Source organism: Lepisma saccharinum, chromosome 19 (assembly GCF_977018435.1).
Source record: "Lepisma saccharinum chromosome 19, izLepSacc3.1, whole genome shotgun sequence".
NCBI lineage: Eukaryota > Metazoa > Arthropoda > Insecta > Zygentoma > Lepismatidae > Lepisma > Lepisma saccharinum.
This window is the reverse complement of record NC_139247.1, coordinates 7,269,847-7,341,935: the sequence shown is the minus strand read 5'-3', so window position 1 is coordinate 7,341,935 and position 72,089 is coordinate 7,269,847. Positions and strand designations below refer to the sequence as shown.

General features: G+C 36.4%; 1 protein-coding gene across 1 annotated transcript; it reads left to right on the top strand.

Moving 5' to 3' along the window:
• Positions 1–27,161: 27,161 nt before the first annotated feature.
• On the top strand, positions 27,162–52,361 carry LOC146002799 (uncharacterized). Its single transcript, XM_083140749.1, has 4 exons — positions 27,162–27,330; positions 38,828–38,989; positions 40,386–40,513; positions 50,352–52,361. The coding sequence occupies exons 1-4, from the start codon at positions 27,202–27,204 to the stop codon at positions 51,961–51,963; spliced, it is 2,031 nt and encodes a 676-aa protein (XP_082996875.1). The 5' UTR covers positions 27,162–27,201; the 3' UTR covers positions 51,964–52,361.
• The last annotated feature ends 19,728 nt before the right edge of the window (positions 52,362–72,089 follow it).

Below are 72,089 nucleotides of genomic sequence, written 5' to 3'. Positions count from 1 at the left end.
AGAATCGTTTGGTGTTGTGCAAGGTATCTTTCCTAAAAATTTCGTATAAAATTATCAGAAATTTGCCTCCTTGCATTCAAATGTGATGGAAATTCTTTCCAAGTGGATGAGAACCTGTTCAGTGTTTCAAAATGCACATAAATTTACCTCTTTTTCAAATTCAGAGCGAGGAATCGTGAAATATTTTCAACATTCGTATTTCTACTTAAGATTTATTGTCTACTCATGTATTGTATTACTGATTAAGGGTATCTTAACTTCATGGAATGTGATAGAATGAACAAAAATATCACAAGAGCGTTTCCATTTAGGAACAAGAAATGTTGCAAAGTTGGCTACTTTTAGTTTGCTCTGAAGCGCTATGCTGCAAAATTTACGAATTCCGGTCTTTGAAATTTTTTAGGGCGGTCAAATAAGATGTTGCAAAGTGTACAAATATTTATTTTTTATTAAATATTTCTATATATAGTTTCGCATGTAAAATAATGATTCTTGAAAAATTTGTTTGTGTTTTTTAGTTTATAAATGTTTATTTTTTTATTTCTATGAACTCATACAATAATAAGAAGTTGTTCTTACATGATATATTCGTATATTTAAGTTTAAGTATTTTTATTATACTTCTTATTTTCTGTTGCACAATAATAAGGTTCTTACGTACTATGTTTGTGTCTGAGTTTACAAGTATTTATAAATGTGTATTTTTATTTCGTTTCACGCATACAATAAGAAGTTGTTGTTTATTCAATAAATGGCATGATGAATCAATAGAAATATTAAATAAAAGTCAAACTTCATTGCCATAACAAAACTAACAATAGATACAAAATTAACCAAAAATAATAATAATGAAAAGTAAAATTTTAGTTACACGAGAAGGCGCACGGGGGGACTCAGTCACCCTATGAATGCAAGCAAATTGAAACTCCCTTCTGGTAGGGTAAAAGAAGGGATGTTCGCCATGCTGGGAATCTCGCCGTACTTGTGGTTTTCGTAATCGTAGATAGAAACTATAGGTTGGAAACACTCACTGATGCCTGTAAAAAATCAAGTAACATGTGCCTTGTTTCCACTAAAAACTACAGTGTGGTGAGCGAACTAGCAAGCAAGCAGTACAGTTTGGAATGCGCAGTTGCGTCTACACAGAAGACAAAGAAAGGTGCCGAATTTCAATACTACGTTGGAAATTGTCATTTCGTGGCAGATAAGAATTATTTTTCTTCCTTTTAATTATTGATATCGTAACCTCATACCTTGAGAATGTCGTGAAAGGATTTGCTTTGGAAAGCGTGCATGTACAAGTAAACATAAGTTGTTTTCTTTCGGCTATGCATTTGCTGGTAAATTCTCCAGAGTAACAGAAAATGTGTCGAACTTCCCTTCTTACAGGCGATCTTTCACACACAACTTGTTCACAATGCATATGAACATTTAGGCCTATGTTTCTTAAACAGATTTGTATTGTATTTTTTTAAGCAGTTTTGTATTGTCATTTGTAGGTCTTTACACTTTGTTGTCTGACTTATTGGCAACAACTTGGCATTTCATACACTTAAACTGACGATAAAATGATAAATAAGTTATATGGCGATTCTGGGTTCGATTTCCAGCTTCGACATAGGTGTTCTGTGTGTTCCTTGAACCTTCACATCAATTTCATATCATCGCTCATCCTCGTCGTCGCGATTAGACAAACGTTGAAGAAAAGCAAATAAAAATAAATAGCCCAATTCAATTAACCTCACAAGAGTTCTGATTTTCTTTTGGTAAACATTTTCGGATCTATCTCCTCCTTCTTTAAAAAATCCTGCGCACAGGCCTCATAGCAACATAAACAAAATTAAGATAAAATACGAATGTAAGACTAATACAAGTGTGAAATCTTATTGATCATTATTAATAGAAAGCAAGAATTAATTAAAATCTAACACTTAATAAAAACGGTAACAGTTTCATAGATCGGAGATTTTGTGTTGTGCATGGTTCGTACTTACCAATTGTGTATTGCGGAACATAGTTCAAAGTGCCATTATGCTTTTTACACGAAAACAAACGCAATTTTTCACATTCTGAGAGTTTTTTTTTATTCCTTTCTTCGCTTCCGGAACACACAATATGGCGGGCACATCTTGACTTATGTTGTGGGTATGCAGTGTTTCAACCTTCTGCACCGAAAAATACCTACTATCGTGTTTGTCACCGGTGGAAATTATACATAATGCACGGGTAGCTGACTGATAGCTCCACGAACCATACACGGAAAGCCCCACAAACCATTCACGGATAGCCCCACGAACCATTTCCAATAAAGTTAGGCTAGGTTTGGTTACGTTAGGCAAGCATAGTAAAAAAAAGGGGGGTTGAAACACTGACAGGGGCTTACGTCATCAAACGTACCCAGCATCCGGTTGTTGTAGGTAAGACCACTTTGTTATGTAAAGTGGGTCTTTCAAGATGATGTGTACACTAACGAACTCTAGGGTTAAATATAAGAAGTAGAGATGACGTCAGGCGTGATCTGATTGGTGCTGCACAAGACGAGCTCGAGTGTTCAAGAGCTACCAGGAAGGCTGAAGCACTCGAGTTCTGGGTAGCATGCCGATCTGATACACTGCACGTACACTAGCGTTATTCCTGTAAGGTAGAGTTCGTTAAGTCTAATTGGTATTTGGTATGTGTCTTTAATGTAACTTAGATGAATTAATGGAACGATAGAATGGTTCCAAAAGATTTTGTTAACCTTATTATATTTTTCAATTTGGTTTCAATACTGGCAATAAAACTCATGTTAATATATATAACTTCATCTGGTTTATTAGAAACATGCTGTTTTTGATTGTAACATCTGTATTTTTCAATGAACATTCTTGAGAAGCATAGGACTATCTATAGCATGCTCCACTGCGCGGTCACATCAGCCTCGTTTCCTCACGTGAGTTTGGAAGGCACCGAGGATGGTTGATCGTGTGTTTTCAGAGGCATGTTCATTTGACCTTGCATACCAGCTGTCGGTTTGCTCTGCTCGTTACATTGAAAAATGCCAGTATTCAATCTGTTCATCGTAAAAGAAAAGGAAAATTTAATTGGTTAGGGAACAGAAGGGGAGAGATATGAAAATTAGAATTTAGTATTAACGTATGTTTCTAATTACAGATACACTATTTGCAATATAAAGAAAATGGATAGTGTGAATTCTTTATTAACCTTAGATCAGGTGGGAGACTCGGATCTCACGCAATATCGTGAGCCTTTATCTTCAACTCGTAACAGAGACCAGCGATCTGAAGGTAATGAGAATAATCCTATTAATGTACTCGAACAGAGAAATGTAGAGGTTCAACCTAGTTATAGGGTTCCTATCAGGACATCCTGGGTAAATAGACGCCCTCGTCACAATTTAATACAGTTCTCCGATTCAGACGAAGAAGCTAGGCTTACTATTAATGAAAGAAGTAACAATAGTGTTATTTTTCCTGATGGTGTGTTAAACAAGTTAACTAGTCATATTGCACAGAATACGTTAGTTCAAGCTATTGCTGATGTTCCGCCCGTGGTATCCGAATCTTCAGATAATATATTTCAATTTTTGCTAGCAATTGAGAAAATTGTAGAAAAGGGTTTGTTTCCCTTGAGAGAAATCATGTTGTCAGTGTTAAATAAAGTGAGACAAAGATTGTATAGTTTATGGTTGACTTGTATATCGAAGAACAGCATATGGCGAGAAGCTGTAAGGAAAGTACTAGATACTCATGTGACGTCTTTGGGACGTGAGAAGCTCATTACGAACTATGTATTACGCAGGCAGGATAATTGGGAAGACCCAGTAGAATTTTTAGAAACTAGATTAAGGAGAGCCCGAGTTTTGCAAGTTGAGTGGACAGATGCGGAATTTTGTGCCTTGTTGGTCGAAAGACTATTGCCTAGATATTCCGAGAAATTTCTTATAATGAGTGAAGTTCCTGACTTTCTTGAAACATTCAAATCGAGTCTAAAAAAAATGCAAAGACATCATGTTATTGCAAGGGAATTTTATGCGGAAAAAAGACAGGAAAAACTTGTTTCCTTCCCCTTGCCTAAAGACAAAGTTCCTATACAATGCCGATTTTGTACAAACTTTAATCATAAAGAATCAAATTGTCCCCTTAAAAGACAGGCTTATATAATGAAGAGAGATCTTTCGAAAACTATAAATAAACAGGAGATGCAAGCTGTTTTCATTGACTGTTCTGTGGAAAAGGTACCAGTGTTGGCTTGTATTGATACAGGTTGCTCTGAGAACATTATTAAAGACAGTATTTGGCAATTAATTAAAGATAAAAGAAATTTTCACGAGCATGACGTAGATATCAAAGTTACCGTGGGTAATTCTTCCAGTTTATATCTTAATAACAGAGTGACAGTTGGAGTTCAAATTAATGAAATGTCGTGGCCAGTTGATATGTACATTGCTAAAAACTTACCTGTAGACTTAGTTCTTGGCCTAAAATTTCAAATTCGAACTGGAATGAATATAAAGTTAAGTGATGGTGTAGTGCAGTTAAAAAGCAGCAATAAGATTGTGCCAATTAAGTGGAATGGTGATAGTTTACTTAAAGGATGTACAATATTTCAGGAAAGTGTTTCTACTCCTCAATATTCAAATGGGCAGACGATTCGTCAAGCAAGTGGATACGACGACCGCCGGGAACAAGTTGGAGTCCGGAAAAGAAGCAGACCAGGAACCCGAGAACACTTTGGCAGGCCTAGAAGACATCAAGGGACACATCTGGGAATGCAGACTGCAAATATCGGTTATTATGAGCAAGAACTAGGTAAGCTGAAAAAGGAATTTTCTGACGTACTTACTGATAATGATATAGGATGTATAAGGGATTATGAATATCATATAAAGTTAAAAGATACAACTCCCGTTAGAATAAATCCATATCCAGTAACTCGTGAGAAAAGATTAGAAATTGAATCAATTGTTCAAGATTTATTAGAAAAGGGAATTATAGAAGAGTGCCAAAGTAACTATTGTTCACCTTGCTTCATAGTGAAAGGTAAAAACAATAAAAGTAGGCTTGTTTGTAACTACTCTGAAGTCAATAAACATATACTATTTGATGCCTTTCCTAACACGGTGTTAGAGGAAAGTTTGATGTCAATTAACCAAGGAAATGTTTATAGTGTTTTAGACATAAAAAAGGCTTTTCATCACATTAAATTAACTGAGGATTCGAAAGCACTGACGGCCTTCGGGACCTCCTCGGGATTTTACCAGTACACTAGGATCCCATTTGGTCTTAAAATTGGACCTAGTAGCTTAGCCCGAATTATGTATAAAATTTTGGGTGACTTGAAAGGTAAAATTTTGGAATTCTATGCAGATGATGTAATTGTGTTTAGCCCTGATAAAGACACACATTTGAGACACCTTCGAATTGTATTCGACAGATTTAAGCAAGGGGGGGTCACCATCTCCCCTACTAAAAGTCAGTTCATGAAATTAGAAATTCAATATTTGGGATTCATTGTTAAATCAGGAAAATTATGCATGGACCCAGATAGAATAACCGCTATACATAAACTTCCACCTCCTAAAAATATGAGAGGTTTAAATAGACTTTGTGGGTTTCTCTCTTACTTCAGCCGATTTATTCCAAATTTTCATGAAATAATGGCACCTTTGTATCATTTAAAGGTTAAAGGAGTTAAATTTCAGTGGGGACAGTCTCAACAGTCTGCCTTCGACAAACTAAAGCAATGTTTTGAAGATTTTGTAGTTCTGAAACTACCTGACCTAACTAAACCCTTCACAGTAGAAGTGGATGGAAGCTTAAAGGGGTTCGGATGCACGTTGTTGCAGGAAAATGAACAGGGTCAACTAAAACCTGTTTATTTTCATTCCAAACGGTTGAAAGAGAAACATAAATCAAAAACTATATATGAAATAGAATTAATGGGTTTAATGTTAGCTATCGAGAAATTTGGTTTCTATTTAAAATTAAGACCATTTACGGTTCAGATGGATTCTCTCAGTGTTACATGGATGATAAGAAGAGCTAAGAAATATCCATTGTACGCTAGATATTTAGAAAAGCTTTCCGAATATCAGTTTGAAATCTCTCACATTTCCACCACAGCTAATGTTATTGCCGATTTTCTCTCACGCATTTACAACAGTCAAGAATTTGATACTGAAAATTTGGAACTTGAAGAATTGCAACATGTTAATTTGGGAATGTATTTTCATCCATTATTCTCTTTATCATTTGATTTGGAACAGAAGAAAGAAAGTATTGTCCCGAATCATAGATAAAATAAATAATAAAGAATTGGTTCCAGATTATAAGTTAGTTAATAATATTTTGTACAAGAAAACTCGTGCAATAAATCAAACGTTTAAAATATGTGTACCAGAACATTTACAAAATTCAATAATCGATTATTTTCACTCCAATGTAATTGGTGGATCCCATTGTTATTGGGTAAACACACTCAAGAAAATACAGTCTAGATTTATGTGGGAAGGTATGAAAAATCACATTCAACGATTCGTAAGTAGTTGTGATATTTGCCAAAAGGCAAAGGAAAGAAATGTACCTGCGTCTAATGCTTTGATGTCAGAAATCATAAAATTACCCTTGCAACGTATATTTATGGACGTAATAGGTCCGTTACCAATGTCTGGTGAAATTAAGTTTATATTAATAATGGTAGACGCCGCTACTAGGTTTTGTGTATGTCACGCAATGGCTAAGATTAGTTCTAAAATGTGTGTCAAATTACTACATAAAACATTTATGTTACTAGGAGTACCTTATGAATGTGTAACTGATAATGCAGCTTATTTTAAGTCAATATTTCACCTCATATTTATACTCCATGGGAATTCGTCATATTACAATTTCGCCATACCATGCGCCGGCAAACTTGAGTGAAAGATACATATCTACTATTAAAAGTTCCATGCGAACTTATATACACAACAGACAAGACAAATGGTCAAGTGTTTTACAAGAAATTGTCTTTAGTATCAATTCAGTATATCATGAAACCTTAAAGATGTCTCCGGCAGAATTATTTTTGGGTAGGAAGTTGTACTCTCCTCTAGAAGTTAAGTGGCAATTTATCTTGTCGGATGAACATCTTGAAAAACAAGATTTAATAAATAAATGGGAACTCGCCATTGAAAATATGGTTAAAATGTGGCATAAGCGAGACAAAATGTATAAAAAAAAATTTGCAGACATAAGATTTTCTGTAGGTGACTTAGTTTTAGTAGAGACGCATAAAATCTCTAGTCTAGCACAAAATATAACGAAATCATTGAGTATGAAATATGCTGGACCTTATCAGATAATAAAATTTCTAGGGGATAATAGTGTTTTATTAGAAAATGTAAATGACTCCAGGAAAATTCGTCGATCTCATGTTAGTCAATTGAAAAGGTATCTGTCTCGACTTCACGATTAGAACTCCCCAGAGTTTTTTTCTTTATCGACGTGCTACCCAAAACACGTGTCAGAACTCCTTGTGTTGCGTCTTATCTGTGTAACCATCTGTTACTTGTAGAAGTCTGCTGTATAGGCATGTCTTTATTTCAAGTTGTACCTGTCTAACTGACTCAAGGTCAGACTTTGAAATCCTTTCCGGAAATGTGTGACTGAACGAAGGTTAAAGATTACGTAATCTAAAAATCCAAAAACAATGTTGCAAATCCATTAATCATGTGTCGACACATACGTACATTTGTAAATAATTTGTATACTAATTATTTTTATATGTGAAAAGTAATCAACATAATATACATATGTTTGATTTATAAATATTATACAGGGTGTTCATGCAAGTTACGAAGATACTGTTCTCGCTTTTGTATATTTCAGATGGGGTCTGTACGCCTAGCTTTAGCCAAGCAAAATGAAAGCAATAGCAATTGTGCGTTCGGTGAGATATTTCTCTTGAAAAATACATGGTTTCCCGGTCAAATATATTTCACGATGAAAGAAAATGCCTCGACGAACGTTGTAAACCTTGGAGAAACTCCTTTCCGTAAGTAGTTTCTTGTGTAAAATTGAAGAAATGTGTCTCCGATGTATGAAACTGTTACCATAAAAACTAAGGCTGAGTCGATACCAATACCGATGTATCGTTATCGGAAAGTATCGGTTGATATTTTTACACCGATCCCATAGCTCTCTTCAGTTCTTACGGCGGGCGCTCTAGAAGCTGGCAGGGGTAGTGGGGAGCGGGGAAGCGACCAATCCAGCACGATAAGAAACGTAGCGGCCAGTATAACGAGTTTCACGTAGTACTTTTTCCGGCCGCGTCGTGTCTCTCGGCGCCACTGCTGTTGTCTGGTTGGTCCCCGCTCCCCACTTCCCCTGCCAGCTTCTAGAGCGCCCGCCGTAAGAACTGAAAAGATTGGATTGGATTGATTTGTTGTTTTAAGTCCACTTTATGCACAGTAAGGCTAATCGGGACTGGACCTACTGTTTAAAGTGGAATCCGAACCACTTGTGCCTCCACCGGGTATCGAACCCGGGGAACTGAAAAGAGCTATAGCCGATACCATTGTCTTTGAGTCGCTAGAAGCGCGGCTAAAACCAAAAGTTGTTCCCTTTCGAAGGTTCGTTCACCTTTTCCAACTTACCTTTGGCTTTGAAAAACCTGAAAAATACGTATTTGTGCATTTGTTAGTTGAACGTAGACTCAAGGTCTGTGAACGGCAAGTACGGTACGTGACAAAGAATCCATACGCAGATAACACTCGCGGTCAAGTGTCTTACAAATCAAGAGTAACTTGAAATTATCCCCATAAGAGTTCCTTCGAAGTCTTCCAGGCTTTGTTTCCGCAGATGCTGTCTCAGTGTAACAATAATCCCAATGAGGTCCCGGTGCCAACAAGGCACCTGGTGTATTGTTGACATCTCTCTCTTATCGCCCGCGTGGTAGACGTGTCTCAGACATAGTACAAAGCATATTCCTGGAAATTCAAATACGTGGGTTAATCCTCCTTTTCCTTTCCAACTTTAGACCAGGGACTGCGAACCGAATTTGAACTCGAACTGAAACATGCTGCAGTTCGACTTATAGTTCGCACCCGAACCTGAACTGAAATGTTTCGCTACATTCCGGTGCACCATAACTCTCCGCGTACTTTCAGTTTCAGTTCAGTTCCGGAATGAAACCTCATTGTGAACACTTTTGGTTCACACCCGAACCTGAACTGAAATGCTTCGCTACATTCTGGTCCACCATAACCCGACCTGGATAGCTGGGTTTCAGCTGGCGTGTTTCGACACAGGGGGCGCGGCAGGGGAATAATGTTCTTTGAACGAAAATGATGGCAGGTACTTTCTGGAACGTACAGTGATGGGTTTGGAATTTCCTCCACGCCAATGGATAGAACTATGCATTTTTTTTTAAATATTTTGCCATTGCCAAAAGTATATATGTCGAAAGCAAAGTCACGTCGGAATATCACTGTAGTGAAGTCAATCGCCTGATATAGAAGCAAGAGACTGGCTAGTTATCATTCTCTCCTTACATTTCGTTTACAAATTTTTATTCTCTCTGATAAGGGACAAAAAAGAGACGAGATTGGTTTTACATTACAGCTTTACTGTTAGTTTTAGACGATGTGTCCGGCCGGGTCTGGTAAATCGCCAATTATTCTTATGTTCACGGATGATTTATGGCCGCGTGCACCAACGCCGATTATTTCGAAGTTCAGATGAACGAGATCAATTTTAATCCACTCTAATTGAACTTGGTTTTAAAGATTTGCATTGCACCAACGAAAATCCACGATCACGAGATTCCGTTCAACTGATCCGAGATTAATTTGTAAAGCTATACCTGATTGGTTGGCTAAAACAAATGACAATCAATAACCCCATAGAGTAGTGTGATGTGTTAAAGTATCAACATGTAGGAGAAGAAAGTAATTCGGGCCGCAAACTTATCTGAATTTGAGAAATGTATTGATCAACCTTGTCGACGAGTACAAGGATGTAGTAGAGTGTAAAGAAATGAAGACTAAAAGTGGTAAACGCTATAAGTGCCAAAATAATTCAAACACCGTTTTCCACGTTAAACTGTGAAATGTGCCATGCTTTATAATGTGGTAAACGTGAAATGTGGCTGGTAGCCCTCTAAGTAGTTCAAAGGGCGTGTAAAGAAGTCACTAGTTGTGCACGTTCTTACGGGATGATGTGCCGAACGATACGATTTCCCAACACTTTCGCTTTTGGCACTTACAACGTTTACCACTTTAGTCCTCAAATAATAATATTAAAAAAGAACTGACCGCACAACACAAAAGGAGAAGGAGAAAGCATGGAACCTTCTTCTACGGGACTTTAACGCCTTACGAAATGCATTCGATTTTGAGAGAACAGCGTACACTGAACCTCGCCCGCTCAATAAATATATATTTATTATTATTATTATTATTATTATTATTATTACTGTACTGTGGTAAGTATTTGAATTTTTCATTTCTTAATTCTTATATATTTATATTGCCGTGTCGTGTAAATAGCCAGTAATATGTATTTTCGTAAATGTATACAATCATATTTCCAACACCATGTAGCAATATCGTAAATTTGATCTGTTCTAATTTACCTTGCACTTGCACGTAATATATGACATTTATATATGTGTTCTGGGATAGAAAGTACAGTATTTAGAAACATTACGACTTTGCACCACAGAACCACAAACTATTATTATTATTTTGGCAGTTTTTAGTTTACACAGTTCTCGAATTATCAGCATTGTACATCCAACATCTCTAGCGTTTGCACGTCTTCGAAATCACTTTCCGCTATTTTTATATTAAAAAACAACTGCCTGCAGTCGAAGCGTCAGTGGCGAATGGCTGATCAGAAGATAAACTCGTTTTGATGTTCCTAGATCGCGATCAAGTGTTGAACCGTCTTCGTGCAATGGAATTTTCCAGTTATCCTTTCCCGATCCGAGTTTATAGTGATCCCTTAGTTTTAGAGGAGGTTGAACAGGCATGATCTCATTTTTCAACATTCGGGGCGGGGGGGGACACAATTATTTCGCTCTTAGCTTCTTATAATATTTCTCACATATTTGAAACATCTGATCGATTGTCACTGATCTAATAAAGAGTGTAAACTCGAGATACATCGTTGCCCCAGAGCACACACACACACACAGCAATAATAGCCTTTGTTATTTTAAATTGGAATTATACAAGTATCTGTATTGGTAATGGTGAGAGTATCATCATTGGCATCGGTTCTAAGTGGTATCGGCTCAGCCCTAATAAAAACATTTAAACTACAACCCCCCCCTCTCTCTCTCTCTCTCTCTCTCTATATATATATATATATATATATATATATATATATATATATAGATTGAAAACAAAAACCGAGCTAAGTGCCAAAATCTAAGTTCCGAGAAAAACAGAAAAAACATTGTCTGTATCACATTTTGTGATTTTTGCTTCCAAAAAAAGCGTAAGAAAGTCAGAAGCACTTGCATAGAAACACTCATGAAAGCTTAATGTTACCTATGGAATATTATTCCTGTAATTACCTCTCTTGTCTGAACATTTTATAAAATGAGGTATGTGCCAACTCCTGTGCCATTAAAACTGGGCTAAGTGCCCTAAAGTATCACATAATGAAAGGCAAGATGTACAAGTGCAGAGTTAGCAAACAACAGGTTATGGATAAGAAAATATTTTTTTTAATAAATTTTATTCATAAAACATAAAAAACAAGTACTTCAGTCTGAAATAGTAGACCCTAAGGAAAAAGTAGAGTGTTCTTGAAAACTTTGTTATTGAAATAATTAATGTGAAAGAAAATGTAGGGTACAGTACTTTTCTGTAGGCTATATAAAATTTTAATACGTAAAAAGTGTTCTGCAAACCATGGCTACTGTGTTAGTTTAGTGTAAAAACGTTTGGTTTCTTCCTTTAGGTATGGAATCATTTTTTTCTGATCTTCCTTCTTTTCAGGCGTCAATCTTGATGTCATTCCCAGCCGTGGCAGTTCAAAGTTTTTGATAGTTTCATTCGTTATCCCCTTTTTAAACACTTTTGTTTGCACCCACTGTTCAACGTCACTGAAAGTTTTTTTGTGTATACAGTTCCTGGCTTTTCCTTGGTGACTTTGACCCAAACAACCTTAGCAATTCCTAAAGTTGTCGTAGTAAGGCAACTTGTAGCTGCTGCGCTGAAGTCATAAAAATCGTCATCATCCATCAATGTTGTTAGAAATGGTTTTCTTGTGGAAGCAGTAGAAAGAAGTCTGACAATATCCATGGGAACCTCACATTTCTCAACTCTTTTTCGTTTCTCTATGAGACCAAAGTCGCGGTCACAGCTTAAGTAGGAGTGGCCTGGGACAACATACTTATGTTGAACCTCATCAACAAAGTTCTTAGAAACCAAATATATCCACAGAAACAATAAGAAAAACTAAATATGCTGACCAAGGCAGTAATTTATTTTATTAAAAAACATAAACTAACGTAACGTTTCAACCTTCTAGCAAGGTCTTCTTCAGACTCTGTATCAAGTACAAAAGTAACCAGATACAACAAGAAGGGTAATATATATACACAAACATTACTCCCTCCAAACTATTTAGAAAGTTGTTTGGAACTTTCTAGCAGATGACTTTCACTTTCCAACTTTACTTTCACCTAAAAGGCTAAACACTTCCATATAGAATGTGGTTGGACTCTTCAATCTCTCGCTCTTTTCCCTTCATTTTTCTTCCTTCTCCTCTCCTCTTTTTCTCTTGTCCTTTCCACTCTTTCCAACATCTTCCTCCATTCTTTGTTTAACTTCAGTCCCCCATTCCAGTTCATTGTGTCTTCTTCGCCTTTCTTCTCTATTTCCTTGGCTTCCTTCCATTTTCTCACTAGCATTCTCTTCTCCCTTCCTATCTGCTTAGCCTCATCCCACTCTATGTCATGTCCTGTTTCTCTCGTGTGTTTAAATATTGCATTTCTCTCTCTCTTAAGTCGTACATCATCCCTATGTTGTTTCAACCTGTCTTTCAGCCTTTTTTCGTTTCTCCTATGTACACACTCTGACATTCTTTACATTTTACTTCGTAGATAATCCCTTCTTCTTCCTCTTCTCTGTTTTGTACTTGATGCAGAGTCTGAAGAAGACCTTGCTAGAAGGTTGAAACGTTACGTTAGTTTATGTTTTTTAATAAAATAAATTACTGCCTTGGTCAGCATATTTAGTTTTTCATAATCATGGAAACAAGGCTTAATGGAGTTATAACAGAAACAATAGCATCTTATTCTTATTTTGACCACCACAGTTGTCGCTCCATATGATCATTTTTTTCTTGTTTGTTATTTTACTTTTAATGCCTCTGAATATGCAACTGACGATTTCATTGCCTCCCCGGCTACTCAAACCCTCATGCCAAACAAACATAAATCCCTGATTGTTGTCAGCCATGTGCAAACCCAGATTAAAACAAGACAACTGTCGTAAGTAATACATTTGGCAGTGGGTTAATGTTGGTAAAGACAACACTTGCTGCAAGTCGACTGAAAATGTACAGGTATCACTTATGGGAGCTGCTGATTCTTCGTGATCTTGTTTCATCATTTCTCTGGCTCGCTCTGCTTTCCTGTGGTGAATTTCGAGTGAGTTGCGGTGTAGTTCTTTGTTCCTCTGGTCATTTTGTATTTTGTTGTGTAACAAATCGCACGTATTACACGTGTCTTTTCTCGGTTTCCGAAATCTGAGATTTGGAAAGTGTTTTCTCACTGTGTCTATGAAAAACCGGTACTGAACAGTAGGATTATGATGAAGTTGTCTAAAAGCTGTATGCAACTTGTTATAGTTCAAATTTCACTTAAAAACAAATTTGCACTCTTGGCCCTGGTATAGTGGCTTTCCTCTTTCGGTAAACTTTCAATATGATCAGTTATTAGCTTTACATCTTCAGCGGTGTATTTTCTTTCTTTCGTTTTGTTACCCCTACGTTCAATATAGGTAACGTCACCCCGCTTTTTTGCTGCAACTAGGATTTCGACTCTTCGCTTTGTGATACCGTGAACTTGATGGAAGGTTTTTTTACACACCTGTGCGTGTTTTCCTTTGCCATCAGGAAGTGAAAAGAAAACAGTTGCCTGCCGACGACTTTCTTCTGGAACTGTGTACGAACCATGTCGCCTACGTTTAACGTCACTCACACCTAAGGGCCAGTTGCACCATCTCCACTTAACGTCTTATCCCCCACTTAACACCATTTTGCGGTTGTTCAATGTCCGCCTAACGTTACCTAGCACTTAAAGTCCCGTGTAACGTAAGTGGCGGTCGGGGCTCCGCCTAACGCGTTAAGTGCCAGGTAAACATGGAAAAGCAGTACACTGTGCAGCCAACAGATACATGCAGCACCTAGTATAATCTGTGTTTACACTTTTATAGTTGATAAAATGGCAAAGTCTCGATCAGCTGTTGCAAATTGCGAAAGTTTGCTGCATGTTTTGCATTACCAAATAACAGCAAAAAAAGGCGGATTTGTTAATTATCCCAGGAAGGGCAATAAATAAAGCAACGTTTGTAAATATATGTGTAGAAATGAATATTAGATGGTCATTTTCGTGTGTGTTCCGAAAATGTTGTATATTGATATTAGCATTAGCAGTTTCACTGTAATTTCGTATGTAGGATTTGAGTGCATGAGGGTACAGAAAATAAAACCAGGTTAAAGTAATGCGTTTGATGCTTGCAAAATTGTATTAAAATGCCGTTCCAAGTAAATGAATGTGTGTTTGCTGTAACAATTTTTTTCAACCAAACGCAATACACGTAATGTACACCATGCATCAGTTGCTTTTTCGCAATCCTGGTAATTTGTAATTTTTAAGATTAAAACACGTGTAATATTATTCGAGTCACTTCCGTCGCCATTGGTGTGAATGTAACATTGCAAATAAACAAGTAATGTGTTGTTTCCGAATAACAACTGGCAAAGAATGCACGTATATTTAGCAGTAGCTACTCTTACCGTCCAGTTCATACATATGTACGTACAAGGAACAATTTCCGAATGGTGGTGTGTTTTTTATAAACACACACATTTACAATAATAACCTTGCAAGAAACTACATACCTAGTAGTACATAAGACGTAATACCAATGTTTTAAGAAACGTATACATTGTATATGTGTGATTTTGTATGTTAACTTCCAAAATTGGCAAAAAAAAAAAAAAGTTTACTGTTAACAAGCATCCTTACGATGTTGACATGCATGTACAAGGAACAATTTCCTACTGGTTTTGTACCTAACCTAACTAACCCTACCCTAATATTCATGGAAGAGCATAAGACGTAAATGCCGAAGTTTTTTTCGGTATTAACTACTTAGAGGAAACGTTTTATGCGAAGTAACATATTTTTCATTACATTGTGCGAGATTTTGTACTTTAACTTTAAAACTGGCAATAATAGAGACAGGTACAGCAGTATCTTTACGGCGTTGATACGTATATACAAGGAACAATTTCCGAATGGTGTTACGTTTCGTAGATACAAAGAAAATGCACCATTATAATAAACCTTGCACGAATCTACATGCCTGAAGATGCATAAAACGTGCACTCAAGTTTTTTTTTTTTAACATTCATATGCAATACACATGATCTTGTATTTGATTTTTCAAAATAACTGGCCTAAAAAGACGAGCGGCCAGGGGCAGCATTAGCACCTTGGGAAATACATGCTAACAACACCAAACCTGGCCTGCCTAACCTATCCACGTAGGCATATAATAGCATAAATGAGCATGTAAATAGGTTTGGCAAATTATAATTTGTTTATTTAAGCTATTATATACATACGTGGATAGGTTAGGCAGGCAATGTTTGGTGTTGTTAGCATGTATTACCCAAGGTGCTAATACTGTCCCTATCCGCTCGTCTAAAAAGGACCACAGCTTGTACGTATGTACAATGTATATTACTGTTTTTTTGTAAAGAAATATATACGTTCTTGCATTGCACTAGCATATAACGTTGCACGAAACTACCTATCTGAAAGCATATACAGCCTGGAGTTTCTTCTTTTTTCTTAATAAGAATAAAACATGCGTACATACAGAACTACGGTACTTTACATTACTATTTGATTCTTCCTTTTGTGCTAAGATGATAGTAATTCCCAAAATGTACCTTGTACGTGGAACCGTTGATTAACGATTTTTTTTGTGCTATTCGAATTTGTTTTGAATACAAAAATTTAATTTTCATCTGCATCGTTAACCAACTTTCACAAAAGCTGCATTATAAATAATGAAGAAACCTATAAGATGGTCAACGTTGATAATACTAATACTCGCTATTCGCTAAAGAAGGGGTTACGGATTGATAAATTATTAACAGAAACGAATGATAAATTAGTAAGAGCAGAATAGAAGATTGCTCTTCTCATTCCGTATATTTACACAAACTCAGATATGTCAGCCTTGCACTAAAAATTGAATAAATGTAACTTGCATTTGTTACGACTTCGTAAAATTTTGGTCACTGTTTAGTAGTGTTTAATATTTTTAAAAAAGTGACCGTATGTCTTACTGAAAGATAAGACGAGGAATATTCTTTTTTTGCATTATGTTAATTGGAGTACGTGAAAAATTAATTGAAAATTTTGTAAGCATCCCACTACTTAGAAAGATTACGGGTTATATTGTATCATATAACATACATTTGATATTATATGAGAGTACGACACATGCATTACCTACTTCTATCAGCTGTTTCATTTTATTGCAATAAATATTTAGTTTTTTAAACATATTTCAGTTGAAAAAGCATGCATTTGGAATTGACAAGCAGATATTAGCACGTAATAAACAAACAAAACACAATCGAAAACACAACTTTCTCCAGTTTCTGTTGCCAGGTCGTACGGCAAGCAGGAGAAAGTTCCACCTTACAAGGCCGAGGATAAAAATGCTTGGTGCAACCCACCGCCGCCTAAATCTCCCGCCTGTCGTTATCCAGCACTTTGTAAAGTGGCAGATTAAGTGGCGATGGTGCAACCGGCCCTAAGAGTCCCATTAAATATGAATTTTGCTTCACGTTGTTTGCCAGGCTGTAAAATTGGTTAAATATATTGATCTTTTGTTCATAAATAAATAATATTAAAAATATCAATAATAGAACGCTTGATCTAGTATTAACGAACGTAGATAATTTACCGGAAGTTCGAATGTGTACGGATCCTCTCGTGAAGATTGATAGACATCATCCACCGTTAGAATTACATGTCAACACTTCTAATGCAAAAAGTAATATTAAAAACAGAACTACTAACATTCTTAATTTTCGGAAGGCGGACTTTTATAATATGTATAAAGACATTAAGGGCCGGTTGCACCATCTCCGCTTAACGTCTTATCCCCCACTTAACACCATTTTGCGGTTGTTCAATGTCCGCCTAACGTTACCTACCACTTAAAGTCCCGTGTAACGTAAGTGGCGGTCGGGGTTCCGCCTAACGCGTTAAGTGCCAGGTAAACATGGAAAAGCAGTACACTGTGCAGCCAACAGATACGTGCAGCACCTAGTATAATCTGTGTTTACACTTTTATAGTTGATAAAATGGCAAAGTCTCGATCAGCTGTTGCAAATTGCGAAAGTTTGCTGCATGTTTTGCATTACCAAATAACAGCAAAAAAAGGCGGATTTGTTAATTATCCCAGGAACGGCAATAAATAAAGCAACGTTTGTAAATATATGTGTAGAAATGAATATTAGATGGTCATTTTCGTGTGTGTTCCGAAAATGTTGTATATTGATATTAGCATTAGCAGTTTCACTGTAATTTCGTATGTAGGATTTGAGTGCATGCGGATACAGAAAATAAAACCAGGTTAAAGTAATGCGTTTGATGCTTGCAAAATTGTATTAAAATGCCGTTCCAAATAAATGAATGTGTGTTTGCTGTAACAATTTTTTTCAACAAAACGCAATATACCAAATGTACACCATGCATCAGTTGCTTTTTCGCAATCCTGGTAATTTGTAATCTTTAAGATTAAAACACGTGTAATATTATTAGAGTCACTTCCGTCGCCATTGGTGTGAATGTAACATTGCAAATAAACAAGTAATGTGTTGTTTCCGAATAACAACTGGCAAAGAATGCACGTATAATATTTAGCAGTAGCTACTCTTACCGTCCAGTTCATACATATGTACGTACAAGGAACAATTTCCGAATGGTGGTGTGTTTTTTACAAACACACACATTTACAATAATAACCTTGCAAGAAACTACATACCTAGTAGTACATAAGACGTAATACCAATCTTTTAAGAAATGTATACATTGTATATGTGTGATTTTGTAGGTTAACTTCCAAAATTGGCAAAAAAAAAAAAAAGTTTACTGGTAACAAGCATCCTTACGATGTCGACATGCATGTACAAGGAACAATTTCCTACTGGTTTTGTACCTAACCTAACTAACCCTACCCTAATATTCATGGGAGAGCATAAGACGTAAATGCCAAAGTTTTTTTCGGTATTTACTACTTAGAGGAAACGTTTTATGCGAAGTAACATATTTTTCATTACATTGTGCGAGATTTTGTACTTTAACTTTAAAACTGGCAAAGAATAATAATAATAATAGAGACAGGTACAGCAGTATCTTTACGGCGTTGATACGCATATACAAGGAACAATTTCCGAATGGTGTTACGTTTCGTAGATACAAAGAAAATGCACCATTGTAATAAACCTTGCACGAATCTACATGCCTTAAGATGCATAAAACGTGCACTCAAGTTTTTTCTGTTGTTTTTTTTTACATTCATATGCAATACACATGATCTTGTATTTGATTTTTCAAAATAACTGGCCTAAAAAGACGAGCGGCTAGGGGCAGCATTAGCACCTTGGGAAATACATGCTAACAACACCAAACCTGGCCTGCCTAACCTATCCACGTAGGCATATAATAGCATAAATAAGCATGTAAATAGGTTTGGCAAATTATAATTTGTTTATTTAAGCTATTATATACATACGTGGATAGGTTAGGCAGGCCATGTTTGGTGTTCTTAGCATGTATTACCCAAGGTGCTAATACTGTCCCTATCTGCTCGTCTAAAAAGGAACACAGCTTGTACGTATATACAATGTATATTTTCCTGGTGAATATTACTGTGTTTTGTAAAGAAATATATACGTTCTTGCATTGCACTAGCATGTAACGTTGCACGAAACTAACTATCTGAAAGTATATACAGCCTGGAGTTTCTTTTTTCTTAATAAGAACAAAACATGCGTACATACAGTACTACGGTACTTTACATTACTATTTGATTCTTCCTTTTGTGCTAAGATGATAGTAATTCCCAAAATGTACCTTGTACATGGAACCGTTGATTAACGATTTTTTTTTGTGCTATTCGAATTTGTTTTGAATACAAAAATTTAATTTTCATCTGCATCGTTAACCAACTTTCACAAAAGCTGCATTATAAATAAAGAAGAAACCTATAAGATGGTCAACGTTGATAATACTAATACTCGCTATTCGCTAAAGAAGGGGTTACGGATTGATAAATTATTAACAGAAACGAATGATAAATTCCGTATATTTACACAAACTCAGATATGTCAGCCTTGCACTAAACATTGAATAAATGTAACTTGCATTTGTTACGACTTCGTAAAATTTTGGTCACTGTTTAGTAGTGTTTAATATTTTTAAAAAAGTGACCGTATGTCTTAGTGAAAGATAAGACGAGGAATATTCTTTTTTGCAGTATGTTGATTGGAGTACGTGAAAAATAAACTGAAAATTTTGTAAGCTTCCCACTACTTCGAAAGATTACGGATTATATTGTATCATTTAACATACATTTGATATTATATGAGAGTACGACACATGCATTACCTACTTCTATCAGCTGTTTCATTTTATTGCAATAAATATTTAGTTTTTTAAACATATTTCAGTTGAAAAAGCATCCATTTGGAATTGACAAGCAGATATTAGCACGTAATAAACAAACAAAACACAATCGAAAACACAACTTTCTCCAGTTTCTGTTGCCAGGTCGTACGGCAAGCAGGAGAAAGTTCCACCTTACAAGGCCGAGGATAAAAATGCTTGGTGCAACCCACCGCCGCCTAAATCTCCCGCCTGTCGTTATCCAACACTTTGTAAAGTGGCAGATTAAGTGGCGATGGTGCAACCGGCCCTAAGGAAGTGAACTGGGATGCATTAGGTAACTTTGATGATCCAGATAAAGCTGTATCGTATTTTTACAAAATATTAAATGAAGTCATCACGAGACGAGTACCTAAAAAGAAACATAAGAAACGGTCTTATCCATGCTGGTTCACTCAAGAAATTATAAATGTGTTAAAGTCAAAGGAAAATTTTCGGAAGAAAAAAAAAACATTCAGCTATTAATCTATTAAGATTTAAGGAGCTTCGTAAAGAATCAAAGAAGCTGATTAATGCTGCATATAGAGCATATATTAGTAACTCCGAAGAAGTTATTAAAACTAATCCAAAGTGCTTTTGGGATTTTATTAACAATAAGAAGAAAGGGAATACTCGAGTGAATACAATGACATATAAAGGTACGGATCTTGATTCTAATCAGTCTATCGCAGACTCGTTTGCTGAATATTTTAGTAGTGTCTATGAAAAAGAGGATACAGAGCTGTTGGATATTGGTAATTTAACCATGGATGTGAGTCACTGTTTAGTTGTAATGGAGATCAAGGAGGATGAATGTAAACAGTCTATTCGGAAATTAAAATCAAGTAAATCTTGTGGGCCAGATGGAATACCCTCGTATGTATTTAAAGGTTGTGGTGAGTGGTTATGTTATCCTTTATGTAAAATTTATAATCTGATTTTAAATTCGGGTAAGTTTCCTACTTTATGGAAGATAAGTAAAGTTTGTCCCATATTAAAATCTTGTAACCCTAGTGACATCACAAATTATAGACCGATTTCATTAATATCTGTACCTGCTAAAATATTCGAACAAATACTCTACAATAAAATATTTTTCCATGTTAAACCCTATTTATCTTCTTGTCAACATGGATTTATACCGAGAAGATCTACTGTAACTAATCTCGTTACCTTTACTCAATATATCGCTGAGGCAGTTAATCAAAATCAAGCAGTAGATGTAATTTACACTGACTTTGCAAAATCGTTTGATAAGCTAAATCACCGCATCCTTTTACAAAAATTGGTACAGTTCGGTTTCTCGGATGATTTAGTTGCTTTATTTCAGTCTTACATATTGAATAGAGAGCAGTATGTTCTTTATAATGCTTGTTCATCGAGTACATATATTAGTCATTCGGGTGTTCCACAGGGATCCAATCTTGGTCCCTTATTGTTCTTGTTATATATTAATGACTTACCTTCTGTTGTTAATTACTCAAAGTGTCTCTTATACGCAGATGATTTAAAACAAGAATATTGTAAAATTTAAGGATCTTACAGAATTACAGTCCGATTTGAGTGAATGCCATCAATGGTGTATAAGAAATAAGCTCTATTTTAATGTTGCTAAATGCTTTTCCATAACATTTACAAGAATTTCATCTCCATTTTTATTTAATTATACTATTGGTAATGTGGGTCTTCAGAGAGTCAATATAATTAAAGATTTAGGAATAATTCTGGATTCTAAACTAACTTACAAGAACCATGTTGATAAACTAGTAGTTAATGGTTTCAAAACTCTGGGATTTATATTTAGAAACACAAAGGAAATGCAGTGTAGTAAAGCCTTAACAGTTGTGTATAATGCTCTGGTGAGGAGTAAATTGGAATACGCTAATGTAATCTGGAGTCCTTACTTCCAATTATATATTGATAAACTCGAACGAATCCAGAATAAATTTTTAAGATATCTGTTCTTTAGAAAATACAAAAAATCGTCTTATGTGTTAAGAATACCTTATAATATGCTACTAACTGAGTTTGAATTTTCCTCTTTGAAAACTAGATCTGATATTGCAAAGCATATTTTATTATATAAAGTTGTTAATGGTCTAACCGAAACAGAAGAAGTTTTGCAAAGATTAAACTTCTGTACTAAACCTCAATCATTAAGATTGCGTCAACCGTTTATATGCACTTTTTCCAAAAATTTGGTCCATCAGAATTCTGTGGTCATTAGTATGTGTAGACTACATAATAATATTGTTAAGGATAAAATTGATGTAGATTTTGCATTCCCTTACGCAAAGTACATATCAGTAATAAAGGGCTACTATTCAAGACAAAGTTAAGATGTAACGATAAATGGTATTTAATTTTCTTATTTTTATGTTGTGTATTGTATGTATTGAATTGCACTTAACGTTATGGATTTGTATATTATCTTTTATGTTTATGTTTATATGTTCGATAATCTGAAAAATATCAAAATGAGAGTTGGGTGTTTATCTCTTTTGCTTAGTGCGGGTTTTAATATGGAGTTTCGTTATACTGTTTGAAGTCTGAAGCTTCAGCTTCATGTATATTGGTACTATAGTATTATTCTAATTTTATAATTTTTATTTTGTTGTATTATGTTTGTCGGTGGGTATGTTGTATTGTATTTTTTATCTTATTTTCTTTTTTCTTTTTTTGTGTTGCATAATGTGAGTATTGTTGTAATATCCCATTGTAATTGGAGCATTGCTCTGTTATGGGATTGCTTATAAATAAATAAATAAATAACCAATGTTCTTGCATTCATAACGGCACCAGCATTCAACCTGAAAGTAAACCAACAAGGCATTAGAGGCATTACTATTATTGCCAATAATAACCTGTTTGTTTGCTACTCTGCACAATTACCAACTAAAAAATTAAAGCCTTACAACAATCTTAGGCCTACTTACACTATCTTCGAAGATAGCCTATAAGGTTAACATTACCGTTCTAAGCTTACCTCATTAGACGGGGCTTGTTTTGGAGGAATAGTTTGTTTGTTATTTCCCTCATAACTTTTCCCCTCTGACCTACGCTTCTTCTTAAATTGGGAAACACTTCCTTCTCCCCTTTTACGGCGTTTTTAGGTACATCCATTATTCAAGCTCCACAACACACGTAACAAACTGAACTCACGCCAAAACGAAGCACAATATCCTCCAAGACGTCCAAGTAACCACAAAACCAGTCACATGGCGCTTGGCACATAGCCCGTATTTTGATACACAGCAGGTGGCACTTAGACCAAGGCGCATTCTTGTGGCTAAAGTTTGAACTACTAGCAGACTGCATATCACATAGCCCGGTTTCTACCGCACTGGCATAGTCACAAAGCCCATATTTTAGCAATAAAATGGAAATCGATTGTTGTGGCACTTAGCCCGGTTTTTATTTTCAGTCTACAATTTGAGTTCTCCATCAATTTTTACTATAGGATCAATCAGTTGAGTTTGAAGATTTGTAATCTCTGCTTGAATATTTAGATTTAGCGAATTCTGTAATATGAGTAAATCTGATTTCAGTTTCTTTAGACGTGCATTTAAACTAGCAATCTCGCTGGAATTATCTGCAATCTCCTGTCGCCTTCTATTACCAAATATACCCATTTTTTTAGGTATTTTATATATTAATAAGAGGATAGATTATTCTTATTTCGATAACCAGAGGAATAAATTTATCATACTCTCCAATTATCTCAGCATACAAAAATTCACCATCTTCCACATCATAAGACGTATCAGGAAGTAATGTACTATGTTTAATTCCATTATACAAATTTCGACCTATGTGCAAAACTGCCGCATTGGGGGTGAAATGTTTATTTGAATTTTCCCACTAACAGGTAACTTATATGATTGTAAGTTATTATTAAATACAAATAAGTGCTTTCCAGTATCCTCGTCAACATGAGACCAAATACTATTCAAGTGAACAAGAAGTAACCCTTTCAATTGATGATAAATTTCTCTAAATACATCCATGTTTACTGGAATTCTCTCTACAGGCTGATTATGTTGTTGCTTCTTAAACCCAAGAATATTCATGACGTTTTATTTTATATTAGCTATTTTTTATTATATATAAGATATATATTTGTACTAAGTATAAAAAATAATAAGTACATATAGTAAAAAAAATATCACCCTGTGCTTAGCACATGAAAAAATGTATAGAGGAGCACTGCAACAACACGTCCGCACTCTTCAAACACTCTCACGATACTGACTGATCTGTAATGCGAAAACCCTTTAAGTAACCTAAGCGCGGACCGCGTTGAAAACATCCGAAACAGTGAGCCAATCAGAAAACACCACATCATCGCATTACGTCATAACCAACCAATCAGAAAGCACCACATCATCGCATTACGTCATAACCAACCAATCAGAAAACACCACATCATCGCATTACGTCATAACCAACCAATCAGAAAACACCACATCATCGCATTACGTCATAACCAACCAATCAGAAAACAACACGTTAGATATGGGATCATCATAATATTGCGTAATAACTTGTTGCATAACATGATGCAATAATTTACCCTTACGAGCCATCGCAATGCAATTCAAAAATGCAATTGAAAAATACCACTAAGGATAAATGCAATTTGTTTTACCGATACCCACCTATCCGAATGGTTACCGTGCTTCTCTCGTTTTTGTTGGCCTCCCCGATGGCGCAGTGGTAGCGTTGTCCCCTTGTAAGCAAGAGGTCCCGGGTTATTACCCGGTGGAGGCACATAGTGGTTCGGGTCCCACTTTAAACTGTAGGTTCAGTCCCGATTAGCCTTACGGTGCATAAAGTGGACTTAAAACACCAAATCAATGAATCAATCAAAATGTCGTCCTTGTTGTCGGCAGACGTCCGTGGGGGAGCGATTATCACAGCGCGCTACGACAGTACGGGTTTCGGCAGTGGCGTGCCCAAGGGGGCGTTGGTGGGAGTTATAGCCCTCCTTTGGCCCAACATTTCTAAAAAAAGAAAAAAATATATCAAATGCAGGAAAGGATGGCAAATAGAGCTGGCTACTAAGAAAATGTATACCTAACACCCTGCTTTCGAAAATTCTGAGCACGCCACTGGGTTCCGGGTTCGAACCCCGAGCTGGGGATGTGTGTTTTTTGTGTGTGTCCCTTCATCGAATCTTTTTTTTTTTAATTTTCGAAATAGGAGTTACATTGTATCTTTTTACTAGTCATTCCTCAATTTGATATCTTTTCCCGCCTTTGACGTTCTTCTTTCTTGGGATTACTGGGCCCTAAAAGGAGGGTAACACCCATCAAATCTCGTTGGACACGCCACTGATTGCTACACCAAGTGTCGACGTCGCCGCACGTCACTGTTTAATTACATACTAAAACTACAGCGCCTTGAATAACGTAGTGTGGAAAACAGCACTGTTCTGTGCTCTCTGTCTGGTTCCACTCGAAAATGATCCGCTAGATGCGCTGTTGTTGAACCCGGTGCTTGGTATTCTTTTACATGAAACATTTCTATGAATGTGATAATTGTTATGATATTTGGTACAGTGGTCGCGAAGATATTAACGAACATTCTGGACAGTCGACCACGTCCTGTTATCGTCATACTTTCGTTAATAAGACGGGAGAAAAAATACGCGTGGAATGCTCTTGGCAACTACATTTTTGTGTATGAATTAGGTTCATTATTATTATCATCATCGTCATTTCTTTTAAAGATATACACACTGAAGCATTTGTTTATTTTATATTTACTGTCTCTTTTCTTCCGCTTTAAACTAATCGTGGCGATGATGATAATGATGATTCCATGAAACGACAAGGGGAATTCCACAAAACTTTCTTAGTGCCATCGACATGAGTGTACGGAAACTTTCAAACCAATGGGACAAGCGACACGGGATGTTCACACTGTCACACTAGTGACACACACTTCCAGACTGTAAAATATCATTCATTGCACATGAGGGTCGAAACAGCAAACGACACGTTCATATGTCGTATTCGCATGCTACTTGTTTTTTCGGTCGGAAAGAAGGGTGCTCAGCCCGAAGCGACGCGCTACAGGGGGAGTTCCCAACTAAGTGACAAGCGACAGTCTTGAAGCGGCACTTCAGTCTATTAGCAAGCGTTTGCTGCTAATTGTGCGAACACCAGATCTAGGGGACACGATAAGCCACATAAGTCGCTTTGTTGCTTGTGTGTCGCCCAAATTGGGCCATTTCCTCAATAGCTTGCAACGTGTTGCCGTGGTTTGTTGTTCGCGCATGCGCGATGCAATGAGTGTCTTGCTTTAGGGATATTGCGCACCAAAGCGGCATTTATCGCCTGAGGATTTCACCAACCGAACGCTGGCCTGTGCTACCCGTCATGCCTTTACAATGTGAAATGTTGCTCTTGATTGGCTCGTTTCCAAGCAACATGTGTCGCGTCTCGCTTCGGTATGAAAGTTGCCTTGGACCGAAGGACCCGTGTCGCTTTGGTGTGAAATACTCGTATCGTTTGTCGCGTGTAGCTTTGGTGTAAAATCTCCTTGAGGAAACGGTGCAGTCAGAACTTGTGTCCCTACGGTTCGAAAGGCTGCATTGATTACGGACTGCTCGCTTCCAAGCGACACTTGTGGTTTGCCGCCTCGATATGAAATATCTCTCAGGATACTATTTATATTCTAATAACATAGAAAATTAAAACTCTAGTACACAATCCAACACCTGACGTCCGGAATCACTTTGCGATGTTTCTTCTTGTGTTACGCATGCTAATAATATATATTTATTAATTTTATTTTATCCAAATTAATGTCATTTCGTGACTGCAAATCATTCCACAAATATAACTGTTTTCATCAATTCACTTACCGCCTTTCTAGACAAACAAATCTACACAATATATTCCAAAAACTAACTAAGCCGCATTACTTTCATAACAAAATTAGCTCCTGGTCCGATCGCAATGCCATCTATGTCTGTCATCCGTCTGGGGAACTAGTTTCTTGAGTCGTTTTCCACACTACGTTATTCAAGGCGCTGTACTAAAACGACCGGAAATCTCGATCAGCGAGATCGTTCAACTAACTGTGGCCAAATAGGAATCAACAAACAACAAGTATACTGTGACATAATCTGGTCTGTTTTGTGTTCTGTGTGTAACAAACAACGAGATGGATACAGTAAAGGCTCTGTGGTAAAGGTGTGACAAATGTGAAATAAGTTGATGTTGCAGCAGCGAAATGATGGCTTACTGGAAATGTTTTTTCTGTTTTGAACGTATTAGCTCAAACGAAAGTATAAGCATTCTGAAGGCTGAAGAAAATGGAATGGAAATTCTAAGGAAGATTAAAAGTTGCTTCGGCATATGGGTAAGAATAAATCGTGTATACTATGATATAAATGAGATCTCATGGTGTTGTTAGAACGTTCTATGGTGTTCATTTGGGTAACAGTAGCATAAGCCGGAGACACATTAAACTAGTTTGTTTTCAAATAAAAATCATTGCTACTTACCTCATATGCATAGCAGAAGATTTTTCAAGCTGGGGATCACTTTTTTTTCATGAAAAAGCGTTATTTTTAACATTATAATCATTTATTGGTCGTTGCTAATTCGGCGGGCAAATTTTGACTCACGTTGTCTATCGTCAGCTGATATGCAGTATCGTCAGCTGATGTGCAGTGTTTCAAAACTTATGAACCGATAAATGCCGCACAAACTATTCACAAAAGGTTTTTAAGCGAGGCTAGACTCTACTTTACGTCCTTATCTGCATGGTGATTGCTTCTTTGCAACCGAACGCACGGAACATTTGATTCACGTAGTCGACGGTAATGGCGCAACGAGCTATCGTACAACGGAGATGCATGATTGACGAAAAATACCTTATTTACAGGCAAAATACGTTGCACGATTCTAAAAAACAATTTTCCCGGCTTCAGAAAGTCCTCAAGAACGCAATTCCGTAAGTACTTTCTCGTCTTTTCTCCTGTAAATTTTAAGAAATCTGTCTCCGGCTTATACTATCGTTACCTTAATTTGGTAACCCTTCGTGGTAACAGTTTCATAGATCGGAGACACATTAAAATTTGATATTTTGTGTTTTGCATGGTTCGTACTTACCAATTTTGGGTACTTATCCGATAAGGCCCGAACACCTCTTTCCTTAATTTGGAGCGATTTTACAATACCGGGAATTTCTCCATTTTGTTTGAAATTCGGCATACTCACTAAATTAGGGCTCCTAATCACGAATCTGAAGTTAAAATTTGGCGCTCATGTGTCAAACTTGCAAAATAAGAGGGTCAGTCATCGCAACCGACAATGCACAATTCCTCATTATTTATCGCAAGATTTTCCGTTTCGAATACTTAAAGAACGAAATATATATATTCCTGATATTACTACGACCCTAAAATTTAACTATGTTTCCTAACCTAGCCTAACCTAACCACGCGCCAATGGTTCGTGGGGCTAGCGCCAATGGTCCGTGGAGCTAGCCATCGTGCTTGTGTTTTGTCGATTTGGAGTGGGTATGCAGTGTTTGGTAACATTATAGTATAAGGGAAACGGATTTCTTCAAATTTACAGGAGAAAGTACTTATGGAAATCATTTTCTGCTGTAGCGTTGTGGAAGTTCGTGAATCTAGTTTTGATCCATTTTAATGCGAAAACATGTCATTTTCTGCGAAAATCTCGCTAACACTTTACTATACCTGAGACGGATTCCTTCAAATTTACAGGAGAAAGTACTTACGGAATTCATTTTCTGGAGTGTTGTTGATGTTCCGGAATGTAGTTTTGGTCCATTTTAATGTGAATCCATGTGGTTTTATACGAAAATCTCTCTCCAACGTGCTATTTCTGCTCCCGCCATTTGCTTTTTACACGAGAGCACTATACACGCTATTGCTGCGTGGCCATTTGTTTTGTGGACGAGAGTACAATGCGTGGTATGAGTAAACCCTGATTTCTTCAAATTTACAGGAGAAAGTACTTACGCAAATAACTTTCTGTAGCATTGTTGATGTTCGGGAATGTAGTTTTGATCCATTTTAATGCGATTGCATGTAGTTTTCTACGAAAATCTATTTCCAACGCGATATTGCTGCTGCTACAAGCCGATGTTTTCCGTATATGCTAAATTGAATGAAAGGACTGCTAATGGAACCTAACCTAACAGGCCTAACCTAACCTAGTAGGCATACCTCGTCCCCGTAAGTAAGTAAAAACGTCAATTTAAAATTCCTAAAGTGTTTTTAATTTTTAAAAAAATATTTCCGACGCACTATTGCTGCTGCCTTCATTTGTTTTCTGCACGAGAGCACAATACCCGATATTGCTGCTGCTACAAGCCGATGTTGTCCATATATGCTAAATTGAACGAAAGGAGTGCTAATGGAACCTAACCTAACAGGCCTAACCTAACCTAGTAGGCATACCTTGTCCCCGTAAGTAAGTAAAAAAGTCAATTTAAAATTCCTAAAGAATTTTTAATTTTTTAAAAAATTTTAAACTATGCTTGCCTTACCTAACCTAACATAACGTCAAGGGTTTGTTCCTGAGGTGTTTTTTTTTAAATTTTGTATTTTTTTTTATTTGAGCATACTTTGAAATCCGGCCCGAAAGTAGGTATTTTTTTGGTAAAGGAGCTTGCAACACTGCATGCACACTCCAAATCGACAAAACACTGGCACAACGAACGATCAAGGGTAAGCTATCGCCATGTTGTGTGTGGAAATAAACAAGAACAGTAGGTACTCGTAACTGTAAGAAATATACATTATTTTTGTTACAAATTCCATTATTTCACCTAAATAAGTGTTCCGGAATGCAGAATAGTATGTTAGCAATGTAAAAATGTGCGAAAGAAATCATTCCCAGGTGTCTCAGGTATAGTAAAGTAGTACCAAAATCTCTGTCCGACTCGCTGTTTCTGCTGCCGCCATTTGCTTTCTGCACGAGAGTACAGTGTTCCGTGTGTTAAGATGATGCAACCCCATAGTCAGTGTTTCAGCCTTGCCGTATTTTCACTACAACATGACGTGTCAAGTATTTTTTATTTTTTTTAACTACGCTTGCCTAACCTAACCTTACGAAAAATGGTTTTTGGGGCTAATGCGAATGGTTTTGGGGGCTAACGTCAATGGTTTGTGAGGTTAACGTCAATGGTTTGCGACGTATTAGCATAATTTCAAATCCGGGCATGAAAGTAGGTATTTTCTGGTGTACGAGGTTGCAACACTGCATAAATCAACAAAACACTCTCACAACGCACCCTGAACCAGTACGCTATCGCCCGCCATAATGTGTTACAGAATCGAAATAACAAGTAACAGTAAGTACTCATAAATGTAAGAAATAGAAATTATCTTAGTTAGAAATGCATTATTTCACCTTAGGAAATGTTCCGCATTCCAAAATAGTACGTTAGCAATGTAAAAAATATGATTTATAGGTGTTTCCCTTATACTATAATAGTACCCAGTGTTTCAACCTTCTTAACCGAAAAATACCTACTTTCGTGTTCATTATGTCATCATAAACCATTGACGGATAGCCCCAAAAACCATCCATGATAGCCCCATGAACCATTGACGGATAGCCCCAAAAACCATTCGCATTAGCCCCAAAAACCATTTTTCGTAAGGTTAGGTTAGGCAAGCATAGTTAAAAAAAATAAAAAATACTCGACACGTCAGGTAAGGTTAGGTAAGCATAGTTAAAAAAAATGTGTAAAAGGCATGTTTGGAAACACTGCCGAGACCGCGTGACTTTCGACTCTCGCGCCATCTGCGCGAACATAATGGAAACAACGGCCTAATGTTACAGAAGATGCAAGTTCCTTACGTAACAATTGATTATTTATTGTTCTGCAGCATTCTATGGTGAAGTTTTTAGTTTCCGCGAAAGAAAATACCTCGACAATGATACAGAAAGCGATTTCAGTAAGTAGTTTCTCCTGTAAATTTGAAGAAATCTGTTGGGGCAATATCAGATAGTTACCCCAATGTTGTATTGCGGAACATAGTTAAAGGTGCCATTATGCTTCTGAGACGAAAACAAATGCAATTTTTCACATTCTGAGTGCTTTTTTTTATTCCTTTCTTCACTTCCGGAACACTCAATATGGCAGGCACATCTTGACTCACGTTGTGGGTATGCAGTGTTTTAACCTTCAGAACTGAAAAATACCTACTATCGTGTTCGTCACAGGTGGAAGTTATACAGCTACCTGTGCATAATGTAAAATTTTCACACATGGTATTTTTCGGTGAAGAAGTTTGGAAACACTGCATACCCACAACGTGAGTCAGAATGTGCCCGCCATATTGTGTGTTGCAGAAGCGAAGACAGGACTATGTATGTAAAAAATTGTGTTTCTTTCCATGTAAAAGCATAATTGCACCTTGAACTACGTTCCGCAATACCCAATTGGTAAGTACGAACCATGCAAAACACAAAATATCCGATTTTAATGTGTCTCCGATATAACGAACTGTTACCTTTAATTTGACATTCGAATACTGATCTGACATTGTTAGTTTCGATGGTATTAGTAATTTAATGGGTAACAGTTCCGATTGTTTTATGATTTCTCCTAGCACAAAGACTATTTATCATAGAATTTTGGAAATCATTGTCACACGAAATTTGAACCTTCCTTAAAGTAATGAGCACTGTTTGGACTCAAAGAAAAGTTACTTATGTTGAAAAAAACAATTTGAAAATTACCTTACGTACTTGTCATGGACAAGATATTCTCCGTCGACAAGCAACAGTAAATATCGTAGAAGCATGGGAATGAATGTAGAAGTAAATCGGAAATTTAGTAGAATGCATTTAGGGACTTTATTTTAATCCTAAGGGAACCAAACCTAACCTGCCTAACCTAACCATGAAAGCATATGTTGAACAAAATCTTAAGTAATCGCTAAAACTCCGCAGTATGTGTTAACAGATGTACATCAAAATCGAACCATGTAAAAATTGTATTCGTACCATGATGAAATCACAATAAAACAAAAGGAACTTGGGCCTTTTTCTGTATTATGTTTCATACATGTCTAAGAGATGAAAACAACTAAGCGAAATTAATCGAAAATAGTATTTTCACTTATGGGGATGATACTATATTTGTGTTGGTTCCCGGCTGCACCCTTAAAAGCAAAATTAATGTTAATTAAAACTAGACTTGCCAACTTTAAAGAATAAAATTTTGGGAGATACCTTTAGAGCCTTCAAACCCTTTAGATTATTTTTTTATTTAAGTTTGGTGGACTAACAGGCATTTAGCTGCCCAATTATAGGTCTCTGCTAATTACGTTTAAAATTTACAGCTACAAATAAACAATGTCACACACACAAGTAATTTTGTGGTAGATTACATTATCAGAATTTGACATGCTAATCTAGAATATGCTGAGTTGAAATAAATCACATTATATAGAAGTAAAGCAAAGAATTGTCGGTATGTTCATAGGTAGAAATAGAAATTCACCACACAAGTATAACAATAATTGATCGTTATTTTTCTGATAGGAGAATTCAACTAATGATTGATATATATGTGATATATTCACTATGGGATATGGATATGAATATTGATGTATATTAGAGTATACTTTGGATGCAATATTATCAGAGCAAATGAATGTATCCGTGCTTCACATTCTACTTAAACACATTCTGAACTAGAAACATTAAAAAAGGAACTTAATTTCAGAAGTCAGGTCCCATGGTGACTGAGCTCCTTGTATTTTTCTTTTACTGCTAATGAGAATAACTTCATCAAGGAGTCCAAGGTTTGAAACGCAATGGAAGGACATTGCACAGTAGTTCAAATCCTACTTTTGAACAGTCTGCACTTTACAGAATTCACCAGCGTGTATCAGACTGTTGCACCAAAAACTACGCCAAATTTGGTGAAATCCGGAAATCATCATACTGAAGACTAGATTCGGAATGCACATGCATATTCGTGTTTATTAGGAAAAAGTTACTGATGGTGACTAAATCACAAAAGATATTTATTTCATGAATATTATATATTTTCACTTAACAACATCTTATTTTGCATGTGCACAAGCAATTTATGTGAATATTCTTTTGTAAAAGTATTGAATATTGTGAATGGATGCTTTCCTGCATGTTGCAGCAGAGTATTGAATATTGCAAATGGATGCTTTCCTGCATGTTGTAGCAGAAGGGGGACCCATGTTTTGATGCATCAGCATACTAAATTTCACCTTGCGTGCAAGTAAACAAGCCGCGCTATTAAGCATTTTGACAGTTTATGCCTCCCACCAGTTTATTCGGCCTCCCTGCAACAAAATTGCATTATATTCCGTACTCTTGGCTACAGAATGCATATCATGAATCAGAACAAGCTTCAGTGCAGACGATGCCATTTTAATTCATCAGCTGTACCAGCCCTGGATGCCAATGTAAAATGATGACATCATGGTTTAACCTGGTGAAAGCTTTCGTGCACACCAGTCACATAAAGAACGCCGAAGCGTGCATCAGCAGTGCACCAGCCCGTCCACCAGTGGCATCTAGAAAGTGCGAAGTACTTCCAGTTCCGAATAGGCTATCTCTGCATAAAGTGGACTAAACACAACAGTTCTGCAATAAAGAGAGGGGCTAGTGTTGGTTTTGTTAACTTGATCACTATAAGTATATTTTGTAAAACCTTCATGATGCCTAAGGGTCTCTGAGTTATGTAAGTTCTTGCAGCTCCTGGAAAACTTCATCCAGCAGTTGACCAATTCTGTGTTTGTGAAACTTTGTTAACTATATTTTATAGGGCTAAACCAATACCACCATTTGATGATTCCTGCTATTACCGATACTTGTATAATTCTAGAATGAAATTAGAAGGACTTGTTAATCAGTCATACTAACTCATTACATCACATTCCTGTAATGACATTCAATAAGTCTCAAATTATTCTCATGTAACAATCTTGTGACATTTTGTTTCTAGACCCAGAGAGTGCACAAAGAAGTATTTAAAATATTGCAGAACGTTTTAAAGTATTGCAATTGCACTGAAAAATTGCTGATTTGAAAGAAAGAAAAAAACAATTACAAAAAGAAATGTTTTAAAATGAATAATGGGAGACGTATTTTGAAATGTATGGGATTCTTCATTCATTGCAGAAGAACACTGGAAGAAATTAAATAATGAGAATGGCAATATGAACTCAATGCAGATTTCCCTTTTCACAAGTGTGATAAATCACCGGCTTTGAAATTTAATCCTACACAAGAGATCAAGAATCTTTGGAGAAGGAAGGAGAATTTTGAATTATCTACTGATATTTGCAATCCTTAATTAAAATTTGAGAATATTATTTATAAAATAGAATAATAATTTGCTCGTTTCACAGTTGAATTGTTATGTTTGACCATGTAATATTAGCCACAAGATTCATTGTATTTGTTGAACTTCAGTGCAGATATTTCCGTGAGTTGGATTTACAAAGAGTAACAACACGTGTTATCAGTTAATTAATATCGAGACCGACTGCGATGCGATGTACAGTGGTACACAACAACGTTCTTGGAGAGCATTCTCCACAGACTACTCACTACAGAGCAAATACAAGTTGATAAGTCAATTTGACCATGTTGGGAAAGTGTGTCTTTTGTACAACGTTCAACACTTCCCCTCAAAAATTACTTTCACATGCTTGCTTTTTTACAAAACATTGTTACACTTTAACATAACAATAAATACACTACTCTTCATTTCCCACTCCCATTAAGCCACATAATTTAGCAAACCTAACTTTTGCTAATGGTTTCATGAGAATGTCTGCTACCTGACTTTCAGCATCAATGTGCTCCACATTTAACACTTTCTCCTGAAATTTTTCTCATACAAAATAATAATGCACTGCAATATGTTTTGAGCGTTTATGAAATTCAGGAATTTTTTTACCAACTTAATAGCACTAGCATCGTCCACTAGCAGTATGGGCATTCCTGTCAGATGAGTAATCTCATTCAAAAGTCTTGTTAACCATATCACTTCCTTCGCTCCCTCGCTGGCTGCCACAAATTCAGCCTCTGTTGTTGATAGAGCAACTGACTTCTACTTCCGGCTCATCCAGGATATTGCTCTGCCTGCATACTTGCATAGAACTCCAGTTGTTGAGCATCTTGTTGTTGGATCTTCACCATAATCTGCATCACTGAAGGCTTCCAGGATTATGATTTGGACTATAGCATATTCCACAAGCAGTGGTTCCTCGTACATATTTGAAAATCCATTTCACTGCTTGCCAATCAGATATTCTTGGACTGTCCAACAGCATAGGAGATATCTGGCCTAGTGACTGTAGCCAGATACATCAAGCTGCCAACTGCTTCTCTGTAAGGCACACTAGTGTCTACTAACTGCTGTGTGTTTACTTCCCCTCCATTAACACTTCCTTTTTCAGCAGGTGTTGACACAGCATTCGCTTCACTCATGCGAAATTTCTCAAGAATTTTCTTTGTATAGTTCTCTTGATATACAAAAATAGAACCATCTTCTTTTTGTGTTATTTGTATGCCCAAGAAACAATCTAATGACCCAACCACAATTTCAAATTCTTCTTTTAGAGTTCCAACAAAACCTTTGATATCTTCAATATCATTGCCTGCAACCAATCCATCATCCACATAGATGGCTACGATCATTTTCTTCATTTTTCTTACAAATGATCACACTGGGATCAGCTTGCTGCATGTAAAACCATGCTTCGACATGCTTGCTTCAGTCCTTAAAGACTCCTTTTTAGCTTACACACATGACCAGTCCCATCATCAAACCCTTCAGGTTGATACATATAGATTTCCTCAGCAAGTTCACTATAAAGTGAGGCTGTTTTCACATCAAATTGAGCTAACTTCAACCCTTCACAAGCTGCAACACTCAGCACAGTTCGTACAGTATCAAATCGAGCCACTGGACTAAAGGTTTCATCGTAATCGATTCCACTCTTCTGAAGATAACCATTTGCTACCAGTCTTGCTTTAAATCCGTAGATACTGCCATCTGCCTTGGTCTTTACTTTTAGAAACCACCAATTATCAATAACTTTTTTATTGCTTGGAGGTTCAACAAGTATCCAAGTGTGGTTTCATCTTCCATTGCTAATTTCCATTCTGCAGCTTTTCTCATGCTCTGCAGCTCCATTCTGTTCATGTGTATAAAGGCATGGTGGTTCTGAAATTGAACCCATTTTCTTTCAATAAAGCCTTCACTTCTGCATTATCAAATTCCTTCCCAAAGTCGGTGAGCAATTCTTTCACTACATGGCCTGTAACACTGACTTCAGCTAGAAACTGTTTTAGTCTTGCAGCAACTTCCGATTTTTGTTCCAGAAAAAACACACATCGGAATTTCGAAAAGTCATCCTTGAAACAAACAAAATACAGTGCACCGCCCAGTGATTTAGTTTGCATTGGCCCACACAAGTCAGCATGGATTCTTTCACCTGTTTTTTCTGCACGAGAAGCCCGCTGCCAAAAACTTTTCAGGTGTTGCTTGCCAACTACACAGCTTTCACAAACCTGATCATCAGTTTTTACATCAATTCCGTGCTGCACTAGAAACTTCTGAACATGCTGCTTACCTTGGTGTACCAACCTTTCATGCGACAGCTGCAATGTATCGGAAGCTGACACTAAGCATACTTCAACAGGAATTTTGGGGGGTAATGCATGCATGTGCATTTGGTACAAACCACTTAAAGTAACACTTCCCCATGCATGTACCTTGCCATTTCTTTGTAGTAAACACTTCATGGAGTCTGCACTGAATAGAAAACCTCTTTTTATAGTGGAGTTCACAGAAAACAAATTCTTACTGATATTTGGCACATACCACACACATCACGAAGATGATTTTTCACCCACCTACCGTTGACCAACATTTCCACATTCACTATATCACTGCCATGTGCTAATATGATAGCTTTATTTCCCACCTGTAATTCTTTTGGTGCTGGGAATTTTTGGTACTGTACAAAATAGTCCTTCCTGTTAGTCGTATGTGCTGTGCTTCCAGTATCTGCAATCCAAACTTCCGAAGCAGGACAGTTCTATTCAAAGCTCACAAAGGCTCCTCCTTCTGGAACACGCACACTTCCACTGGTTGAAGACCTATTTAACACCAACTTGCATTGCTTGGCAAAATGGCCTACCTTGTGACATTTAAAACACTTTTTGCTTTTTCTGGACATTTCTTGTGTTTCTTTGGATCATCACTTTTCACCACAAAAGCTGTAGTGTCACTACTCTTGTTGGGAAGTCTCATTTCAATTAACCTAAGTCATTCAGTTAGCCTGTCTACAGTACGCTCTTCCACTGGAACCGACTCCCACACACTTTTGAATTCAAAATATTCACTAGGTAAGGTAGACATGATTCAACTCATCAAAAGCAGTTCTGGAACTTTGGACTTCGTGAGACGTTCCATTTCATCATTCATTTCACGGAAATTTCTCTGTAGTGTGGACACATATGTTGCAATATCTTCTGCTTCATCTTTGGATTGATTGAAGAACTGCTCTGACAATCGATCCAAACGCTGTGCCGAACTTTGTTCATACATGGACATCAATTTGTTCCAAATTTCCTTAGACGTATCACACGTGCTGGTAAGTTTAGAATTAGCATCATTCATGCCATTCCCCAATATCATTTGTGCCATAATGTCCACCTTCTGGAACGTTTTACACTCTGCTTTGTACTTACCTCGTTCATCCTACACTCAGCACCAAGTTCCTGTGGAGAAGTACACATGCCATCCACAACTTTTAAGAGATTGTGGTGTCGTAACAGCAGCTCCACTTGTCGTTTCCACCTTGGCCAGTTCTGCGCAACTTTTAGCATGTCTACTGATGTCTTGAACTCCATCTTTAGCTGCAAACGAAAAACGCTTCTTCCGAGAGTGCAAAACTCTCGCCAGTCTGGTTAGGAAGACAAAGAACACTTCCTGTTGCACTCCGAAGAACGACGACACTTACTGTTGCACTCCGTCAAACCACCAAACTTCACGAGCGCAGTGGATACATGTGAAACGTATCTGGACCCATAACCTGTTGAACCTCAGCGCAGATATTTCCGTGAGTTGGATTTACAAAGAGTAACAACACATGTTAACACTTAATTAACACTTTATTAATGTCCAACGCGATGTACAGTGGTACACGATAACCTTCTTGGAGAGCATTCTCCACAGACTACTCACTACAGAGCAAATACAAATTGATAAGTCAATTTGGCCATGTTGGAAAAGTGTGTCTTTTGTACAACATTCAACAGTATTACTATTTCCTTATGCTTTTGTTCAATTTATTCCATTGTTATAACTGTAACATTATTCAAACTAAAAATAAATATCTTATGAAGGGAGTGTGTGTTCTCCGAAAATGTAACAGTAAAAATTCTGTTTATGTGCTTGTAAGGACCATAAACTGCAAGAGAATTAATTTGAGAATATGGTTGAACAAGGATTATAATTTTGTAATAATTTGTGTGACACTACTTTTGTTATCAGTAATTTATTCAAGGGAAGTGGGGACATCGTAACTTGTTTCTACACAGTAAGACTGATCATGAAGTTGTGGATAAATAGTTTTCAGACATCATTCATGAGAAGACAATCACACGCATTCCGCAACACATTGTACTCACTGTGAGTTCAGGTGCCATAGGCTCATTAGTCTGAAAAAAATGCAGTCTAGGGTGTACTACATGTGAAGTGAATTTGACACTTTGGGTGACCCTAAAGAAGACTTAATTACTTCCCAGTAGTATTTTTTTCTTAATATCTATCACATAAATCTTTTTTTTTCTTGTTTTAGGCAACAACTGCACTTGATTCATCAGATATTGTGTGCATCCAATGTGTGCAAGAGATTGATCTCTTTCATGATTTCCTCCAAACATGTCAAAATGCTGACATGATGATGAAAGATAAAATCTCCACGAAGAGAGTGAACTTCAGTCAAAAGGAGACAGAACAGGTAAAAAGTGTTAATTTGAAAATGTTTAAGTTAGTGCGACCACACGATGAAATGGTGCATTCCTTGTGAAAAAATGCATGATGTTTTCCACATTTTATCTCCACAAAGGTGGAAATATTTTTATTTTTTTTCAGGTAGGGCCCAAAATTTTTCACTGCCATCTTGGATTCTTCATATTAGAGAAGAGTGTTAATTTTTTAGTATTATTATTCTGACACCCTTGCATGACATTTAAGCAGCCACTAATAAGGGATTTTCCAAAATCCAGTACCTAGGCAGGGGAGTGATCCTTTTTCATGTTGATACAGTTAGAGCTGAAACCCCTATACCTAGGCACTTCAAGATATTTTTTGAAGAAACATCTTCAACATGTTTGTATGGCTGTCATTGATGGAGATCTATAAATGAACCAGTCCATTATTCTTAAAAATGCTAATTTGAGCAATCCGAATGCTACATTTTGAAAGTAGCTTTACTTTTCACTGCTACATGAACAAAACAGTTGCTTCTCTTGAGCTATTTCTGTACACTATTCACTAGAGAGGATATACAGGGTTATTACAAATGATTGGAGCAGTTTCATGAGTTTGCTGTAGCTCTAATATTTGACATAAGGCCATTAAATTTTACAGTAATGTAGAAAAACTCAAAAAGTTTTCTTCTCTCACAGGCGTGTTTCGGATTTCTGTCGGGAGAGCGCAGCACTGAAAACTGAGTTAAGATGGCGACAGCCACTGAGAAAGCTTATGCTATAATTTCATGCATATCAGTCCGTCAAAACAGTGCTATCATTTCCGTAGGATCTTCCAAACGGTTGGTTGTGAAATGTTCAGTGCTCTTCTTGCTCTATTCGTCGGCTTCTGTGGGCTACATGTGTAACTCGCTCACACATGGTCAACAGTTTCTTCACTCACTAGAGGCCGAACCGTTGATTTTCCCTTACAGAGGCATCCTGTAGTTCTAAACCATCGCCGAATGGAGTTGGCATCGGTGCATCTTTCTTGAACTTTGTTCTAAAGTGTTGTTGCACTGTTTTGACCAACTGGTATGCATGAAATTGCAGCACAGCATAAGCTTTCTCAATGCCTGTTGCAATCTTTACTCACTGCTCAGTGCTGCACTCTCCCCACAGAAATCCGAAACACGCCTGCAAGAGAAGAAAACTTTTTGAGATTTTCTACATTACTGTAAAATTTAATGGCCTTATGTCAAATATTAGCGCTACAGCAGACTCATGAAACTGCTCCAATCATTTGTAATAACCCTGTATATGTAACTAACCATATAGAAGTTGAAACTATTCATTAAAATGTTACTATTATAATAATATTAGAACTATTTAAACTAATAATAGTACTTTCTGAATATTTGACTGTACTCTTCCTTCTATTTCCAGGTCAATGTGGTGAGTGATACTTCAAGTGATGACAGTGATTGCAATCAGTGTGAAGAAAATGGCTCTGCAGTTGTTGATCCTAACCCCAGCTTAGAGAGCAACTCAGAGACACAAGAAGAATCATCAAGGTATGTAAGTGATTGCAGATATTGTGTTATGACTAGGGCATGCATTTTCAAGTTGTAACACAAGTGTGGCTACTCACCAGGAATTCTGTGAATTTTTGGTTGCAGGAATACTGCGTGAATTTTTCTCCATAGATGTGAAAAATTGCAAGTTTTAGTATTTGAAATCCCATTGAATTTATACATACGAGAGTCATCCAGAAAATAAAGACCGTTTGGGTATACAAAATGAAAAACACAATATTTATTGGAAAAAACAATTCTCTTACATACCTGAAGCTTCCTTCACTTCTCTAAATAATCACCTTCTACATTTAAACATTTGTCGTATCTGGACACTAGCTTCAGAATTCCCATGTTATACTCTTCTGCCCCCAGTTCATTAAGCCAGCTGGTCACTGAATTCAAAAGACTGCTTGTGCATTTCCGCCGCGCAGCTCACTCCTCTTTCTCTTTTCAGGGTCAACTGGCTTCCATAACAGCTGTACTCATAACGCTGTGAGTGGAGGATTTCTGAACGCTCAAAAGGTGAAACCAGCAGAAATTTACCGGCAACTGAAAGCATTGTATGTTGATAATGTAATGAACGAAAGAAATGTGAGGATAATGTAATGAACGAAAGAAATGTGAGAAAATGGTGTGAAATTTTCAACAATGGACAAACAAATGTGCACGATGAAACTCGACCTGGACGCCCATCACTCATCACAGAAGACTTGAAGACTGTAGTGAACAACAGAATCTTGGAAGACAGGCGTAATTTTTGCTCATCCACTCTATAGTCCGGACCTTGCTCCTAGCGATTTCCACCTTTTCCCTAAGCTGAAAGAGTTTCTGGGCGGTAAACATTTTGGAAGTGATGAAGAGTTGGAGAATGCAGTGACCACCTGGCTTAATGAACTGGCGACAGAAGAGTATAACATGGGAATTCTGAAGATCGTGCACAGATACGACAAATGTTTAAATGTAGGAGGTGATTATATAGAGAAGTGAAGGAAGCTTCAACTATGTAACAGAATTGTTTTTCCCAATAAATATTGTGTTTTCCATTTTGTATAACCAAACGGCCTTTATTTTGTGGATGACCCTCGTATTTATGAATGCCTTAAGACAAGTTTTTCACAGTTTACCTTGTATTTTTATCGAGGAAGGAAAAGAAAGCTGCGTGGAAAATGGTACAGTATTCTCTCAAAACCTATATGTGACAGAAAGAAGCGGTGGTAATACATACATAAAACTGAAATTGAGAAAACATCTTGCTTGCATGCGTGAATGTTTTGAAATTTCATCTTGAAAACCAGGAATTATACTTATATTTTATCATGGTCTTACAGTGGCCACTCTGTAAAACACATGGAAAGGTATCATACATATACACTATATTGAATTACACTACTTCACTTCTGAGAATCATTACCAATGTCTTAATTTTCTACAGTCATCACATTAGGACAATGGCAGAATAAAGACATGTCGTTTGATGGAGGTGGATCCTCTTATGATTCCCACCAACTTTCGACATCCAGCACATTTGAATACCCCCCCCCCCCCATTGAAAAAAGAAATGGTACAGCCATGTGTCATAAAATGCCATAGCCTTCTTTGCACTGACAAGTCATTCTTTGTTTGGGGGGGATACAATAATATTTGTATTTTAAATTTTAAAGAAATGTAGATGAAAACAAATTTCTCACAAATAAGTTTTGTGTGTGTGTGTGTGTGTGTGTGTGTGTACATCAGACATGACTAGGGACCAGTACCAATGCCCAAATGAAATGCCTTACTTGTTGCCTGCTACCCCTCCTTATTGAAACACACAGGACAAGCTTCATGATGTGTACATTGCACACACATTTCAGTGTGTTTTGTTTCTGTAAGAAGAATTGATTTCCCTCCCATACAATGCACCCACCTTCATTGTCTTCTGCATTACCACTATTGTTTCATTGGTGATGTAACTGACATGTGTCATGCTTTAAAACAGGATGCTAACCAAAATAGAAATTGGTAGACAATAAAAAATCTTAGTTGGTGTACAATTAGCACAGCTAAGTTACAAACCATTCTGCTTGCTGTTGTAGTGTCCTTTTCTATTATATCATCAGTGACAAATATGGTTGTCACTTTTTCTTTATTGCCATAGTGGTTAGCACATCAGGAGCCCCAGGTTTGAATCCCAGCCTTGGCATGGGTTTTTGTAAGTATCCATGAATTTCATCTTATTGCCACTGATCCCCATCATCGCAATTAGCCAAAAGTGGCACAAAGCAAAGTAAAATAAACTAAATCAATCAGAATGAAACATTTTCTTTATTGCGTGCAGTGGTTCATCACTCTTGAAACTTATTTAACAATAGAAGCGCCAGGATTTTTTACTACCTAGAAGCACCACCTCCGGTCAAAATGACCGGTGTTTAAAATTTGACCATTTCTCAAAATGGATATTGCGAATAATCATCTTATTACTAATAAAACAAAATGTTTTGTCAAAAAAATCATGAAACCCAGCGATTTTTATTTTCCATGCACTAATTACAACAATAAATATTCATTTTCTTCAAGGAAATAAGTTTCCGTCATGAAATTTCACATATTACATTTTTTGCATTTCAGTACCTTTTCTACACCAGAAACACATTTTCCACAAACATATTTGTTGCACATTGAACAAATGTCACTTGTTTCGTTTTCATTGCACAATGCCACCTGGCATTGGCGCCTCTTTTTGGAAACAGAGCCACTTACATTCCGTGCATGTGATATTGATGTTGACAATATTTTATTGGGCTTTGCATTCAAATGTCCTTCTCTCAGTTTCAGCTAATTCTATCAAAAAGTTGTCTCGTAATGTTCCTCCCCGTGACTGCCTTGTAAACTATCCATGCATTTATTGCTGCCAGATCTAAGATATTGTAAAATACATGTACTGGCCATCTATGTGATGAAGCACAGACTGAATATTTGCATGCCATTTGATCAACAACATCAACACCACATTTAGTTTTGTTGTAATACTTGATTGTTTCTGGGAGTTTCTTCTGGCTTTGCAAATCTATTTCTACATCTGAATGCACGGAGCTTAGGAGTAGAACATTTTTGTTTGGTTTAGCTTGGTATGCACACAATGTAATGTCCCCCTTTTTTAGCAAACATGTTCCATACACTTGTGTTCTAATGTTCACAATTTCATTAGGAATCTCCTTTCTATTTTTCTTCATACTGCCAATTAGGCTTGTCTTCTTCTCCTTTAGCTTCTCAGCGAGTTTTAGCAATGTGAAATAATTGTCAGTAGTTACATTTCTACCTGCATTTAGATAAGGTGAAGTAATTCTCAATACAACATTTTCAGGAACAGTAACATTATCATTCCTTGATTCATCTTTCCCAAGGTATGGAAAGGCATTGCACATGTATTTGGAATGTACGTCCACTAGCATCCAAAATTTTATACCAAATTTTTCTGGTTTGTTTGGCATGTACTGTGTAAATCTACACCTCGCTTTCGAAGGAAACAATTGTTCATCAACTATCAGATTTTCCCCTGGAGTGTAGCAACTCCTACAATTAGCTATAAATTTGTCCCAAATTTCAGAGCACAGTGCAACTTTATCAGTTTGTAATCATTCAGATCTGGATGATTTTGAATCCAATCTAAGATATTTCATTATTTCCCTGAATCTGTTTCTTGACATTGCTTGTTGAAAGAAAAGTGGCCCCCCAGTAGTTTTCCATAAAAAATCGTAGTCTATAGAACTGCACCCATACGCTTCTCTAGCATATAAATTAGCCAGGAAAGCATCAAGTTCTTGTAATGACAAACGCCAGTTGGGTTGCTGGTTTCGAGCTGCTCCTTCTTCCGTACACTTCTGTATGTGTCGAAGCATGGAATCGTCTACAAGAAGTCGCCATGCACTGGCAACGTTTGAACCAACATGCCGTTTTGCATATGGAGTGGGACCTGCTGTCTCTCTCAATACATTTTGAGCACTACGTCGCCCTTCAGCATGTTCTCCAGTATATTCAACAGTCCAAGAATTTATACCATCTTTGCCAACATACACTGAACGTACCTCGTGGCTTCCAAAGAAATGTCGTCCTCCTCGGCCTGTTCCAGGGCTCCTTCCTCGACCTCTAGCTCCCACAGATGTCTTGTTTGTCGAATTCTTCAGTTTCCCTCTTCTAAGAGATAGTTCTGAAAAAGAACTGAGTTGCAGCGATATTAGTATTACAATTGAAAGTATTATTATTATTTGTTTGTTGCAACAATATTAGTATCATGATTCAAAGTTCAATTATTACAATCAGAATGAGCGAGTATAAAAGAACAAAATAAAAAAGAATGTTCGACGACCAGTGTCTAGTGCCAGTGACTCGTCAGAAGACATCATGCTACTTATCAAAATTGAATACCTATAAATCAAGAATATCTCTCTCTCTCTCTCTCTCTCTCTCTCTCTCTCTCTCTCTCTCTCTTTCTCTCTAGTGGACCATTGTACAGGCATTCGGGATGTCCCAGGGGTTCGAATCATTGTGTGCATACACACTCACACAGACACACACACACACACACACACAATATCATACATGAGAACATGAACAGTACATTCACTTATATCCATGTATGCTTGCACACTCACACAGAGGATGTAATTGCACAACTACCTGCTTCATTATTTGAAGATTCATTCAATACTTCGTCGTCTTCGGAATCCACAGAATAAGTTACATCATCACCATCTGTTGTAGGAATGTAGTCCATATCATCATCAGTAAGATCTGGGTCCTCGACATCGGATTCATTTTCACTAATCTCCTGTAATACTTTCATATATTCCTCTGGACTGAGGACACATTGTCTAGAAAACATGCTTACAAACTGCAGTCTTCAAACGAAGCTGAGTCTTCACTTTCCCCTTCTTATGAGCTTCGACAATACGCCAACATATATGGGCGAGTCCAAAAGAGGAAGGAAGAATATGGGTGGAAACTGTAAGTGCAACATTCCAAGTAATTTTACTAGGAGTTTTATTCAATAAAAATGCTTTATGAAGATCACATGAAGCTATATCATATGGCAAATTTTCAGTTGAGGTTTGAAATAGGTAAATATGATTTTGATGTTTAGTAGCATCTGCCTCCTTCTTCAGTAATTTGCACCTTTACTCCAGAGCGAAGTGGAAAATGTTCAAACTGATATGTGTGTGGGAAAGTGGCTCCGAGGCTTTCAATTTGCATAACTTTGACTGCACAGGAAAGCAATGGGGTAAATTTTAAAAAGGATTTTTGATTTTTGATTTGATTTAGTTTATTTTACTTCGCGTTTTGTGCCTCTTGGCTAATTTGCGAAGATGGGGATGAGTGATGAAATGATGAAATTGATGAATGGACATTCACAAACAACCAAGCCCGACCGGGATTCGAACCCGGGACCCTTGGCGTCGCAGCGCAATGTGCTAACCACAAGGCCACAGGGTCGTGCTTAAGGAAAATCAATATCCATTAAATTTATTCATTTCTGTTGTCAGATTATATACTATACTTATCATTGTAAAATAGTATGTACACTAACTTAAGAATTAACAATCCTTTAATAGATGAATAATTAACATCATGTGCATTACATTTTGTGTAATATGCACTAATTTTCAATATATGTACCTTAGTTCTTTTTCAGTTTTATGAATATGCCCTGATGCATGAGTAAATCATTTTACTCATATTCTATGATTGTGCATTCTTCTTCCGGTAAACATAATTCCATGGGAAAAAATTGAAGCATCTAGAAAGGTTTATTTCCAACATTTTTTCACCAAAGTCTATTTATATGGCCAAATATCACTTAAAGAATAGTTTGTTATTTCTGGACCATTCTTTTGCTTACAGATCATTAAAAACTATACCCATTCCATTGTCCAAACCAATCAAAATGGCTGCTGGATTTACATCTTATACACAAAGTCATATATATGAAACTACCACTTTCCCGACATACCTTTTTTTGGTTTTGCCAGTCAATTTCATTTTAGAAATCATAATCCTTACGGGACTTCATAAACGGCAAATTTCTCTTCTTTAAAACAAGAAGGAAGACTAATTTAAGTGTTTCACAAAATTAACGAGCTATCCACGACAAGTCTATTTTTTCCACTCCCAGTGTCACCAAACATCCCATTTTTCCACTATATGCACAGACTATAAATTCAGAATACTTTATATGTATGAAATACAATTTTTTACAATGTTATTTATTTATTTAATAGAAGATTCCAAATACAGCGTTAGCCATTTTACATTGGAAGGATTTTATAGAACATAAGGACAAAAAAATAACATAATACAACAAAAAAAATAACAGAAAAATTACATGTGGTTAAGAGACTTATATACTTTTGGCTAACTTTCTTCTAAAACGGGCCAGATTTTCAAAAATGTCTATTTCGCTTCCTAGATTATTGTATTCACTGGGCAGTCTATGGAACAGAGAGCGCTGGATGAGGCACAATCTCGGCTTCTGAGAAGCAAAAAGTAGAGTGCTTCTTTTTGAGCGGGCAGGCACACGAAAGTGAATTTCCTGAAGAAGACGGTCACTTCTGATGTTGCCATTCACTATTTTGTGTAGAAATATATGGTCAGCCAGTCTATGTCTCTCTTGAGGAGTTTGGATATTTAAATTTTGCAGGAGGATGGACTTTTGCAAGTGTTTTGTGGACGGAATTCGGTGTCGAACAATGGCCAGGAAGAAATTTAGAACGGAATTTAGTCTATCTTGATTTATCTGTAATACATTCTTTGCTCAATAAATCAGTTTTCTTATTACTTAAATACCAGTTTTTACTTATTTTACATTATTAAATTTTTGATAAAATATTTTTACCGTCAGTGGGAAAAAGGTTTTTCCTGTAAAACATAGATTTTTCCCTGAAGAAAAGTTGGCAATAAGAATCAACTTTTACAGAATTGGGATTACTTTGACTAAATCGTTCCATTTAATTAAATAAGTTTATAATATCACCATTTTGCTTGAATATGATCGCAAATTGTATTAAGCATGGGTGCAAATTAATATTATCTTGATAAACTTAGTGTATCGAAACTTTTGGGTTTTTTCCACTCATTGCTTTCCCACCATAAGTGCACCCGTTATCTACCATAACCAAAATTAATTCACAGTATTTTAGTTTTTTACAATACTTGATCTTCAAAAACGTACACTTATTTTACTAAGTTAGAATGATCAAAATTTAAGTTTAACTTTCACTAAATAACAGATATTCACAAAATGTGAGTTTTTATGCTCCCAGCATAGCTAGATACCATTATGCTATGGTAGTGATGATACGAAAAATTTCATTGATCACTTCGTTAAAGTGGAATACTTTTTTGTCACCGATTTTTTTCTATATCTTAAATTAAATAGAAAAGTATATACACAGTAATCTGTCAAATTAATATTTTATGTATCTTATGTGAAAAAAAATACCTGTATGTAACAAATATGGATTGGAATACATTAATGAAACACACTGATACCCACAAAACGTAGAAAGGCTTTTTACAGTATGTTGACAACAACTTTGACTGTGTCATCTTGGGAAGTCATCTTCATTTTTTTAAATAACAAGGCATTCAAGTAATTTATTAAATGTGGTGGTCATGCTGCTTGAATCATATTTTTTTGATGGTGGTCTGTAAGTGTGGAAACATCTGTTTCAAACTTTGAATGAGGAAACAGGACCAAAAAAATTTGATACATGATATGTAATTTGTTACGGTATGTTGCAAACGTGGTAGCCATTTAAAAGTCTGCAATGTTGAATTGAAAGTGATTTATAAAGATAAGATGGTCATGTAACATATCAGTATGTGCTACAACTTTAGAAGAAACATGGCAATGTGTTTAATGTCAATGTAATTTGAAGGCCAAATGTTTTTCATTAAAGATACTGTGATTAGTGAAGAGGTAACCCAACAACACTTTTGTGGACTGTTGCAATCATTTCATTCATACCCTCATAATAAGTAAATTACACAGTCCTTTATGCTTCGTGGGTTTGAGAAGTATGGTGTTTTTTAATATATCCATGGTGCTCAACACGAAAATGACACCCATTTTATTCCTTCACACATAGTTTTTGCTCTACAGCTACCATGCCATTAATATTTTTGTACATGCAAATTCACTTTGTTTTGTCTGCAGTATATTGTGTTTTGTGAAGTTTCTTATTTATGCAGTTCCATGTTTTGTTATTGTAAGTATGTAGGTGTGTCAACAATGTTTCCCTGATGGTATGCCAGAAATTTCATAAACATTGGGGACATCATTGCAGTGACCTGGCAATTTTTTCAAGTATCTCTACAATGCTTTCACACAGTATCTATGCCAAGCTGAAAGAAAGTGTATTTGTAGGCACAGATATAAAAAAGTTAATCAATATGAACATTTTAAACCTACAATGACACATGTTGAAAAGCATGCATAGATGAGTAGATGCAGTTACAAATTTTCTCGGAAAGCAACAACATTCTGAAAACAGGAAAAAGGTCATAACAATATTGAATAACTTGCATTGTATTGATTTGGAGTTTTAAGTCCACTTTATGCACAGTAAGGCTAATCGGGACTGAACCTACAGTTTGAAGTGGGATCCGAACCACTATGAGCCTCCGCCGAGAATCAGACCTGGGACCCCTTGATACAAAATAACTTCCAATAATTGTGATACAACATGAGTCTCAAGTTACATCTATTGCATTCTGATTAAAATAACTTTCCAGTGAATGTTGATGATACAAGTGAGTAGCATGGTGACAGATTTCACTAGGAGGTGAAAATAATGGAACAACGTTATCAAAGTCATTAGTGTGTGAAAATGTTAGGATACTACTGTTGGTCTATTAAGAGAGAGGAAAGTGACGAGGTTTACAAGCAAAAATCAATCAGATGATCTTTGCGAACAAAAGCGCTCGTTATCGAAGTGTAATGCTGATGTGCAATGTTCCTAACCAGTGAACTGCAATGTTTATATTATCACATCTTCTGGAGACACACAGTGGTTCAGATCCCACTTTACACTGTACGTCCAGTTCTGATTAGCCTACCTGTTCATACAGTGGACTTAAAAAAAAACTCACTCACTTTATCACATGTTATTAACATAATGTCATATGCAATATCTATAGTTTGTAACATACTGTCAGTCAGTTCCCTCTTGTTCAAAGATCAATTCCTCCAGCTGTATTATTAGTATGGAATATATAAATGCTTGAATATTGGTGGACAATTTTTGTTGACTCCCACCTACTTATTTCCCTAATCCCCTTAATTTCCACTGCAAAAATATTCTAAGGTTGCTTCGATATTCTCTCAAATTCATATGCAAACATTGTTTTATTTTATTTTCCTAAGTGTTCTGATAGATCATCCATGCATTTATGTCCTGTAGAAATTCACCCACTGTGTGAGTGTCGCCTGTCCTGTGTGTAATATTCAGAGATTTAACTTTGAACTTTACCTGAAAAGGGTAAGATCTTGTATCACTTGAAAGTGAATAAATTTTGAACACAATTGAATGAGTGTATTCAGTGCCAAAAGAAATCAAATGTTGTTTACATAATGGACCAGTTATTTCCTTTAAAATTTGTAAGTATGTCATCTTCACTGTGGCTCAATAAGGACATTTCACTGTTAACAGTACACACATACCTATTCTACAACGTTGGAAACTAATTACTTTTTTTCCCCAAGGTACTTGGTAGAATGCATAGAGATGATAATAAATGTTCTTATGAAGCTTATGCTGGCAACAACTATTCCTAACTTTATCTGTCTTTCTCATTCTAGGGTCTTAGTGAAAGCAATAATGCACATGGAAAAATCTACACCTTCAGTTAAACACTTTCGCAGTGGTACCAGTGATAAGTCCCATGCATGCAACATTTGTAACAAAATATTTTCTGCTAAAGATGCTTGGAAGAAACACGCATGCATTCAAACAGATCAGAAGACATTTTCATGTGAGATCGGTAAGAATAAGTTGCTAAATAAATGTTCTTTGAAAAATCATTTACTGATAAACTTGAATGGAACAACATATTTTTCATCATTGTGTGACAAGTCCTTTCAGCAGAAGGATGGATATGATGATTACTTGTGGAGAGACACTAGAGTGAAGGATTGCAGCTGTGATACCCATAAAAGGTCATTTACAACAAAGTGCTATCCAGAGTCACATTCCACTTGTGCAGAAAAGAAGCATGATAATAAAATTTGTTGTAAAATATTCAGAGCAGAAGATGCACAAACCAGCGACTCAAGTGTTCAGATGATTGCAAAACCATTCCTCTGCAACATATGTAAAAAGTCTTTCAGGTATAAATGTATACTAAATACCCACATGCTGTGTCATAGTGACGAAAAACCATACCAGTGTGACATATGCAAGAAGTCTTTGAAGAATAAAGTGACTCTTAGCAGGCACATGTGGTTACATACTGATGATAAACCTTTGCAATGCAGCGTGTGTAAAAAGTCTTTTGGTACGAAATCACAATTAACCAACCACATGCAATGCCATATGGATGAAAGGCCCTTCCAGTGTTACATATGTAAAACCGCTTTTGTACGTAAATCAGACCTTGTCTATCATGTGCGGGCACATACTGATCTAAGGCCATACCAATGTAGCATATGTAAAATGTCTTTCAAGAAGAAATCAATCTTGACTGGGCATGTGCTACGTCATACTGATGTACAACCATTCCAATGTGACATATGTAAAAAGTCTTTCAAGAAGAGATCACACACTATCCTCCACATGAAGGTTCATTCGGAGGAAAGGCCATACCAGTGTAACATATGCAAGAAGTCTCTGAAGTATAAATGTTCTCTTAACAAACACATGAAATGTCATGCTAGTGAGAAACCTTTTCAGTGCAATATATGTAAAATGTCTTTCAAGTTTATATCACACCTTAAGAGGCACATGCAGTGTCATACAGATGATAAACCATTCCAATGTGACATGTGTAAAAAATATTTCAAGTCAAGACCACACCTTTATGCCCACATGAAGTGTCATATGGATGAAAAACCGTTCCAATGTGACAGATGTGCTAAGTCTTTTAAGATTAATTCAGCCCTTCAGTTCCACATGGTGTGTCATGCAGATGAAAGACCTTTCCAGTGTGGCATATGTGAAAAGTCTTTCAAAGTGAAAGGCCTGCTTAACAGGCACATTTTGTGTCACACTGATGTAAAACCATTCCAGTGTGATATGTGTGAAAAGTCTTTCAAGGACAAATCATATTTTAAATTACACCTTAAATGTCATGCTGAAAACCTTTTCCAGTGTAACATATGTAAAAAGACTTTCAACATGAAATCAGACCTTAAAAGGCACATTCTTTGTCAAAGCCATTCCAACGTGGCATATCAAATGTCATTAAAGGAGTAATGAAACCTTAGCTGGCATGTGCTTTTTCATGCTGATGTGAAACCATATCCTGTCTGTAAATAGTTTTTGAAATGGATAACACACCTTAAAATTCAGGTGCAGTTTGATAGGGTGACAAACCTTGGTTATGCAAGTTCCTTAAGAAACAGTTGGCACAGTTTGGCTCTATGATGACATTTGATTTATTGATTGATCTGGTGTTTTAAGTCTGCTTTATGCACAGTAAGGCTATTTGGGACGACCTACAGTTTAAAGTGGGATCCGAAACACTGACCAACAATTTAAACCTGTATAAAAAGCCTGCCAATTGTGCTAATTGCAATATTTAAGAGATTTTCAACAACTGACTTGGCTGTTGCAGCACTGGTGTTAATTACAAGAAAATGACAAATAAAAATAATTGCGACTAATCATTAGGATGAGAATTAGTGGTAATATGATTAAGTTGATGAAGGAACATCACAATGAACATCCCTGCCCAGGCCATGATTCGAACCTGATGTAGCATGCTGTGCTAAACACTCGGACAGGAGGTCTGCTATTATAAATATAATCTTGTTTATTGATGTTATACTTTTTCTTTGAAATCGGCAAACGTTTATTTGCAAGGTCGATATTGATGCTACAACCATTTTCGTCTTCTTCTTTTTCTAAGCAAACCAAACCCGCCTAGCCTAACCTTCACATTTACTATCCCAAAAAGCTACCAGCCAGTGATGTGCATCTACGCGTAAACAGCGATAGTCTACATTCTACACGTAGATGACATAATCTATGTAAACAACATGGCAAGAGGTAATAACTTAGCAAAGGGTGCAGTGAAAGTAAAACAACATTATACTGTGTGTCAGTTGCTGATGTGTGAGGAGAATTTTTCATGCTCTTCCTTCCCAATTCGAACAATTTCTCACCTAGGAAAAAACCTAATATAAAATATTCTAGTGTTTTATGGGAAAAATACTAATTTTGCCTCATGACTGCCATCTGTTGTCTTTCTTACATACTATTTATCTTCTAACATAGTTGATGATAGAAGAGAAAATATATTTTGTTGTAAATAGGATTCTTGTCAGTTCGTTAGGAACTCACATAGTTGAAAATGTCAGTTTCCTGTCATGAAAGCCTTGAAAATTAATGTTAATGCACTTTAGATTGTCTACATAGTCTATGTAAACTACAACCCAATGTAATCTATGCATATATTACATGTAGACAATGCATGTAGGCCCATCACTGCTACCAACCAATGGAAATGCTTGAAAAGGTTGTATCAGCAGTCACTACCTATTTGCAACTATAATGTGCAAAACTCTAAATGTCAACAATGGTAACACTACTTTGTGGGTCTAGCTTTGACATAAAGAATTTCGGGCTCATTGTTTCATATCGACATTGTTGACCATTTCTTTTATTAGAAAGTTTCCGATACAACTCGTGACAAATATACAGCAGGTTTTAAGCCTAGTTTCAAGGACCCGATTGTTATGCACATCGTGTGAAACCTGGCCTCCCTCAACTTAAAAATAAAAGAAAAAATAGGGAGTAATTTTGTATCCTTTTCCGTAAACTAAGAACAAGTTCGTTGTTATTCTTGATTTGGGGCAAGGTATCAAGAATGATTTTTCCCTTGGCAGAGGGTCGACCACCACCTCCTTTCCCTTTGCACACACAAAAACGACAATTTTGTTGTTCGGGAAAATATGACCGCCAAGGTTAGCTTTTTGATTTAAGAATTTTAATTGATGCAACTGGTTGGAAAAAGATCGTTACAACTAGTGTTTATGGATCATATTTGTGGTTAGTCCCCTATTTTCTTTTCCAATTGCTAATTGTAATTTGGTTGTTTCGGTCAGTTTTTTTTCCTTACATTTCTCTTGCTCATGTATAAACTACACATAGTATGCAGAAGAGTAACATGTTTGTTACAATGCATGAATGGCATCAAAAGGGGGATATGCATGTTACAACACACGAATCAACTTGTGAGAATGTTCGTTTCAAGCATCAACTTCAGGTTACAATTACGTGAGAACTACTTGACGTATTTCAATGTAACAAATGCCATTCTTAATGATTTTTCCGTACTTTCAAATGAGCTGAAAATAGAATGGTGTTTTGAAAATCGTACTTCCTTACATCGTTGAACATATTGTGTCCACTAATTTCATGAGCCTCTTTCATATCTATATATCTGCAAAAGCAATTTTTCAGTATTTATTGTTGTTCAAAAAATATTTCCGGTGGTAATTTTAGGCAACTCAAATGGTATTGCCGAAACATTATTGGTATATGTCTTGTAGTTCTTGAGATACAAGAGTGGAAATTCAAATTTCTTAACTGAAAAATTCAGCATTTTGTAGTGCAGATGAATGTGTATACACATATCCGACAGTGTTATGACAGTACTGAAATTTTTTCAGTATTGTGGAACATGAACGAAGGTTTTGGTGCAAAAAAATCCAAAAAAGTTTCTTGTGTTTTATATTTTTTTTCTAGAACTCTCAAAATAAAAAAATACAAATTTTATCAGGCATTAGTTGAAATGTGGCACAGAAAGACATATCTCTAGTAGCAGCATTGTGCAAGTCCAAACCTGTTTTCGTTACGCTTGATAATAAACAGGCTGTCTGAATCGCAAGCTATGTGATAATGGGGAAAATGTCCGAGCCCGTGGCCGTGAAATGGCAAATAATTGGTATGTACAGATGCAATAGGTCTCATAGAGAAATTGCAGTTGCTTTGAATGTGAGCAAAACCTGTGTGGCGAACACAATAAACAAATTCAAGCATCAAGGTACAGTGGTTGATTTTGATTTGATTTGATTTAGTTTTATTTTACTTCGCGTTTTGTGCCTCTTGGCTAATTTGCGAATATGGGGATGAGTGATGAAATGATGAAATTGATGAATGGACATTCACAAACAACCAAGCCCAACCAGGATTCGCACCCGGGACCCTTGGCGTCGCAGCACGATGTGCTAACCACTCTGCCACAGGGTCGGGCACAGTGGTTTACAAACCATGCTGTGGTCGCCCCAGGGTAACGTCTGTACGCGAGGACCGGATTATCTCCAAAGCGTAACGAACCTTAGAGTTCGTGGGATTTTAAGAGTATCTAGCAGGTTAACCAGTTAATTGATGGGGTGATGTAAACTACTCATCATTCATCCTCTTGATGAGACCACTCGTCATTGACATGACGAGTTATCGCTTGGCATGCGAAAGGTACAAATTACACAAAGGAATTAAACTACTGAAAAGACAATGGTCACTCGCTGGATTTTGTGAACCGTTGAACCTGTATCATGGCTAGGTGTAGGATAATTACCTGTCTAACTGAAGTCTCTTAGCTGAATGAAAATAGCGAAGTCCTCTGTAAGCTTCTCTCTTATGCTGACCAAAGCGTGCTTCCACTATCGACCTCCTGCCTTGCTGACCACCTTCTCTCTCTCCACTCAATCTCCAAAGTCCGTCACCTCCCAGCTTGTCTCACCTCTATATTCCCTGGCCATCGAGCTCTTCCTCAATGCCGAATCGCCGAATCGTGTGTTTAATATAATTGCTACCATGCAAACCGCTGACACCATAACCAGAAGTATTACCTGTTCCTGAATGCTCAGGAGGTTTGCATGGCACAACACAATGCATTGTAAACATGCCTAAGAGGCTTGAGACAGCTGAGAAAAACAAGTGAATGCCCTGGTCAACATGAAGCGTTCAGAGAACTTAATAAAATAAACATACAATCCTAGGGATTGATACGTTCGCCCCGACTGAGAAAAATTTTCTCCTTTGAAAATTTAAAAGTCAAATCGCCAAGCTTGACATGACTCAGGTTCGCCAATTCCATATATTTTCTTAGAAAAACCAAATATACAAAATAAGACCACCGAACATAACTATCACTAATTATCCTAATCGCTAAAAAAATTTTTATTCCCTAAACATTATAATAAATAATACCAGTAATACTAACAAATTCGTATGTTTATACGATGTAAAACACAATAATATGTAATATTATAAGACTAGAAATCACAAAAGTTCGTGTCGTTAAGCGATAAAACTCTTAATGTACCACATTTGTGCGTACGTAATGTTTATTATGTAGAATTGCTCATCCGCCAGCGCTTAGTCAATAGTCTGTGATGCCTCGCCAAGCGGTAACTACTCTGTGTCGTCAGCAAGGCAAATGGCTTGGGCTGGAGCGTCTTCGCAAAACAAAACATAGCTCCCACTGTTTCTTAAGATTGGAGCCCATAAATACACTACAAACCTTGACAAGGGTACACACGTAAGTCTATAAAATGTGAATAGTCACATTCGTCCTAAATAAGCATGTAAATTATTGACACAATATATATATCTCAATGTTTTGTCTTGTGTTAAAGCCTGTGTAATACGTTGAGCTAACTACGTAGCCAGTGCACTGCTAACATCATTGAATATATGAACTTGCATGGCTATGTTGCACATTCCAATGTATCATAATACAATATTCAATGCATATAATTGGTTACACTGATAACTGTCGCTGGTAAAACATAACTATAGCGTTCAATTTTCTTTTCTACGTTAATCTGTACACTGTATACATATATATGGCTTGGTGAATACCTTTGTATGACTGCACACAAAAATTAATAATCTTGCAAGTGTCAAAAACTATGTTCTCGAGTTATAAATATAAAAAAAAAATGTTCTGCGAACAAATGTGTCGCTTATGATATTCCATGTTGGTGAGAAGAGAAAAAAAAACAACAATAATAACTGCATGCGACAAACATATACATAAAATATTGGCACTAAAGCATGCTTTCTAAAATGTTCGAAAGTGCTGTAATTATGTTTTTTATTGCTTGCATGTTCGTTTATTTATTCAAAGTGCAAAATTTCATCGTAAAAAAAAAATTTATGCACTAATTGGTGCTAGCACTGGTCACTTGACACCACTGGCGCTTGTCGCTTCCTTGTAGTATAATGTAAACTTGAATGCATATAAAACTGGTTCTTACGCATGGCACAAAACTGAAAATGTGTATAAGGGCTATGGAAAAGTATTGTTTCCCATAATGCATGTTAAATGACCAAATAGATACACATGATAGGAGCTCGCATGTGTATGTGTAGAAACACTGTAGCACAATTCTGTAATTATTGTTTGTGACCAGAACTGCTGTTTGTAGAATGTATGTTTTCTATGCTTCTTCTTCCTTCTGGATTGCTTGTCGTCTTGACTGCATTGGTGCAATGTAAAAAATGTGGTAAATTACCTGTAGAACTTGGGAGATGGGGAAAAGTTGTCGTTTGAACTGCAAACAGTGTGGAGGGAAATTTTATCTAGCTCCATCACTAGGTGTCGTTGATAGTGTATAGTCAGCTATACTGGGAAATGTATGGTTGACTACATCCTTCCTGTAAAAGGTAGTCTCCGTGTAGTAATAATTAAAAATGTCTGCATGTCTCCCTCAAATTGGTGGTGACGAGTCTCTCCTTGAAATAGTACTTAAAATGTCTGCATGTCTCCCTCGTAGAATGGTAATAAGTCTTTCTGCCTGGTAATAGTAGACTGCCTGCGGATGTCCGTAATGAAAAATGCCCATGGATGGTGTAGGCATTGCTTGTCCATGGTGCTCCGTATAGACAGGTTAGGTTGAATAAAGGGAAAATTATGACAAAGAAAGGAAATAATGAAGGATAGGAAATGTATAATTCATGTTCATGCAAGTACCCAATACCAACTTATTACCATTGCCTTTTCTTGAAAATCAAGTTAAATTGTCTCATCAAAATAAAATAAATTAAATACATAAATAAAATAATTGCCATAACTCTTTGAAAATAAATAAGGAAAATTTAAATAAAATATCCAACCGTAATTAAAATATTAATGTCCATGATTAATGTGTTGCCTTAACCTATTAATTATTACTGCGCTGCTCTAAATGAATCTGTTTCGCAAGCTGATGATGCTTAAAGAAATAATATCCTAGGGTTGCGGTTAATAACACATTCCAAATAACAAAAACTAATATAGACATGGGCAAAGTGTTTAGGACTAATTCCTGAAATGAGATGTTCTTACTAATTGATTGATTAAGTTGCTTTAAAGCAAGTTCAAGCGGAGTCCAATGGGGAATAGTGATTTCAGATAAATTCTTGGGGATATTAAGTAATAATTCAATTTCCTTCATCTTTACTTGTTCGAAAGCGACCTGAACCTGATATTAAAATACCATTACGTGTTCTGATAAACTAAAATAATTTATTGTCAGTAATAGACTTCACTTCAAAATTACAAAATGTAAAATTAATAAACAAAGTAAGTGTTGCAAGCATGTTCTAAATTCTCTTGAAATTATAAAATAAATTATTATGTTGTGAACCCTTAAAATAAATATATAAAATTTGAGTTGTGCAAAGCAAGCTATTAGAGTGCTAAAAGGTTGCTTTGACAAGCCTCTAATGGCCTCCTAATAAACGATAGGCCGGTGCAATTTGCCGTGGTTTAATATAATGCAATATAAAACAAAATTTCAGTAAATGCTACTTCTGAGTTTCGTCGAAACTCCAGGTGGTAACAAAATATAGCATTAGGGAATTAAAAAGGTGATATTCAAATTTGAAACACAATAAAAATAATAAACTTTCTCAATTCCAAATTTCCTTTAAACAAAAGAAATGTATCCACTCAAAACTTCTCGAGTCCGCCGTATACCTCAAATCACTTGGTCGTGTAAACAGACCCGCCGCGGAAAAGTATACTTGACCCATATAAGAATGGTGTGTCAATCCCTTAGGTATGTTTAAACAAAATAGATACAGAATAGTTATGCTATATATTACAATATAAATACAAATTAATAGTTATTACCTACTGTACTAACATTAACATGAAGTTAATCAGTAAGAAGTAATGAATTTATTGCTGCATTGTCGAATAAGGTGCAAATTGGGTAAGTGAGCTAAATTTCCTAATAATAAATAATAATAATAATTTCTCAAATTATAACATTTGTGGTAAACCACTCTAAATTTGGAAAGGCTAATGATGCCGTGGCGACTTTTGCTGCACATGCCTGTGCCAATCACCGAGGCTTAGCCTGGGCATGTTGCTAATAATCTTGATTACTCTATGTGCATAAAGTGCTAAAAATTTACCCTTTTGTAAAATTTCCCTGATTTATCGAAATTTCGTTTATCTCTATCCTGATTCTAATGAAAAAATGCGTCAATTTCCCAAAAATTTACTTACTATAAAAATCTCTATGAAAAACGGTAAAATTTTGCGAGAAAAACGCAAAAAAATTCGTCTTGTTGTTCCTTTGAAAATTATTGGTCGTGATTAACCTGAAGTGCATAAATGCGACGTTTTATGGCAAAAGTTATTTATGTAAGAAAAATTATCCCTAACATTGTTTACATGAAGTTCTATCGTGAAAATCAAATTCTAATGGCTATATGCGGAACTAAACTGGTCCCATAAAATTTTAATGGACGATCGCCACTGGTTCGAGAAAATATGCAAAGCCTATGGTAAGTGTTTTCTGAGCTTCCAGCGTGTTCAAAGTACTCGGGAGAGAGCTACAGTGCGGAGAAAGGAATTTGCAAATTCAGCTGCGATGTATTTCTGCTTATCGTTGCATTCCGACGTTGCTTGTACTTAACTGACTGAGTTCTCTACAGCGACAGGCGTGATCGGCGACTTCGGGGAAGTTCGGGTTCCGTTCGGGATAGGTGGAGGGGAAAAATCGCTGCTCCGGGCAGCGGGCAAAGGAACGGAGGAAGAAAATGCAACGCCATGATTCGCTGATACATTGAGTGACGCGTAAATGTTTACAAAACTCTAAATTACTACAAACAAAGTCTAGTAAGCGCTGCGAGAATCGAAATGAAAGTCAAGGACTTTGAAATGACGTAATAAATGGGATGGAAAGAGAAAAACTTCGTTGCGCCTGCGACAGCGTGTTTACTTGAACACTTCCGTGCTCGTAAAATAACAACAGTTGGGAAGCTGTTAGCAACCTAAATGACTAATAAACCTTGCATAAGGTACAATCAAACGTAAAAAATGAATTATACTTAAAATTTGAATCGTAATGAATATAAAAATTCTAGGCGAACGTGAAGTCGTAAAAAATATGGTCTGTGAACGATACAACAGGTTCGGGAACCTGAAAATTTGGCTTACTTTCTGTTTTTAAAGTGACATTTGAAACTTTCTCGACTTTTACTGGTGACTGATTCGCAAATGACTCTTTAACTTTTACAACTGGCTGAACACAGGGTAAAATAGGCAATTCACTTTCCATTTTGCGACTGTTTTGAACAAAATTAGGACCCTTGCTTACGGCAAATTTCTGAACTCTATCTTTAACGGATAAAATATTCTTCGGCAAATCTATACTGTCGTCTTTAGTGACTAAACTATTTCTGGATACATCTTGAACTTCTTGTTGTACCCTAGCAAGAATAATAATGGACTGAGGCAGGGGTGGGGGAATTGGCGGGTGACTCGTTTTTAATGGTACCACTTCAACAATCGGTGCAACATCGTCGTAAATCTGATCAATGGACGGTGAATCATTAAGTTTGCTTAATGGTAATTCGTTGGTACACTCATGGTCATAAGTAATAAAATTCTTGCGTTGACATTGAAAATAACAGATTATGAAAGTTATAAAAATACTAATAATAAATGTTGTTAATAATAAAATTGTAATTATATTATAAGGATAGTCAAAGGACTTGTTCAACAGATAAATAAAATTAGAAGCTTTTACGTATGGAAGAAATCCGTTTAAAATAACTAAAATCGCAATGATTTTCATGTTGCTTAGGCAATCAAAACAAACAGTTCTTCAAAGCTAATACGTACTTTAAGCCTGCCTAGTCTAATTTGGTGAATATTTTAACTGAACTTTTAATTATTTCTGACTCTAGGCTCAAATTATCTGCGTACTTTATTTATTTAATATAATTTATTTAGTCTCTAAATTTATTAGCACTGTTTAACTTATCTTATTTTGAATTTTACTGCAAACTTATCTTATTTAATTTCAGGTGTTATTTTTTTTATTCTTAAATACTTAAAATCAATCGAACCGTACTAAGGTACAAGGTAAGGACAAAATTGAGACTGATTTACTCCTGACTACCTGAAATAAAATAATAATTATTATTTATGCGATCTTTAAATGCATTAAAATACTAACATCACTAAAACTTGAAGAATCTTTAATTCTCTCTACTCATTCTAAAATATGCCAGCATATTATTGTGGCAAAGCTTTAAACTAAAACCGTTGTGGTTTAATCATTATCATTCTGCGATGGCAGAATGGATTTCCAGGATTATCGGTAGCTATCCAATATCCGAAGGAAAATACTTGTTATTGGAGCGCAAAAAAATCTTGACGTCGACGTCTACATATTCATTCATTCATTGTTTTCTGCCTAATTGGCAGGTTTTTCACTGCAATCTCCAGCTTTCCCTGTTCTCTGCCTTACGCTTCGTAATAGCATACGACCCAGTTAATTTAATATCATCCATAAGCTGATATCTCTTTCTTCCACGGACTTTTCTTCCTTCAACCATTCCCTCCAAGGCATCTCTTAGCAGGCAGTTTCTTCTTAGACAGTGTCCTAACCAGTTTCTTTTCCTCTTCTTGATGGTCTCCAGTATTGATCTTTTTTCACCAACTCTTTTCAGTACGGCTTCGTTTCTTACCTTGTCCGTCCATTTTACACGCTCCATTTTTCGCCATGTCCACATTTCAAAAGCTTCGAGTCGTTTCTCTTCATTTCTTCTCAACGTCCAGGTTTCTGCACCATATAGTGCTACACTCCACACAAAACATTTCACTAATCTCTTCCTTAGACCTATGTCCATGGGTCCACAAAAAACATTTTTTCTTCTATTGAAAGCTTCTTTTGCTATTGCGATTCTCATTTTCACTTCTTGGTTGCAGCTCATGTCACTGCTTATAGTGCATCCGAGGTACTTGAAGCTATCCACTTGCTGGATTCTTTCACTGTTTGCTCTCACATTAATATTCCTTGGTTTCCGTCCTATAACCATTGCCTTTGTCTTCTTTACATTAATCTTCATTCCATACTGCTCACAGCTGCTGTTTAACTCTTCTAACATACTATTTATGGTTATTTCATCCTCAGCGAATAATGCCATGTCATCAGCAAATCTTATGCAGTTTATTCTTCTTCCTCCCAATTTGACACCTCCTGTACCCTGGAAACAAATTTTCACTATATCTTCTAAATAGATATTAAACAAAGTAGGCGATAGGCAGCATCCTTGTCGTACTCCTCTTCCAATTTCACAGCCTTCTGTCATTTCGTCTCCTGTTCTCACTTTAACTCGTTGATTCATGTATAAGTTGCTTAGAAGTCTTCTCTCTTTCCAATCTACACCAATTTTCTTCAGAATTTCTAAAAGTTTAACCCAATTCACTCTATCAAAGGCTTTCTCCAGGTCTACAAATACTACAAACACCTCCTTTCCTTTCTCTAAATATCTTTCCCCAATGGTCCTCAGTAAACCAATTGAATCCCTTGTACCTCTTCCTTTCCTGAAACCAAACTGTTCTTCCTCTAACTCGCCACTGACCTTCGAGTATAGGCGTCTGTTCAGAATTCTTAGAAGAATTTTTGCCGAGTGAGATATCAAGCTGATTGTCCTGTACTCAGAACATTTTCTGGCATTGCTTTTCTTCTGCAGAGGTATCAAAACAGTCTCCGTGAAATCTTGTGGCCAATCCCCTTTCTCATAGATTTCATTGCATAAGTGCAGTATTTCTCTTTTTCCATCTCCCAGGCATTTAATAAGTTCAACAGGAATTTCATCAGTGCCCGTTGCTTTCCCATTCCTCATTTCTTTGAGTGCTTGCTCAAATTCTTCATTCAGGATATAGTATCCTTTCTCATCATCAGGCACGTCGTCTTCATTTTCTACATTCAGACTGTCTGTGCGATTCTCTTTCTGGTAGAGCTCTTCAACGTACTTTCCCCACACATTCGATATTCCTTTTTTGTCTGTGATTTCACATCCTTCCTCGTCTTCTATCATCCACATTGTTTTCCATTTCTTCTTTTGGAAGCCCAAGCAGTTTACTTCACGATACATCAAGTCATACCTTCCTCTTTTTTCCAGTTCTTCAATTTCTTCACATTTTTGTTTCATCCATTGTTCTTTTGCCCTGTCAGTTTCTCTTCTTAGCTGGTTATTCAGTATCTTGTAATTATGTCTTCCCTCTTCTGTATTTACATTCTTCCATTTTCTCCGTTCCTCCATTTTTTCCAGCATACTTTCAGTAATCCATGGTTTCTTTGCACTTTTCCTTTCCCTGTAGCCTATTGTTTCATCCACTGCCTTCTGTAAGCAGCTTTTTATTCCATCCCACATCTCATCCTTATTGTTACAACTAGCTTTAAACTTATTATAGTTTCCTTGGAAATGTTCTGCAAATTTTTGTCTTTCGTCTTCTTCCCTTAGCTTCTCTAAGTGGGGTTTCTTGCTCACCTGGTTTTGGGTTATCTTCTTCAATGTAAGATTGATTTCTCCTATTAGCAAGATGTGGTCTGAATTAATGTCAGCTCCTGGCAATGTCTTCGCATTTTTCAAACAATTTCGAAATCTTTCTTGTACCAGTATGTAATCTATCTGGTATATTTTACAATCTCTTGGACATATCCAGGTGTACCTCCTTCTCTTATGTTGCTTGAACAGTTTGTTTCCAACAATTAGGGAGTTTCTTTTACAGAAATTTACCAGGCTTTCCCCTCTCTCATTTCTCTCGCCTAATCCATATCTTCCTACTGTACTTCCATCCTGCCTTTCTCCTACTACAGCATTCCAATCACCCATTACGATAATGCACGATCCCTTTCTCTCTTTTTCCATCAATTCCTCTATCTTCTCATAGTTTTCCTCCACTTCTTCTTCTGACAACCCACTATGTGGCATATACACTTGAATTAACACTAAGTCTTTCTTCTTTCCTTGAAGTTTCACCATTATAATCCTGTCATCCACATAACGCACTGCTATAACTTTATGTTTCACACGTGGTCCTAGCACTATTCCCACACCACGGTTTCCTTGTTGATCACCTCCAGAATAAAACATCTTGAACTCATCACTCACTATTTCACCATTCTGTTCCACCTCACTTCTGATATTCCCATAACATCTACTTTGTTTCTTATCATTTCTGCCTTTAAGTTTTCTAGCTTTCCCGACTGTAACAGGGTTCTGACATTCCACGTTCCAATCCTTAATCTTACCTTCTGTTTGCTTCTCTTTTCCCCATCAGTGTCCTTTGTCATAACGTGTCCTTCCCAGACATCCCCCTCCCGGACATCCGAATGGGGGGCTAGTTTACGTCCGGAATATTTTGCCTTGGAATGACTCATCATGATTGCAGTTTTTTGTAGGGAAAAGATATATGCGGTAGCTTCCCGTTGCTTTCCGCACACCACTCTCTCTTTCGCATCTTGAAAGATCCCAGGGGGCCCCAACGAGGAGGTAAGGAGAGTGGATTTGACTAAATGAGCCCTCCGGACTTCACCGAAATTCACTGAACCAAACGTATGGTGTTTGGATATAGGTTGCATATCAGTTCCATCAGGGTTTTTGACTCAAGGTCGAGAAATCCCATTTAGCCTTTGCCCCCCTACATATTCATATAATATAAATATTCTCATAACTGGCGCTTAAAATAAACTTTGCTAATATAATCATATACCTTCTTCTGAAGAGTAACTATAAAATTCTAGTGATGTATTCGCTGAGCGAGTATTATTACATACTGCAAAAAAACTTTTGTGCCGAAAGCACATTATTAAATAATAAGTCTGCTTTTAATTGTTAATATTATTAGTGCTATTTTATTATAAATTATTATTATGTCACGCGAGTGGATTTAAAATATTAGACCTGTTTCACTTTAATAAATGCCGTAACTTGGAGCAAACTTGCAATATTTATATTTAAAATTTTAAAACAATCTGCATTTTAAAGTTTTTAACATTCGAAGCTACAACGTGCTAAGCATAAATATTCAGCTGTCAAACAAAACATTGTTTCGGACAGAGAAAAAAAAATATATAAATATATACTAACAAAAAAAAATCTCGTTAATATGTGAGAAACGTCCACGCCGTGTGATGCTCTCCTAATCCTCTTCTAGTTATTCAAAATAAGTTGGCTGAGCCTAACTTTGCTTAAAGCATATAAGTATATGTATATATGTGTACGGATTCATTCTCGTCACAACTGCTTACCTGTGTACGGACATCTCACGTCACTGCAGCCTATTTATACATCTATTACTTCTCAACTAGAACTTTTAATTAATCGGGCGGTTTATATCCTAAATAACGGTACGCCACTCTAACTATATACGCCTGGCGTAATAGCGGACATAATTGTACAGCGTGTCGAGGAATATAATTAGCGTTTCGTTTCTTTATATATTAACATGGATTAAAAATTTTTAGGCAATGTATGCGGAAGTTAAGGTAACAAAAGGCAAGTGACTATCTCGTATAAACTTGACTATCTCCTTAATCTAAGCTCCCTTCATGAGGTGCTAGGAGACTTCAGTCATTAAGAATATAAATGAGTGGTCCTCGGGGCCTTATTCGTTCCCAAAACTATATATGTATAAAAATGTAATATCCTCGTTGCAAAAGTCTTAGCAGTCATAGTTCAAGCATTCTAAATCCTTTACAAGTTACGGTCAGTTTTAAACCAAATTTAAATTAAACTTTTAAGAAATTTCAATTAATAATAATAACAAAATATTGACTCAAACAAGCATACTCTGTGCTATGACTCGTTAAACTGCACCATAGTGCCGATTGACTCTGACTCGGTGGCACTAATTTATTTTCCTCATTCATAATAACTTTAAAATCCACTTTTAATCCACGTTATTAATTAATTAAAATGTTAAAGATAAAATCGTTTACTGTTCACTGTAGCTTACTGCATCCTCATAACCAACGTTGTAATAATTTTCGTATTCAAGATCATATAAAAAAAATGTTCCTACCTTTTACGTTCTAAAATCACTGTCAATGCAAGAAATCTTCAAATCTAAATGCCTTTCCCTTATTCCTTATTTAAAATTCTGGATGGTAAAAATTTCCCAGGTGGGAATTTGTCGTAGCCATGGTACCGGGTTCGTGAGTGAACCACAGAGCTACCAGGAGCAGATTGATAGGGAATCGTCCACGGACGTCCCTGGGCCGGCCACATTTTTGATGAAATGGGCCTCCCTAAAATCCGACATCGAACCTTCCGCCACGCGGACTGCCGGACGCTCCTGATACCATAGCGCCAGCCCGACGTGGGTAACCGCGATGGAGCTAGGGTGCAGTTCCTCCGCATTCTTACATTTCGCTGATTATCGACCCAAACTTGAAGTCGATAAATTTAATCGAATTCATCCTCATGTTAGACTAAACATCTATCACGGCATATATAAATTCTTCTCCCCCCATTAATGCAAAAAACTTTAAGCCCTATGTATTTTCAAAATAAAATATGGCAAGGACATACTAACGAAACTAAATAAATGAGCAAAATTTTGGGGTGGGATTTGACCATGTGTCAATATTTGGGGTGGGGTTGAATTTAAACTGGCTAACAAACTTTTCATTCCTGTAAGAAATGAAAAGGCCCACGTATCTCCACCACGTAATGAGCTTTGGGGTGGGGTTAATTTAAACTGGCTAACAAACTCTTTTCTCATCGCATTTCCGAAAAAATGGATGAGAAGCCCAAATCTCCACCACGTAACGAACCTTAGAGTTCGTGGGATCTTAAGAGTATCTAGCAGGTTAACCAGTTAATTGATGGGGTGATGTAAACTACTCATCATTCATCCTCTTGATGAGACCACTCGTCATTGACATGACGAGTTATCGCTTGGCATGCGAAAGGTACAAATTACACAAAGGAATTAAACTACTGAAAAGACAATGGTCACTCGCTGGATTTTGTGAACCGTTGAACCTGTATCATGGCTAGGTGTAGGATAATTACCTGTCTAACTGAAGTCTCTTAGCTGAATGAAAATAGCGAAGTCCTCTGTAAGCTTCTCTCTTATGCTGACCAAAGCGTGCTTCCACTATCGACCTCCTGCCTTGCTGACCACCTTCTCTCTCTCCACTCAATCTCCAAAGTCCGTCACCTCCCAGCTTGTCTCACCTCTATATTCCCTGGCCATCGAGCTCTTCCTCAATGCCGAATCGCCGAATCGTGTGTTTAATATAATTGCTACTATGCAAACCGCTGACACCATAACCAGAAGTATTACCTGTTCCTGAATGCTCAGGAGGTTTGCATGGCACAACACAATGCATTGTAAACATGCCTAAGAGGCTTGAGACAGCTGAGAAAAACAAGTGAATGCCCTGGTCAACATGAAGCGTTCAGAGAACTTAATAAAATAAACATACAATCCTAGGGATTGATACGAAAGTATGGGGAATGAGATTACGCTGCAAGAATGCCAGAAATTGGTCGCAGCATGAGAAAATATGTGCAAATGAGCTTGAAACTTAAAGGTTGACCTATTGACTATTAAAATTTCACATTTCTCATCTAATTTCAGGAGAAATGTTTGTTTCCAAGTATATTTTCAAACTTCAGATTTAATGATTTTACAAATTGTACCTTTAGTTGCATCTATTAGATATAAGTGCATTAATATGCCCTTACACTTTCTTGATCTTGATGTACCTTTCAATAACATTACATAATAATTCCAATTTTGTATTAAAGTGTTTCTTTTTCATGAAAAAACACTCGCATATGTATTTTTTCTGTTTGTCTTAAAAACACATGACAAGGTGGTCTTAAACTTTTGGTAGGGACTGTAACATCGCTGGGTGCATAAAAAAAGACACATTTGACTCACGCATAAAAATAAAATTAGCCAATAACTGTGCGACATCTGTTATATCCAGTGCCATCAAATATTTAGTTCTGCACTCACAAACAAGATTAGAACCTATACCATATACGTATGTAAAATTTGTTATCCGGCGTCATTATTCTTGAAGTTCACAACCAGTTGGAAAACAGACAGGGACCTCCCCGAAGGGTAGTGGGTAACATTATTACCTCGAAATAAAAGGTGCTTGGTTCGATTCTGGTATAAACTATATACATAAGATGTCCAGATGAGGATTTATTCCAGTTAAATTCCCATATTACAGATCCGTCACAGCATTTGAAACCCTAGCATGGAAGTGCCAGGGTGAAAGAAAAGAGGAAAGTAAGCCTGTAGTTCCGATGTTTCAGATATCTTGGTGCAAGTATACACCACTCAAGGCTTATGTTACATTACGAAAACTGAAATAACAAACAACATCCATTTGTAGTAAATTTCTACTCGCAAAACGAACATGGTTATTATTATTGCCTAATGATTCTTTTTTGATACATGCACGCACACACACACACACAAGTGCACTTGCGGTATTCCAGTAAATGACCACATCTGGCTTACTGGTTGTCAAGAAAAAATGCTTGAAAAAGTGCATTGTTTAAAATGCAATATGGAAGCAATAATATTTGGGCTTTACCCTAAAAATTTGTTTGTACCCATGTGTTTTATTCAGAAATGCACAATTTTCTCTCACTGTACAAACTGAAATATTTGTAAATTAACACAATTTACCTGGTCCATCTCTTCTTCAACGAACTTCACTCTCTTTATTGAGGGGTTATCTTTCATCATTTTATCAGCATTAAAACATGTTTGGAGGAAATCATGAAAGATATAAATTTCCTGCACACATTGGTTGCGCACAGTATTTGTTGAATCAAGTGTAGTCGTTGCCTAAAAGTAAAGGAAAAAATATTTATCTAATAAATTAATTAAAACTATTTTGATTAATTGTTTCATTAAATTTAATTTAAAGTTCCCCACGCATATAGCATCGTGCCATGAAGGCACATTTGGTGGTGTGGCATGGCTGACATTTTGGAGGTGATGTGATCAACACAATGCTCTGGCCACCTTTATCCCCACCTCAACTCCCATGTATCTATTGATTTTGGGCTGGTTGAGGCACAGAGCTGCTATACAAAAATTGAATGATTTTGTTTATTTTAATTCATTTTTCTGCCAGTTTTGGCTAATCGCAAAGATAAGGATGAGTAATGATATGATGAAATTGATGAAGGGACACTCACAAAGAACATTTATGCCAGGTTTTGAGCCAAGGATTCCTGGAGTGATAGCTAGCAGACATTCATTTACTGCCATCTTGCATGTGGACTGCTGCTGCTACTACATCACATGATACGGAAATACCGTAAGAGACAGAAATGTCAAGAAGCAAAACAGACCCAGGAATTCACATGGAATATTGAAATTTTGCCTACTCAAACCACTTTGTGAGGTTTTACCTCAACAAGTAGTTTGGAAAGTGGTAAAAGGGAGGAAGAAAAACCTGAATGGCATTCCTGAAACAGAAGACTAATTTGGAAAAGAAAAATGAAACATTTTGAAAGAAAGTTGAAAAATACCAAAAGTTCAGATCGTAAATCTATTTTATATCTTGCTACCCCAAGGAAGGAAGTGATGACTTTGCAAAAAGAACAAATAACATTGAAGAAACTAAAAAAATAATTTTGTTTGGTGGTCATCCAGATAATGAAAAAAATAAGATTCATTTCCAAAAAGAAGGTTACAGAAAGAAGAAAGCAGCTATGCTGCAAGTTTTAGCAGGAGAGATTATTTAAAAAAAAGATAAACACCTTGAAGATGAAAATTCTTATGACCTTTTCAGCAAGGAAAAGGTTACGTGCAGAAACAGTTTGCTTAAAAGGGAAATAACACACAAATCCACTCCAAGGACTTCAAAACCCACTCTATGCAGATGAGTCCTCTCCATAGACAAGCCAATTTTAATTTTATAATTAACCAGGAGCAAATTATCTTGGCCAAGGATAGTATTTGATTAGGATCTTCAAGGACAGAATATTTCATTATTTTTACAAATTTTCAACAATTCTAATTTTTTGTGAAATCATCTCGTTTATGGCTCGTTTTTTAAGAATGACTCATATAAGTAAGGACCAAGGTTACAGGTTTATGTTGGGAGTTCAATATTTGTTTTGAACCGTATTAGAGTACATAATATATAAAGCCAATATATTGACACTTTTGACAAAAGAAGTTACATTAGTTGTATTTTTCATCATCAACAGGTAAGGGCATATTCCAGTCCTTCAGATGTACTTTATTGGGGTTCTTCGACCCATCAAATGATTTTCCCTGAGATTTCTAGGTGTGAGAACCCTGGTATTACATCTCAAAATGCTCTTGTTCTTGGGTTTGGAACTCTTAGCATAATGATTGAAAACCTACTCATGTAGGAGTATGATCACAAAATTCAGTGGTCAGAAGTAGCATGCTACTGTAGCTAACTATAAAATTTGTAGTTATAGTTCTAGCTTTACTACAAAACCATTGTAGCTTGTTGCAAAACTCATGTTACAGCCACATGTCCTTGTGGCGTTTTGAGGTAAATTTGTATGTGGTGACAGTGGTAAACAGTAATTCTTACTTGTGTACAAGGTTCATAAAGAGCAAGCCTAATGCAAATTCTGATAATCCAGATGATATATATATACTCTGCTATACAAAATTATACATATCTGTGTAATCACGAGTATTGGCGGGAGAGGTCTCTAACAGATCTAACCCCTAGAAACTGGCATTATTCATTTCTAGTTACAAAAAACAAAGTTTTTTCTTAAATTTGTTGTTAATAGCAGAAAAGGTTGTTTGTTAAAATTCGAACAGAATGAATTTGATTAAAAAAAAAATACTAAAATGCAGAAACGGTGATGTTTTCATATTCTACCATTCAATCCTAAGAGTAAATTGTTCCACAGTTTTCAAAATTCTAAGAATTATATTTGAGAAGGCCCACAATATAAACCTTATGACTAAAATCGCCCCCTATGTTTTGAAGCTTTTTCTGGAATCTTGTGTGCAAAAGGTTCATAACAAATGGAATAACTATGCATTTTAGTACACTAACTGTATGATAATATGGCAAAATGATGATGTAAAGTAGCTTACACATTCCCATAGACAAGGGATTACTCACATAATATTACTTTACATGAGGCTGAAAAAGGTGTCATGCTTCAGACTCTGCTAACTTAACTACATCATCATTTTGAGCCTTTTTTTGAATTCAGGTAAAAACCCTTCTCGCCCCCATACATATGACCTACGTACCTAGATAACAGCAGTCCATAACTAAAACGACAGTAAACCATTGGCTGATGGCAAGAAAATCATTCTTTAAGAGTATATAAAAGTGAAAAAAAAAATTCAAGCAAACATTCAGCAAGTAATCATTAAAACTTCAAAGTATGTGTTCAGATTTCAATAGAAATAGTACCATGTAAAAAAAATGCACATGTAGCATGATGAAATCACATATAACCCTTCGTGGTTTACGTAAGGAAAATTATGCAGATGGTCATGCATGGTGCAAGAGGCAGGATTTTTAGAAAATGTTAAATTGATGGTCTAAAATGCCAAATAATCAATTTTTTCTATTAGATCTTTTCTTTCAACAATTGAGATAATTTAAAACTATAAAAATTGAAATTCTACAAAATTATAAAAAAGCACTCTTTGTTAGTCGGGCACGGAACGGCAGACCAGATTTTCAGTGAAAACTAAGTACGCCTGTGGACTCGGACAGCAAGGGGCTTCAACGAACCCTTCCAAATGGCTCGAAGATCTTATAAACAGAGAAAAGAAGAAAATCATGACATAAAGGAGAACAGTTAGAAACTCAGCTAGACAGAGGGAGGTTGTTAACAAAACAATCACTGATAAATAACAATGTTAAGGCTCAGCTGGACCTTTGGCATGCAAATGGGCGAATTTTTTCCAATTTTCCTCTCCATTCGAAAAACATCTTGTATATTTCAAAATATGAAACATTACATCAGCTTAGAATTCTTTCTAGAGCATTGACGTGAATTTTCATGGTTGTCTAGATATTATCAATAGTTTTGTGATTACATAAGTCTATTAAACTATTGATAATATCTAGACA

Coding starts and splice junctions, on each gene's coding strand:
- LOC146002799 (XM_083140749.1), top strand. CDS start 27,202: ATGATGGCTTACTGGAAATGTTTTTTCTGTTTTGAACGTATTAGCTCA. Junction 38,990..40,385: donor GTCAAAAGGAGACAGAACAG/GTAAAAAGTGTT, acceptor TTCTATTTCCAG/GTCAATGTGGTGAGTGATAC. Junction 40,514..50,351: donor ACACAAGAAGAATCATCAAG/GTATGTAAGTGA, acceptor TTCTCATTCTAG/GGTCTTAGTGAAAGCAATAA.